Consider the following 72,089-nt stretch of genomic DNA (forward strand, 5'->3'; position numbering starts at 1 on the left):
GCCTTCTCAAAATCTGGGTGGATAAGCTCCCTCCAGGACTCAGTCTAAATCTATGAAGCTACACAGGTCATTAAATAAGCCCATTGCAGCAACGTATTGTGCTTCTACCAAGACAGAGGGTTAGACTATAGATAGAAATCATCATATCAATAAAGCATTCAGTATGGAGAGTACATTAAGGACGTTTAATGTCAGAGAGTTTAATGTAGACTGGTCCATGACAAAGGGATGAAAAGACCAGGAGAGTGAAGTCAAAGAGCCCTATGGAAGTCATTTAATCGCCAGGAACCTGTTTCCTAATCTATTTTATTTTATTTTTATTATTTTTTTTCCCTAATCTATTTTAAAAGCTTGTTCTGCTACTCTCAGAACTGCCAGGATGGTCTTATCTGTAGAGATATCAGTACCTGCACCTCATGGGGTTCTTTATTTCTTTAAAGATTTATTTATTTATGCATACAAGAACTGGGGTGTAATGATTCACCAGAGAGAATGGGGAGTGGAACAGGCAGACTGACTGAAATACACTGCTGAGGGGAGCAGGGGGCAGCGAGGCAGGAAAGGTCTGCTGCATCATGTGGGTTGCTCCCTGGCAGGCTGGCTGCTACAGTGCTGCGGAGAGCTTGATAGCACTGACTTTAACCCCTGCACCACCAGGGAGGCCTCCATGGGGTTCTTAGAAAGACTAAATGAGATATTTCATGACATCTGGAAAACAGTCAACACTGCATTTACAGCTGGTGTGAAATAAAAAATGCTTTCAAAACTACTCTGAAAACTGTAACATGGTACAAAAATGTCAGCAACTATGATTACAACACAATATATTTAGCACGTAATATTTTTAACTTTTTCAGTAGTTTACTTTTGTCTCCTTAACAAGGACATTTCATTTTAACTTCAAAGCAACTAGTGCAGTGTGTGCTACTCGGTAGTTGCTTAAAATATTTCCCTTTACCGGCAAGACAGAAATGGGTGGTAATAACACGCCTTGACACCCTCTTGGTACTGGCAAGTGCCAGCACCTCTGTAATATTCTGTCAAAGACAGATTTTTTTTTTTTTTGCATCTGACTTCAAAGGGGCAGGGGAGCTACATTTTCCCAAACCACTCAAATGTCACCCAATAATTTCAAATGTATTTTCTATTTGTCTGGGTGTATTTCCATCAAGTTATTTCTAATAATCATTTGCCATTTCAGGGTGTTGGTGTGTGCGCACCCACTTCCTTTATATTTTATTAAATGAAGAATGAAGGATTACATCTATCCTGTGCTCAAAATTTGTAATGGAACCAAAATCCTCTGAGGATTAACTTAAATCCGGGTAATATTCTTAAGTGGGACCTGAATGTAGCCAAATAGCTGCAAGTTGGAAACCTGTCTTTCTGGGCCCTTAAAATGATCCCAGGACTCTGGATCCCGGGCCACTGAAGCACTGTGATGCTGGCATTTTTTTTATGAGGATACACACTGATCAAAATTCAAAAACACACTCAAACAAATGGTAGAATTGCAAAAACTCCATCAGCCCAGTGTGTGCCGTTGAATCTCATTTTTAAACAATCCTAAAGTCTGTATTCCCTTCCTGTAAAGCTAACTTTATTCCTTAACCGTCATCTCCATCTTTTTTCCTGTGTTAGTACCTCGTGTCTATGAATCAGACAAACAGCTTTCTTTTCCAGAGCCATCTCAAATCTCACTTCCTACTTATGCCTTTGCCTCTCTGTATCTTACGTATCTCCCTTGTAAAATGGGGATAATCTTACTCCTAATGCAGACTGCTAGGAGAGAGTATAACCGTCTCATAGACAGAAAAAGATACTTAGGATAAATGACTTAATGGCATTAAGTCTGTAAAAGAGACAGGACTAGAATCTAGGATTTTAGGCTCAAATCTTCACACAGTAGTCTTCTGATTTATTCCAATACAACAAGATCTAAAATCCTGTGAAATGAGTATTATAATTCTATTTGACCAAAAAAATAAAACCGAGGCATGAAGAGGTCACGTGGTCAATCATGGCAGAACTCGGACAAGCACACTGGCATGCCAATGTCTAAGCCAAAGTCTCTCTATATATCAAGCCAAAGTGATCTCTTTATTTTGACTGAAAAAAATAAATACCCAAGCTAAATCCTATTTTGTCATATTATGTCTCCCTATATTAATTGTAGTAGATTTGTTTACTATCCTTTTAGTAGTTAGCCAAAGAAATACAATCAGCATATTACAACCTGTGATGGCTAGTTTTATGTGTCAATTTTACCAGGTCAATTTTCCCAGCTGTTCTATCAGGCACCACTCAAAGTGTTGCCATGAAGGTATTTTGTACATGTGGTTAACATCTACCATCAGTAGACTTTCAGTGAAAGAAACCCCCTGACAACGTAAGCAAGCTTCATCCAATCATTTGAAAGGCCTTAAAAGCAAAACTTTTGTTAAACTGAAAAAACAGTTCTGCCACAAAACTGCAACATCAGCTCCAGCCTAAAAGTTTCTAGCCTGCTGGTCTGGTCTACAGATTTTAGTATCTCCAGCCCCACAATCATATAAGCTATTTCTTTGAAATAAATATGATCTAATAGGAAACCTCAAATGACTCCATCCTTTTTCTACTTCCCAAGAAATGCTCTGAAATTAGAACAGTTAAACTCAATTTCTCTCTCCACCTCTCATCTCTGACTTCATCATGCACTTAAATTCTCTATATTTTTATACTCCACAACATACTGTTTTTTTGTACAGTCAATGTTCATTTACACTTACCCACATATATATTCTTTCCCATACCCTTAATTCCTTCCTGCATTTCTGTGATTCCCTGCAGGATCATTTAGCTTTTGTCAGAAGAACTTCCAAGGTCTGCTAATGACAAATTTGCTCAATTTTGTTTATCTGGAAATGTCTTTATTTTGCCTTCACATTTGAAGGACATTTTTACTCGGTATAAATATCTAGCTATGCCTCCCATCCCACTCCCCAGCATCTTAAAGACATTGCTCTATTGCCTCTGATTTCAAATTTACTGTTCTACCAGTTGCATTTTGGATTCTTTGAAAGTAATCCCCCCAGGCTTCCTTTATGAATCTTTAGCAATTCATTATGAGAATTTCATGGCATTTATCTATTTTTAAATACAGAGAACTTTTGAAACTAATGATGTATTCATCTGCTTTCAAAAATTCTCGGCCATTTTCTCTTCAAATATTGTTTCTACCCCGTCTTTTCCCTCCTGCTACTCTGGAATTGTAAATTTACATGTTAGGTCTTTCCATTGAGCTACATAGGTTTTTTTACATTCTTCCTTGCATTTTCCTCTTCCACGCTTTTACCTGCATGTTTTATACTCATAGCCTTCCAGTTCCCCAAGAAAGTACCTGGGCTTTCCTACTACTGGGCAATAATGAGAAAGTCTTCTTATCCTTCCCTGGAAAATGTAAGGTGGAGTCAACTAAAACAGAGGGTTTAAATAAGAACCAAAATTTCACAACATAATACCCCAAATTTCCATGTTTCGATAGAAAGTTGCTTATACAAGTACCCAGGAGAATCTCAACACAAACAAAACCATGGTGATGACAGATGTTAGAGTATCTAACAAAGGCTTTAAAGCATTCATCATAAATGTCAGGTCTCTTTCTAAAATCTGATCAATCCTCATTACCTTCTAAAGGATGGGCCTCTTCTAGTCAAAGTTCTTGGTTTTTAGGCTCAGCCTAAATTTTGAAGACAAATTTAATAAAAGGAGCTCAGATAGCTCACAGAATAGACTGAAAGGGTGAGAAGCTCTTCCAGAAAATAATCTGAAAATAAGGAAGTTTGGTTCTGAGGAGGCACAGCCAGAGCACCAGCATGGCTGATGAGCTGCCCCTGCTGGACACAAAACACCACCTTCCCCAGCACTGAGCCAGGCTGGCCCCACCCTCCTGTTCTTTGCGTTCTTTCCTCCAGGGAGATGAATCCTATCGGCTGGACTTAGTTGACATTCCTGCTGGGAAATGGGAAAGCTTGGGTATTTTGGCTTTCATCATCAGTGTGGAGACCATCTCCCACAAAACTCACTTCACAGCGTGTTATCCAAATGCAAAAAGTGGCTACTAATTCTGAGCAACCTTGTAAAAGTAAATGTTCATGATAAGGTCTGGGTGAGAAGAAGACACAATTTGCCAGCAAACACAGATTCTCAGTAGATACTACTGTCATGGGGGAGTGGGGAAGTGATTCTGAGTTAAAGCCTTGAATTCAAGTCCTGTTCTGCCACTTACTGGATCTGTGACCATAAAAGTCACTTAACTTCCTGAGACTTCATTTTTTTCATGTTTCAAATGGGAAAAATACTATCTTCCCTGTTTATTTCACAGGTTGTTCTGAGGATCAAAGGTGTGTGTGAACATATTAAGGCTACTATCTTCATCTCCTTCATTCTGTATCATTTCTGTAACACTAGTGCCTAGTGTAGGCACTCCATCAATGCCTATAGAATGAGGAATAGTTATAGAAAGGATTTGTAAGATGAAAGTCATTAACTGATTCTACAAAATCCTCCACAGAGGCCAGAAAAACATGAGATTGTCATCCAGAGCCAGAAAGCATTGGGTTTTCAGAGCTTTTTGGATTTTAAAAATGCAGACAAAAAAAATAAAGTTGTTTTTGGGGGCCTCCCCTGTGGGAAGTGGGTTGAGCACCATGCTGTGAAGCTGTCCACAGCCTCTGCAGCATGGGTTCGATTCCTGGCTGGCCAGGGAGAAACATACATGGCACGGCAGACCTCTTCTGCCTTGCCTGCCGCTCCCCTCAGCAGTGTCTTCGGTCCGTCTGCCTGTTCTGCTCCCTGCTCTGTCTCTGGTGAATTCTCTCACCCTCCCATGCCTCTGACCTGTACCCCAGTTCTTGTATAAATAAATCTTTGAAGAAAAATAAAAAGTTGTATTTTTTACAAAATAAGAAAATGGTTCTAGAGACAGAAAACATTGTACCATGTATATTTAAAGTTATTACAAGCTTGAATATTAACATTAATCAATCTCTTGAAATGATCTATATTAAATCACTTTCATAATATTATTTCCTTTAATGTACAATTTATCACATTCTGGAATTAAACCATACAGATCACCTGTTTCAACCCGATACCTAATTCAGTTGGTCCCTACTAATCACAACCTGGCCAGGTAGTCACTCACCCTTGCAGAATACCCCTATGGGTGAAGAATTCACCCTTCATGTGGCAACTCGCTATACTCTTGAACAACCTTAATTACTAGAATCGAAGCCTGCTCTTCTGTCACTTTTACCCTTTGGTCCCAACTCTGTCCTGGGGAACAGGAACAGCGACTCCTGACAGCTTTACCACATTATTTGCTTCTTCTCTAGGCTAAACATTTGCTCTAACTCTCCCACATAAAGCCTGGCTTTCTCTTCCTTCTCATCCTGAGGGCTCAAACTAATCTCTATCTTATCAATGTCTGTATTAAAATGAGGCAGCTAGAGCCAGCCCAGAAAACAAGGAACCTATTACCTTCCTCAGAAGCTACATGTCTTATTCCGTTAATGCAGTCTAAAATTACATTGACTTTCTCATGCAGCATAGTACTCCTGGATCATTTTGCATTTATAATAAATTCCTCTCCCTATCTGGTCTCATGCATTGTCGTCACAATCCGGGAACACCTGTTTATTTATATTGTTCAGCCTCAATAAAGGACTTTTATACCCGCCTTTGTTAAATTATTGAATACACCATGTTGTTCTTCATGCCAACATTCATTATTTCATTTTGAATCTTGATTTCACCTTTCAATATATTAGCTGTGAGTGCTAGCTCCATGTCACCTACAAATCTGAAAAGTGGCCCTTTTGACCTTCAGTGATGACTAATAAAAATATGAACAAGACAGGATCAAGAGCCCCATGGCATGCCACTATAAACTTCCCTCTCGAATAGTAACCTTGAATGCTTGCGATCCAAAACAGCCAATGAACCTCATTCACAAATAATAACACCAAGCTTTAGATGGCACTTACCAAATGAGCAGCAAGAAAAACCACTTCTTCTCTACAGAGAAGAAAAAAATCCACTTCTCTGCAGAGAAGAAAACAGCACACCTCAGAACCATCAGACGACACTCTACACATTCATTTCAAATGCAAATTTGATCACAATGGAGCATGTAGAAAGACAGCTTTCCTGAAATGTGTGTGTGTACCATACACTATATAGTATGTATATTACATAGAAATGTTTATACATATAGCATATATGTATATACACACATATAGAAAGATATCATTCCTGAAATCCTGTGTCTGTGATTAACGTGTCCTGACTGGAAAGATGAGGGGACAGTTTCAAGGGTCATGTTTATTTAACGTTACGTTTGTTACACAATAAAAACAAACACCAGCAATCCTGCATATTTTGTATTCCTGGTGTTTACACACACACACACACACACACACACACACATACAGTAGAGATGTCATCCAGAAAGTTTACATAGTATTAAAGAATGAGTAGGATTTGGAGTGCCATTGGGAAGGGAGAATAAACCAAGGGGAAAAAAAATCTCACCCCATTATGGATCAATAAACTCCTACAAATGTAATTCCTCCAATTGCCCACATTTTTTTCATCCACCTCACCCACGACTGTAAGTAACCCCAACATGCAGAAAGATATTTTCAGTATATGTATTTGTAAATGATTCTTTGGTTTTCCAAAAGACTCTTCACTTTTAAAACTGATGAGACACAGGGTTCATTTACAAGGTCAAGTGACCCGGGGTGGACATGCACTCATTTAATTAACATCCTTTTGCATTTTTTTTTTAGAATACCAAGAATACAAAATATGCAGGATCGCTGCTGTTTGCTTATATTGTGTAACAAACCTAACATTAAACACAACCCTTGAAACTGTCCCCACATCTTTCCAGCCAGGACACTTTGATGATAAAGTAAATATCACTGCTCTTTCACTTTGGAAAACAGGGTTGAAATAAGGATTTCCCCCTGACAAGTTTTCCATCAAACTTAAAATCTACTTCAAAATAAATACCTCAGTCAAAAATTTACAGTAATATCAAAAATGACTAAACTCTGAAGCAGTTCTGGTTTCACTGATCACTTCACAACTGGCAGTCTCTGTTCTGCCATCCTCCGTTCTCTGTTCCTTTCTTCATGTTGTACAGGCAACATGAAAACACAGTGATAACAAAGAAATTACTTGTTCTGAAAATTCGTCACAGACAAGAATCAAAAATTCAGACTCTAATTTAAAACTAAAATCAAAAAGTGCATCTCTGAATTGGACCACTCAAATTAGAAACAAAAGATAATTCATTTTAAAAAAGAGAATCCTATAAACTTGTTGGTCTATGAAGTTAAACATTAAAAATGTATCCCATCAAAAATAGTTTTTGAGGCTATGAGCCCCATAACTACTTGGGTTCAAATATAGGATATCTCTTTTAAAAGTCCTTAGGAAATTAACCAAATCATCAGAAAGACCCAATTTTGACTTTAAAAAAAGGATCTATCGGGCCTCCCCGGTGGCGCAGCGGTTGAGCGCTGGGTTGCGAAGCTGCCCGCGGCCTCTACGGCGCCGGTTCGATCCCCGGCTGCTCCCCGGCCACCGGAGGAGGGTCCCACATGGCGCGCAGACCTCTCCTGCCGCCCGCTGCTCCCCTCAGCAGTGTACTTCGGTCCTTCTGCCTGCTCTGCTCCCCACTCTGGCTCTGGTGGATTCTCTCACCCTCCCGCGCTTCTGACTGTACCCAGTGCATGTATAAACAAAACAAACAAACAAACAAATAAATAAATAAAACATGCCTCTATTAAAAAAAAAAAAAAGGATCTATCAACTCAGACTTGAAGTGCAGAAAGAACCTTGGAGAATATCTTCTGGAGGAAGGAGCTCAAAGCCACACAGCTAGACAGGATTGGGATTGGGGCTGGAATATGGAGCTCTACCTCCAGGTCCAGAGTTTGTTTCCACCACATCCTTGACTTTGAGATTGACCTTGGCTAGACCCAGCAACCCAAAATTAGTAATATCTAACTTCTCCTGACCAACATCCAACCATAACCAAAGAAGAACAAGAAAAATAAAAGCAGGGCAACTTAGCCCATACCTTTGAGTTGAGGTGTGAATAAGTCTTTGTGGTTTTCTCCTCCTTTAAACGAAGTCCTTTAACCAGTCGCCATCATGATCACTGCACTAAAACAAAAGACATAAGAGAGCAGGGGGTCACATCTAACTAGCTCATGTTCTGTCCCCAGCACCTATGTGGTAACATTTCTGGGTGCTTTTGTTTGTTTTTGGTTTTTTGGCTGCCACACTATCCAAACAGCCTTCTAATTTTGAAGTGACTCCCTAAAGAGTGCAGTTTAGGTGAAATACAAGGGACCCCTCTCACCTTCTGGCAGCTAGGTTCCCGGCACATGTCCTTAGAGAGGACACCACCAATTGGTTCTCCTTGATGGAATATGAAGACCCAGAGAGAGTACAGAAGTTGCTCCTGGCAGCAGCAGCAGAAACAACAGCGTCCACAGGGGCTTGCTAAGGGGTCTATCAGATGAGGTGGCCCTGACTCTGCTCCTGCCCACATTCTCCTTTAGCTGCTGCTTACCCTCCCAGCTTGACTCTCCAGCATTGCTACCTGCTTTCTTCCATGGAAGTTCTTTTCTGGCCATTAATTTAAGGCTGTTTTTCTTCCTTGCAACCAAAAACTCTAATAAGCACATAGTAGGTATTCAATGACTATTTCTTAAATGAACGAATTAATCAGTTGACCATCATAATTTTCTGTATCATAGTTTACAGTTTCCATCTTCTAATTATTACACCTGGTTGCTGCCTCCTTTTTCTCCCTATATTTAAGTTACAGTATTTAACCAAGCCAAACTTTTCTTGATACAAGAGACCATAACAAAAATGTTTTTAATCTAGGCTCGTGTTAAATATCATTTCCCAAAGTACGCCAGAATATCTCATAATATTAGTTACCACTATGAGTGGTAATGTCATTTAGATAATTGGTGATTTAGTTAGGTAATAACTCTAAAAAAGAGAGTTGTTTAGTTAGAGTAAGAAGTGGTGAGTACAAAGGATAATGTGATATGAGACTAAAAAAGTCTCAAAGGAATCAAATATGCAAATACCTTCCAAAAGAGAATCCTAAACTGAAACCTGACACCAGTTTTAAGCCAGTATTCACAGGGATCTGGGAAACAGGAAGCTCAGGCAATAAGGGAAAAAGCATCTGCAAAGGCAAACCCCACGTCCCTTCAAAGCACAAAAATCTTTGCTTTAATCATGAGTCTGTCTCACCTCACTTGATATGTGAATCCTCCCCAATGTTTCCACTCACTTCTACTTCACTGCCTGACTCCCCTGCTTACAAAAGAGGTGGGGCAGGGGAACAGGAAAATTAAAACTAAAAACTGGACCTGAATCAAGCACCATAGTTTTGAAGTAGATGATAAAGGGTATTGTTTGAAGGATTTTCAGAAATCTTTGTCAAGTCCAGAATCAACCAAATGGAAACTGTAAAGGACTTTCCACATTTATAATAACAAGCCATGTTTGAAATGTGCTGTTTCAAAACAGAGTTTCTGGGAAAAGTCCTACCCCGGGTCTCTTGCTATCAGTTTGTCTAGATAAGGCAGAGAGTTTACACCGTATTTATATCTATTTGGCATTGTGCATGTGGTCTGTGCTAAATGCAAAGTCTCCAAACCAGGTTTTCCCAGTCTGCTAGTTGTAAAACCATTACAAAATCCATTAAATCATCTCGGCCAGCAAGGGAGGAAAGGCCATTTTGTGTGCAGTGACCTATACTCAGCCCCATGGATTATGAAGCAGGCAATGTAGTGCCAGGGTACCTTTTGGACTCTCTATCTGATCTCCAGGGAACCAGAGCTCAATTCATTCCAGGAGAAAGTCCGAAGAACGCATTTCACCAACAAATGCTAGTAAATACTTAAAAGAAGTTTTAAAAAGAGAGAAAGACAAAAATGGCCCACATTGGGGGATGAGTCGCTTTAAACCTTTAACAGTCCTGCTCTTACAGAGTCCATGAATTTCCTGTGTAATTTCTGGTTCCTATAAAATGTAATATAAAAACATAACTTGACGTTGTAAAGGAAAGTCACGTGGTTTTAAGGCAGCCAAAGAGAAGGAGGTAAAATGCAGACCCCAAAGGGCTACACTTCCCTGGTTGCCAGGGCTTTGCTAATACAAAATTGTTTAAGTTTTTCTTACACGCTGAATACACGCAGATCCTTCCACTTTTTGCGTGTCATTATAAGCACAGTGGCTGGGTTTGGCCTGTATCTGCAGACACCTGTGTCCGCCTCGAGTTCTGAGGACACACAGACAGCCCTAGGGACAAACATTCCTGACTCCGTTCCTGGCACAAAAGCGAGGCGTCCATGTCTCCTGTCCTCGGGCTCCTGGCCCGGCCTGGAGGGCACCAGGACTTGTTGCTGGGCACAGGGAACTCACCCTTATCTGCCCAGCCGGCTCTCGCCTGCCCACGAGGGGACCGGCAGGTGCGAGGCGCAGGGGACCTGAGCCCGCTCCCCGGGCGCGGGGCAGAGGGCACAGGACGGCGCGGTCCTCCACCCGTGGACCCTGGCCCGGTGGGACCCAGCGGGCGGCGGAGCAGGGTTCGGCCCAGCGCCCCGGGGAGCAGGAACCGGAAGCGCCCGCGGCCGGCCTTCCGCCTGCTGAACGCGGGGGCCCTACCCCGAGCGGCGCCAGGAGTGGGGCGCCCCAGCCAGGCCACCCGTTCTCCCCACTCTGGAGGCGGCCTCTCTCCGCCCTCCTGCCCTTTGTCTGCAGTTCCTCTCTGGCTCCCCCGCAGGAGGCGAGAGCAGACCCCAGCAGACCCCGAGCGGACCCCGAGACCCAGGCCTGGTGACCCCCGGGCTCCCACCCGCCCCGCGGGGCCCAGGGCGAGCGCAGGCGCCCGAGTCCGAGTCCGGGCGGCAGGACCTGACCAGCTCGCCGCCTCGCCCGGGCCCGACCCAGGCCAGGCCGCCCGGTCGAGGGCACCCGAGGGCCGGGGCTGACTCCCCTCCCTTCGCCCGCACCCCGCGGCCTCCCCAGCCCCTCCTCGTTCCGGAATCAATAGTGGCCGCTGATTTTTCACGACAATTGCAGCTGTCTAATTCATCAGCGAATAATTAAATCAGAGGCCGCCAGGCCTGCCTGAGCAGGGTCCGGCTGGGCATCGGAAATTAGGGGTCTCTCCTTCCAGAGTCCCTGAAACTGGGGGCGCAGTGGGGCGGTGGGAGAGCAGCGGCGGGCCAGGCCTCGGCCTGCGCTGTGGTGTGGAGGGCGGTGCGCGCCCGGGCGCCTCGGGGTGTCGGGGAAAGCACGATCTTAGGTGTAGGGGGTGAGCGAGGGGGGGGTAGCCTGGGGGCAGAGGAGCCAGAGGGGGGACCCGCAGGGCGCTCGGGCCGTGGCCTGGCTTCCCGGCCAGCAATTTCGCTCCATCTTGGTGCTTATTCCGGACACCCCGCCCCCGGCTGCCGCGGGCCTGGCGGGAGGCTCTGCTCCTGCGGGGTGCACGGCCTCCTGGAACCGACCTCGCGAAGGGAGAGGAAACCCACCCTCGAGAGGCGATTGCCTTTGAGGAAGATGGAGCGGAGCAGAGAGAAGCGCCTGGAAACGGCATTGATTTAGACATCAATCCTGGCCGGCTCCCTCCGCCTCCCGAGCCGCGGGCCGCGCAGCTTCCCCGCGAGCGGCCGTGGGGCGCCGGCCCTGGGCCGCGGGCTGCACCCCGACGCGCTCCGCCAGCCGAGCGGCGCCCGCGGCCTCGACGCCGGCCTCTGGGCCGCGGCCAGCCCGCTTCCCCGAGGCCAACAGGTCTCCCAAGTCCCTCGCGAGGCAGAAGGGCCGCGGGCCGCGCTCCGCCGAGCCCCGCTGCGCCCCGCGGCGGGTGCCCGCGGAGCCCCAGTTCTGCCCGACCTCGGGTGCCGGGCCGGGCCCCACCCGGCGCGGCCTCCCGCAGACCGCGGGGACCCTGGCCCGCGCCTCCAAAGACCACGGCCCCCCAGTCTCCAAACGTCCGCCCCGAACCCCGCGGTCGGCCAGAGTTGCTTTTTCTTACACGTTTGGTAGCAGAACCATTCAAAATTCCTGAAAAGTGACTTCGAGGCGATTTCCCCAAGATGAAATGCTCCCCAAAGACGGAATTTGAATGTGCGCTGTTACTTTTGATCTGCCTTGAAAAAGTAGCTCAGATTCACTTGGTTATTTTATTTCTTTGGGAGCTGGTACTCCTTGGGAACTTAATCTAAAAATCATTCCGTGATTTTTTAAAAAAGAAACTGCCTGATTCGCATCAGTATTTAAACCCCTCGGTTGGTTTTGTTAGTCTTCAAATGGAAATGTTTTCTTTTGAAATCGTAGGTATTTTTAAATAAGGCCCGTTCCTTTTTTTTTAATGCCCTGCCTTTTTTTTTTTTTTGTAGTTCTCTGATAAACAAGTGAAATACAAAAAAATATTTTTAAACGCTGCTATTTTCATTGAGAAGGGAAGTGCTTGGTGTTTGTATTAATGCTTAAACCATATTGAATCTTCAATCAAAACTGGTTTGTCCAGAGCAAATAAATGATCGTTTTGAAGTCAATAATAAATAAAAAGCGACGTCTGTGGTGAGTGTCTCAGGGCCACTCGAAAACAGCTCTACTTTCAGAGAGTTAAATTTGTCCTTTTTACAATCAACTGCAACTTTTGCCTTCCCATTGGAAGAACAACAAAAAGATTTCACGCACAACTTGACCTGAACAAAAGGACCTCACGCCAGTTTTTCTTTTGTGGAGTGACAACTGGAAAAGAGGAAAACTTTATTTTAAGCATACTTGAATTGTCCTTCTGGAAACCCACTATAAGGAGAAAAGAGCACGGCAGCTCCTTTACAACATAAAACCCAGGCTACAGGCTTTGGGGAAACAAGTTGCTTTCTTTAAAGTGCAACGTTCTTTTAAAGAAAATCAATCGTAGGTTTTTTAGACGTCAGGCTTCCACTTCCCCCCACCCTCAAGCCCCCTGATTTCGCAGGTTCGAATCTTCAAATTCCCACCACGATTTCGAATTTAATTTTCCCCGAGTCAAATTATTTATGCGAGACTTCCTCCGTGGAGGAAGTCACAAAAAAGCAAAACTGGAAGGGAAGGCGCCGAGAAGGGCCGGTGTGGGTCCCGAATTCGGGCAGGGGAGGGAGGTGTGCCCCGATCCCGCGACTGTCAGCACCTCCCGCGGCGATCTGAGGGCCGGGCGCCCACTCTCGCCTCAACTCCTCCGGGAAGGCGAGGGGAGGGGCCGGGGGACCCTGGGAAGGCAGGGTCGGGGGACAGAAACCTGTGCGTGTGCGTGTGCGTCTCTGAGGACACAAAACCCCAGCCTCCCTTCTGTGCGAGCGCAGGAGAACCATCAAGGTCGGCCGACCTAGTCCCTGGCTTTCTTTACAGCCTGGCAGGTGGGCGTGCAAGCACCTTAGCTCGGCTGAGCTTCGAGTCCCGGCAGCCGCCTCCCTCCAAGACACGCCGCCGGGGCCGTGTGACCGGCTGCCTCTGGGGTGCCCCCTCCCCTCCCCCCAGCCCGCCCACTTCCGCGCGGGGACTGCAGAGGCGCGGTGGGGTTTTCCAGTTAGGCCACGTGCCGCGGGGTTAGCCCCCCACCGGCCCACCCCAGACTCTGGGCTCCGGGCTCCGACGGAGCACGCCCCTGGCTGCAGGGCACCCTGGTATTTTTCTCTTCCTAAAAGGCCAGACCAGGGTGGGCCGGACACTAGCAAAATCCAGCTCTCCCCCCACGAGCGCCCGCGTCCTGTGCCCTTTGTCAACCAAAAAGTTCAGGGGAGTCCCCTGGCCAACTCTTTGAAGTAACGAGGCGTTTTCGATTCAGTTCGCGGGATCGCGACCTCGAGGAGGAGACAGGAAAAGCGACCCGTTCTGTCTCACGACGTAGAAAACTTTAAAAAAAAAAAAAAAAAAACTTTACAGAGATCTGAACCGCTTCAGTGATTTCCGAGCAATGAGGTCCAAGGGAGTGGGTGCCCTGTGAGCTTCGCTTTTAGTTTTCTTCTCCCGGAGCTCAACCAGCTCGAGCTTCAGGCAGAAGAAAATTGTAGTTAATGGAGATATCAAACAGCCACGATTCTGAAGGCTCCTTTTCCGCCAGGAGCACCCACCGTCCATCTGCGAGTGTGATCAGAGTCGTGCGCTGACTTCAGCACCAGGGGCTCAGAGGAGAGAAAATGCTCCGTCGTTTAAAGGACCCCCCCACCCCATGATCACTCTTATTATTTGTGTACAGCAACAGAAGAATCTCCCTCTCCCCTTAAAATTCCCCCAATATCAAAACAGCATTTGTTGTCAGATTCATACAAACGCTTGAGGCCTTTCTGGAAAACCATTACCATTCAATGGCTAGAAAATTGCTCTCCTTCCTTTAAAAAAAAAAAAAAAAAGGCAGACGCAGCAGCAGCTATAACAGACAACAAAAACTTTCTCTTGCTTAATCCTTGCTCACGGAATGACAAAGAAATGATATTGACTTACCCCTGAACGGATGATGTGTTTGATAAGGGGGGGACTTTTTTGAAGATTTCTGTTCGGGAGCTGCACAGACAGCTGCAATTCATGGGCTCCGCTGATTGCCAGAAACGCTATGGATTGGCATGGGGTCTGCAGCTCACGATCCTGATCAATACCCCTACACTCACACGCCAGATGGTTTGGGGAAGACAAAAATAAAATAGTCCAAATCAACCCACCATTATGTCTTTTTGTATTGCCCTGATAAACCTAGTTGCAGCACAAACGTGTTCAATCCAACACAAAACCTTCTTCAGGATTTTGAACATTTGGGTGGAAACAAGCAGCCCCCTCTTTCTGGGATTTGGACTGTGGTTACTGTTGTTTAGTAAAACAGAGCTGTTGGGCCCGTATCCAGATTGGGTTTACTTGTGATCTGTTTATTTTCTTTTTCTTGAATAATTTATAGGGAATCTGTTTTAATTGAATGTCCACTCCCTCCCTGCACTCTGAGTCTAAAAACAATTCCGTGTGAAACGCATATGCAGGGCTCCAGCAGTAAACATTTCTGGTCTTTTTCTGCAATTGCTAACTCAAGTTCAGATTTTTTTTTTCTTTCACAATGCAACAAATTCAGTTGCTTTTAAAGCTGCATTTTATTGGCAGCTTTCACCCATTGGAGTGTCTGATGTCGAAGAAAACTGGACCTTCACATGTGGCATGCTAAGAAATGAATATACTGTGCTTAATAGCATGGCTAGTGCAACTGTTTGAACTCACACCACTTCAGTTCTACACAGCCTATTTGTGAATCAAATACTGAGGGAAAAGGGAATCAGGAGTGTAACTTCATATCAAAGAAAAAATTCTGAATCGCAGAACTTCTGAAGGTTAAAGAATGGGCATACATTAAGGGGCAGATAGAAGGCAACTCCTGTTTATTTCTTAACTATAAAGAAAGAAACGTCAAAGATATTTCAAAACATATTTAAAAATCTGATCAGTACTGACATCCTTAAAAATTATCCAGAAGTAGGAAATATTTTTTTTTCTTTTTATAAAGGGGGGGGGAGCATGAAAACCTAATTCAGTAAAGAAAAAAAAAAATAGGATGCTGCCTCAACAAGCACATTTATTTTCTTTTTAAATGGGTTTTCGGTGGAAATACAAAACCTCAAACCGCCATTAGAAAAACAACATGAAAAATCTGCTTTAATCTAGCTCAATGAAATTATACACAAAGAAGCCAATACGATTTCATGATTTCCCTGAGATCGCCAATATTGATCGAGGGAAGGGGGAGGGAGGGTGGGAGGGAGGGAACAGGGAGGGAGGGAGGGAGATAGCGAGAATATGCAACTCACCTTTCAACTCCCCAGCACGTGACTGCTCCCAGGCGCACCGAAATGCAATTCCCTGGAGCAGATTTATCTTGGTGGCCTGGGAAATGAATTTATCATTTTGAGAAAAATTATTTAAATGGAAATGTATATCCTTAGGTTTCTGCATGGAGCCAGTGCCCACCGCTGTCCCAGCCTGGGGTCACTGGCCACTCTTGAGCTAGAAGCTAAGGCAGAGGAGTCTGCCCAGGGCACATCAGAGGGAGCTCTTCCCTGACTTTACTCCTCTCCTGCCCCATTTCGGTCTCTGAGCATTTCTGGACCAACAGGAGGTTGCACTCTTGTGAACTTTTGTTCAACTCGGTGTGCATTTCAAACATTAACTCGTTTGAATTATCCCAAGAGTCCAGCCACCACGGTACAAAGATGGGGAGCAGAAAGGACAGGAGGAGAGGGTGAAGGGGAGAGGAAAAGGCAGAAAAACAGAAAACTGAGTTATTTTACCTGTCGAGTATTGTGACATTTAAAATGTGAGTGGCTAGAAAAGTATGTCTAGAAAAGCAGGGGATCGCCTGCCTTCTTACCCAGGCTTTGATAGCACAGAGACGCAGCTATTTGGAAGAATAATTGGCAAGATATTGGCCAGAGTTCAATAAAGTATAACGTCACTGTACATGCATGTGACAGGATGGGGAGGGTGGGTCTGCAGCTAGGAGAGAGAGGAGGGCGTCGTAAAAGGTCACCCAGACTAAGAACTGTTTTCCAAATGAATTAAACCTTTCTCCAGCGCGGGGAAGGCACATATACAGTATTCCAGGCTGTGTCCTTGTTTTCTTATCAAGTTTTCTCTAACAGCTGGAAGTGGTTGGAGGGGGCCGTCTTAAAGAGACCCCCTGCTCTTCTTTTGACAGCTGATCAAAAGAAAATAGGTCACGCTTCTCAAACTTATGTCCACCCTGTCCTTAATTACTGTCTCTTTAAACAAAGGCAACATCTGCGCAACCTCAGCTCGCTTGAATCTTCGGAGGCAAACAGAGCGCAACCTGCTTTGGAAGAATCTGGCACATTTAAGGCATTCAGTGCCAGGTGGCTCTCAGGCTTCACGCTCCCCTCCACCGGGTCACTGGTACCCACCGTCTCTCTACCCGGCTGAGCTCCCGGTCTCGACCCGGGGTGACTAAACAGCGGAAATTCTGGGATGACGAAGGTGCACCTTTTTTAAAGCTGCGGTTTGCGAGCATTCTAGAACTCGCCGGGGCTCTACCCAGGGCTAAATTCGACGTTCCTCTCTCGGGACTCGAGGTGCCTGTGTGTGAGTGTGCGTGAGTGTGTGTGAGGGTGTGTGAGAGTGTGGTTGAGTGTGTGTGTGTTAGGGGAAAGATTCGGGATGTCGTCCCGAATGAGTCACATCCTCTGCCCCCAGAAGTTTTCTCACTATAGGCATCGCCACTATTCTGCCGCACCCCCCACCCCGCGCTTACACCCCCACACAACACTAACCACTTCTTTCCGGGTCTCTAATGGGGTGTGCATTTGGTCACCTTGAAACCGAAGCTCCAGGATTTCTAGTTTTGTTTTGCAATGCAGCAAGGCCCTTCTAAAGCCTCGTCACTGGGAGCTTTGCGGACGCATCGGGTAATTAAACGATATGGTTGCGTTAACTTTGCATGCACCACGGCGGCCCGCGCCGCCCGTGGGCTTCCGCGCGCCGGCCGCGAGGGCGCTGGAGTTCCTCTGCCCGGTGCGTTCTGCACGCTCCGACCTCGGGAATGCGCCCCGCATTAGCATGCACCGGCGCCTGCATTTTAAAAGGTTAAACTACCTCCCCGCGAGGAGCGCTCGGGAAGTGGCTGGGTCGGAGACGCCTGTTTGTTTTCGCAGCAGCTCGCAGAGGAGTCGCCTCCCCGGCTCACTACTCGTCTGCAGAAGAGCTCCGGGGCCCGGCGCAGGCAACGGCAGCCACGTCCTCCCCGCGGATCGCAGCTGCCCGCGAGGAGCCCGGACGGGCATCTTTAGCATAATTTCGCTCCCTGGCTAACGCGCTCGCCTCTGTCCCCCCGGCTCCGCGCCCCCTCCCGCCTCCCTCCCTCTCCTTGACGTTGCTTCCAGCGGCGGCCAGGGAGGAAAAAGGCTCCGAGCCGTCAGCCAAACCTGAAACGCGCGGCCCCGCCCTCCCCGCGCTCACTGGCGGGCCGGCCGCGGAGACCCGCCTCCCGGCGCGGCTGCGGCTCCGCAGTGGCCGGTGGCGGCGCCCGTCGCGCGCGGCCCCGCCCGGCGGCGGGAGGGTAGGTTGGCCGCCCCGGCGAGCGGCAGAGCCTTCTGGACAGCTCCCGCTCACCCAAACAGAAGACGTCGGCGCCGGAGCGGGCTCGGACATGGCGAGGCAGCGCGCCGGCCCGAGCGGCGGGGCCCGGTGATCCCTCCCTCCCTCCCCGCCCCCTCCCCTCTCCCGCACGCGCGCCCCGCCGCCCCCACCCCGCCCCCACCCCGCGCGCCCGCCCGCCGGAGCCGGAGCCGGAGCCGGAGCCGGAGCCGGGGCGCACGCCCGCACGCGCGCTCTCCACGCGCCCCGCGCCGCCCCGCGCCCGCGGCGGGCCCGCCACGCGCGCCCCGCCAGCCCGCCGGCCGCCCCCGCCGACCCCGCCGCCCCCGGGCCCCGATGGACTGAATGAAGGCTGCCTACACCGCCTATCGATGCCTCACCAAAGACCTAGAAGGCTGCGCCATGAACCCGGAGCTGACAATGGAAAGTCTGGGCACTTTGCACGGGCCGGCCGGCGGCGGCTCCGGCGGGGCCGGCGGCGGGGCCGGCGGGGCCGGCGGCGGGGGCCCGGGCCATGAGCAGGAGCTGCTGGCCAGCCCCAGCCCCCACCACGCGGGCCGCGGCGCCGCCGGCGCGCTCCGGGGCCCGCCGCCGCCCACGGCGCACCAGGAGCTGGGCACGGCGGCGGCCGCGGCCGCGGCGGCCTCGCGCTCGGCCATGGTCACCAGCATGGCCTCGATCCTGGACGGCGGCGACTACCGGCCGGAGCTCTCCATCCCGCTGCACCACGCCATGACCATGTCCTGCGAGTCGTCGCCGCCCGGCATGGGCATGACCAACACCTACACCACGCTGACGCCGCTCCAGCCGCTGCCGCCCATCTCCACCGTGTCCGACAAGTTCCACCACCCGCACCCGCACCACCACCCGCACCACCACCACCACCACCACCACCAGCGCCTGTCGGGCAACGTCAGCGGCAGCTTCACGCTCATGCGGGACGAGCGCGGGCTCCCGGCCATGAACAACCTCTACAGCCCCTACAAGGAGATGCCCGGCATGAGCCAGAGCCTGTCCCCGCTGGCCGCCACGCCGCTGGGCAACGGGCTGGGCGGCCTCCACAACGCGCAGCAGAGTCTGCCCAACTACGGGCCGCCGGGCCACGACAAGATGCTCAGCCCCAACTTCGACGCGCACCACACTGCCATGCTGACCCGCGGCGAGCAGCACCTGTCCCGCGGCCTGGGCACCCCGCCTGCGGCCATGATGTCTCACCTCAACGGCCTGCACCACCCGGGCCACGCTCAGTCGCACGGGCCGGTGCTGGCGCCCAGCCGCGAGCGGCCACCCTCGTCCTCCTCCGGGTCGCAGGTGGCCACGTCGGGCCAGCTGGAGGAGATCAACACCAAGGAGGTGGCCCAGCGCATCACCGCCGAGCTGAAGCGCTACAGCATCCCGCAGGCGATCTTTGCGCAGAGGGTGCTGTGCCGGTCTCAGGGGACGCTCTCCGACCTGCTCCGGAACCCAAAACCGTGGAGTAAACTCAAATCTGGCAGGGAGACCTTCCGCAGGATGTGGAAGTGGCTGCAGGAGCCCGAGTTCCAGCGCATGTCCGCCTTACGCCTGGCAGGTAAGCCAGGGGGCTGGGGGGTCGGGGGTCGCCTGCTGTCAGGCTGCTGGGAAGAGGGCTCGGGGGTGCTACGGCCCCAAGTCAGCACAACTAGTCATATCTCCACTCCTCTCCCCCATAGCTTTCTATTTCTTCTTGACTTTATTTCTTCTTCCACTTCCTCTTTCTCTCTTTTTTTTTTCCTCTTCTTTTTCTTCTCCCCCCTCTCTGAGTTTTCACGGACCCACCCCACGCCCACTCCATTCCTCCAGTGTGCCAACTTTGTCCTCTCTTTGCAGCCCTTCCCAGTTGTGGGGGGCGCGCCGGGGGTGCGCGGTGTCTGTTAGGAGCCCTCTCTTCCCGGGACTCCGAGGCTGAGGGTTGCCCTTATGCAAAATCCCGTGCACTTGAACTCTTGTTTAGACAATACATTTCAGGTTTCCAGGCTGCCTGTCTCCCTGCATGGAGGCATTTGGGGGACTTTTTGCTCTTCAAAAGGGAAAAAGATCTCTGTTATCCTCCTACCCACCATGTCAGGCAAACTTCTTTGGGCACTGGCAGGAGTCAGGGCTCTGCCCGCGCGGGGAACTGGTGGCCGAGGTACCACAGCGCTCCCTGAGCTCATCTCCGGCCTTGGCCTTGGCGCCGCCGGGGCTTCCTGAGCGCAAGAGCGGGCTTGGGTCAGCTCCCGAGTCGCTGCTCACAGCGAGGGGAGAGTGCCAGGACGAAGGTTGGGACTGTCACGTTCGCCTCTTAGGGAGGACCGGGGAGGAAAAACTCAGAGTGAGGAAGCGCCCGGTCTCACTCGCCGGCCGCCCCTGCCCCGCTCCCAGCGTTTCCTGGGATGGATTGGCCAAGGTTTGGTTGGGCTACTGGAGAAGCCTGGCGCTCGCGGGAAGAGGTGCTGGGAAATTAAGATGCAGGTTATTTAATGCATCTTGGCCGCGGGCTACTGGCTCCGCCTTTGCATTAAGCGGACGCTGATAGTGCGCGTTGCGCGGCGGCGGGGAGGGCGGCCGGCGGGAGGGGACGGGTGGACGTTCTGCTTACATTGTTCTGGAGCCGGCTTGGCTCTTTGTGCCTCCTCTAGCGGCCGAGCCGCGAGGTACAGCCCTCTATTGTTCTAAGGAGCACAGAAACCTCCTGTGTGGGCGGCGGGAGCAAGAGAGGAAGGCGCAGCAGCGGCTGCGACTGGCATGGAGTTGTGCGCTTTTGTGCGCAAACCCAACGCCGGGCGCGTGGCAATCGCGCTGCCCCCGGGACCGCGCCGCGGGTCAAAGGGGAAAAGTGTCCAGGCGCCACACTGAGAGGACACGCACTACCCGACTGCGAGTCGAGTCGGGATGGACAGCTTATCTTGAACCGGGGCGATCTCTAGCCATCCAGTCACCTGGGGGAAGAGCAGGTGGAGGCTCTGATTTAAGTAGGTGCTGCCCCGGCGTCCTGAGCGGCAAGTTCAGGCTTCCCGGCTCAGGGGCTTTCCAGCCTGGAGGATGGGACACGCTCTACTGACCACAGACCCACGGGGTGGGGGCGAGAAACCACCAGCGTGTTCACCCAGGCTTAGGAGGGGGCATTTCGGCTCTGACAGCCCCCACCTTTGCCAGCTGTTGGAAGATTCCCGTTTCTAGTAGATGATCGCCCAGAAGTGTTGATCTGAAAAGGTAAAAAAAAAAAAAAAAAAAGCTAGCTTTCCACCAAAGAGCTTCTTCAAATCGGGGAGATCCAAATACTTTTGCCTGGAATTAGGAATGTACTTTTGCCTTTCGCTGACTTCCTGCCTACAATTATCTTTAATTTGCTCTTGGTTCCTAGCAAAGATTAAGCAGTTAAGATAGTAGTGGTGAGAAATAAATTGGAATCTTACTAGACAACTCCAAACAGTGTGGTACCCCTTTGTATTAGATCCCCGAAAAACAACCCTGGCCCCTCTAGGGGAACTCTACTACTGGGCTGGCTTTCTGGGCACAGGTGGTCTGAGGACGTCTGGCAGCCAGTCTTGGGGGTCAGGGATACAGTTGAAAGCAGAATGACAGCTATTTTACTCCAGTCCATTTCAGAGCGCTGCCGCCCCCTCAGGCCTGTCCCTGAAAAGGCCAGAGCTGTTAAAAACAAACAAACAAACAAAAAACCCACCAAAAAACACGTGCCTCTGCCCATGTAAGTCTGAAGTAATGTGGCAAGTAATTCTCAGGGAGTATCAGCTTTTCCTATGGCCCGACGAGCTGCTGGCATGAAGGAGAATGTGCCATCCCGCAGGGTCCCCAGTCCCATCACCCCACCCTGGCAGGGTCCAAGCGGTGACTGATCAGGGGCTGCTGGCCTCTGAGCTTTTTGTTGGTAGAATCCTGAAGCCACCTTCATGGGAGACTGAAAACCTCCTTCAGTGAATAGGAAATTCCTGCTGAGGACCCTGCTTTGCTCAAGCATTCAAATGTGTGTCTGTTTTATTACCCGGAGTTGAAAAGGGACAAGAGCTTTAGCCTTTTTATCTGGCCATTTTATCAGCAACTACAAGTGTGCTGAGTGGTTATTATTACATAGGAGGCTTTTCAGTTTGGGGTCAGTAGATCAGTCTCTTCAGACACTGACGCGGGAGCCAGGCCTGGTAAGTAGGTATTATGTGCTCAGGAGCGCTAGGGGACAGGAGCAAATGGAGAAGAAAAGCCGAGGCCTTCTCCGCCAAGGAGTATTGATCGGAATCCCCGCCGGGATGCCGCTGAGGGCCCGCATCGGTGGCTCCCGGGGTTAAACAAGCCCAGTGGCTCCAGGGGCGCTGGGCCTGACTCCCAGGCCCCACTCCTCGCAGAGACGCCCCCCCACCCCACTCCCATCTCGTCCAAACCAGGTCTCTTCTCTCTCTAGCTCTCCTGTATAGTTTCCCTTTCTCCTTCTCACTTTGGGCCCCTCAGGGTCTTGCCAGCGGCCCAAGCACACCGGGTTTGAGGGACCTCAAGAATCAGATGATTTAGGCCAGCACCCGCCAGTCTCACCGCTGGGTAGGGGAAGCCCTGTCCCCAGAGGCGACCTGCCGCTCCTCTCCCCCCCCCCCCCACGCGTCTCCCCCTGCGCACTGCCCGGGCGCATGGAGGGGACATACGAAGACATCGGGAAAACTCAGATTACCCCGGCATTCGATTTTAGAGAAATGGACTTAAAGTGCACCATTTTGCCCGGAAAGGCTGAGGAGGGCAGGTCGTGGTCACAGCCGCGCCGCTTTGTCGGTCTCCGAGACTGGTTCTCATGAACCCGGCGAGGGACCGGTGGGCAAACTCCCGCGGGGTGGAGAAGAAACACTCTTGGGCTTTGTGCCCACGAGGCCTCTGAATTAAGTACAGACGTGAATACGGAGGGAAACTGAGCGAATCCGGCGAGAACTTGGACGGGGGCCTGCTGATGGAAACCTGGGCCCGGGCAGCGGAGCGGTTTCCTTCAACTCCCCGGGAAGGCGCACAGCGCCTGGCAAAGTTTCTGCCTCTCACCCCGGCTCCGGGGCCGGCCAGCGGGAGCTGCCTCCCGTCCCCGCGCTGACAGACGCCGGACCTCCCAGTGGCCATTCCATAGCCACCTCTGTTCAAACCTCCAGGACCCGTAACCAACCGCCACGGTGTCGCCTGGGCACCTGGTGCCCGCAGTGGCCGAGTGTGGCGGGAGCCTCGCGCAGGGGTCCCGAGAGGGGCGGCACGTGCGTGCGTCTCCTTGGTGCCAGGCCGTCCCGGGCTGCGCTGGCCCTCCCGAATCTCGAAGCCCAGGAGCGGGGGTGGCGACCTCCTGCGAAACCCTCTCCCTCGGGCCCTCCCGCGACTCCGGCTCGCGGTCCAGCGGGTCCACCCCAGTAGATCAGCCCGGGAGGCTGAACGCGACGGTGCCGGTGCAGAACACGCCACGTTTTCCGCCTGCTGACTGGCCGCATTAATAATTGAAAAGCTGGCTGCTGTCGCTGCCTCGTCGAATCCCGGGTGCTCAGAGCGCACCTTTGGAACTTGCCTTGGGGTGGGTGGGCGCGGGGGCGGGGCGCGAGCGCGGGTGGTGGAGCCGAGCGCGAGACGCAGCCGCTGCCACTGCCGCTGCTGCCGGCGCCTGGACGCGAGAGGCCGCGCGTTTATTTTTATTCAGACTTTCTACCATGTGGTTATGTCACTTTCTCAAACAAATGTGTATATGGAGGGAGATCGATGCTGATAATGTTTAGAAGATTAAAAGAGCATTAATGCTGGCAACAATAACGTAAACGTGTGGACCCAGATTTCATTGATCTGGAACCTGATCCGGCGCTTTTCCAGTAAGCCCGACGGCACGCCCTTCCCAGCAGAGCTCCCGCCAGCGCCCCGGCTCCCCAGCGCCCTGGCTCCCCAGCGCCCTGGCTCCCCAGCACTCTGGCCTTGCTGCTTCCCCAGTTCGGGGAAGGTTCCTGTTGGCGGCAGCTCCTCCCGCACGAAGCCTTGACCTCCCCTTCCAGCCCGGCTCGCTGGGGCGCGGAACTGGCTGCAGTCTCGGGTTTTCGGGCTCTGGGGCGGCGGGGTGCGGGACGGCGCGGGGCAGCCCCTCGCCCTCAGGCTCTCTTCCCCAGGGCCCGGCGCCTCCCGCTGGCGCGTCCCCTGGTTAGACCAGCAGGGTCCAGGGCACCTTATTTCCTCCTTCGAAACCATCCTGGAAATTCGGTCTCCAGATATGCGGGAACAACCAAGCCTCACCTGGGGGAGGGAGCCCAACTTTTGGAAACTTTAGAAAGCTGCCAGCTATATAACCTGGAAGCGTCTTGATCTGTGAACTGTCCTTTTCATGAAAAGAGAACATTTGCGTTGAATGTTCCCATCCACAGACTTTCTAGTAGATGCATTAGTTGGACAATTAAACGCTACCCTGGTGACAAAAGTCTGGACTTCATTCCCTGGAATGGTAGAGTCAGCGCTTCCCTGGGCTGATTGAGTCAACTAGGGAAGAGGTTTGTTTCCTGCCCTAGCTGGGGCAGGAAGGTAAGAAAACCTCTTCCTAAGAAAGCCTCTTCCTCTTTCCACCCACTGGAAAGAACGTCCTCTCTGAGACACCTACCAAGGAGGTTTTCTCGGAGTCTCCAGAATTGACTGGAAAAGAATTCTTAAGCTCTTGCAGCCGGAGAGAGCGGTCCACCCTGCTAACCACTCTCCCCTGTCAAGTGGTGGCTGTTCTTCCAGGAGAAAGGCCGCCATGAATTTTACTGGGAAGAATGAAGCAGCTCAGCCTGTCGTGGGGGTGGGAGGAACCAAAAGTGTTTTGGTGGTTTTGAAAGTATGGCTCCTTCATTTGGAGAAAGCCCAACTTTTCCTTGAAGAGATGGTCTCACCCTGGAAGGAGAATGCCGTCCTTCCTTCTCCAAGAACAAAACTGGAAAAGAAAGAGGAAGGCAAGAGAAAACAAGGCTTGCATTGCTGTGTGGTGAGGTATGCAGATGCCAGCAGGTGTTTCTGTCCGTCCTCTCCAGAGGTGGGGGTCATGTTCCCACCAGTGGCTGTCTTTGAATAAGGGCACTTTGCTGTGGCTTCTGGGTTCTTAGACCCCTCCAAAAACTATAACTGGCTAGGTCAGGTGACCAGATACAGAAGTGGGGGGGATGGGTAGAGGACAGGGGCTTACTTCTGGATCCAAGGCCCTTTGTCAAGAGCCTCTAGGTCCTATGAGGGGCAAATGAGCTTTACCAAGTGGGGTCTTAGGCTCTCCCTACCCCCAAATTAGAAGACAGAATGTGAGGGTACCTCAGAAGGTGCCCTCCTACCCCCAGTCCCCCAGAGTCTCCTCTAGAGCCAGGTCTGCCCAGGCAACAGGAACTTGAGCCTCTTTGCCTTCCTGAGCACCAAGCCTGATCCTCAAAGGAAGGAGAGCCTGCCTCTCCTGCCATCCTCAACCCAAGCCTTCACTTTTTGGGTCACCTCTTGGCTTCCTGGTCTTTAGAACACATTGCTAAAGGAAGTTCAGAGAAAAGGGGTTGAAAGTTCTCAGGAAGAAAGCACTACTGACCCCCAGATCCCTCAAACCCCCCCCACCACCATAACTGGTGATGGCACAAACTGTCTTCTGTAAAAATGGTGTCATGTAGGGGGATCCCTGGAGGAATGGAAACCTCAAAGCAAAAGCAGAAAGATTTAGTTTCTGGGTTTTTGCCAAAGGAAGGGGAAGAAATGAGGAGGGAATAAATAGAAATAATTGCCTGGATAAAGTCTCTGGGGAAAGGGGTGACTGTCGAGGTACCCTGGGCTTTAAACTTCATCCACAGACTTCAGGTTATGCTCACCCTGACCCTCTCAGAGGCACTTGTTTTTCCTGACCTGGAGAATGCCACTTCCTCCAGGGGGGCACTTTTCTTGGAGGAGAGAGACCATTATGAGGTCATTTATATTGTCACATGCAGAGCCCATTCAAGATGGGGCGGAGACCTATTGGCACCCCTCATCACTCAGTCTGTCCCCCTAAATGACTTCAGTGCCTTTGGGAAGGACTTTTTGGTTTCCAAGTCTCACTCAAGGCAAGGACTGAAAAATGGGCTTAGTTTTTTGTAGGGGCAGGTAAGGTAACGCAGCCCATCCCATGCCTGACAGGCCACGGAGGCAGAGGCTGTGGGAGTGTGGCTTGAGATAGTCTCATTTGGGAAGCAGGATTCCTAGAAGCTGTGGACATTTGTTATGAAAAAATGTCCCACACAAATTGTCCCAGAGGGAAGGGAGGCTCTGCATTCCACCTCGGCGCCTCTCTCATCATTTGAAGATCCATTACTCTTCTGTAGAAAGCAGACTTTGTTTGGGTTGGAAGCACACCTCCAATGTAATTTAATCAGCATTGGACTTTGGCTCCTGTAATCAAATATACATATACTTTCTTCTGCAGCAAGAAAAATAATTTCTCTGTAACTGGTATTGACTTGAAGTCATGTAATCTCTGGAAAGCATCACGTTTTTAAAGGGAAAGGTAAAATTAAGGGGAAAAGAATCCACAGTTTTAGTGGTTTGCCTTGTCATTGCTAAGAGAGCCAGTTACCACCTAAGAAAGGGCAGAAAAATCCTTCTCGTGCTCAAATCCTGGTGCTGCTCCAATTGTAGATAATTTCAGTCCATCTGTGTGTCCTCTGTGCAATCAACCTCCCTAATCTTTAGTGGTGGGAAACAAGGTTGACTGGCTCACCAAATTGGGCTTTATATTTAGGTCGGGTTGAAACATCCTAGGGGAAGCCTGTTTGCCTTTCCATTTTTTACCCTCTTTGGTGTGACCACAAGCATCAGTAGCAGGAGCCCGGGGAAAGCAAGCCCCTTCTTTAATGTTGAGTGGTAGCCATTGCCAGCTTGTGCCCCACTCCAGTGCCAGGGTCTTGAGCCTGGAGCTCTGCTCTAGAACATACCCCTAGAGCCAGCTTGGACTCCCCACCCCCAGGGTGAGGCTCTGGGATTTACCCAGGTTGGGTCTGTTAGGGAATCTGTTGTAAACACAGATCCATTGATTTGCATTTGTCAGAGAGTAAAGTTAAACCAGTGAAAAGAGAAGCCCTTACCCTTTTATGCAGGGCCAGGGAAACCTTTCATATTGATCCTATTGATCCAACCTTTCCCTTTAAGGAAACCACATAGTTAAAGACCCTCGTTCAATAGATTTACCCTTCGCGCTTGTGATATTCCTTTAAGTGTTCTCATCTAGGATAGCTGGGCATTAAGCCCACACTCCAAACCAAACAAAAATGAAATGGGGTAGGAGGGGAGGGCTCAGGAAGCAAAATTGTGGGAAGTGAAATGGAATCAAACTGAAATGTGTGATGACTTGGTTGGGGATGTTTTCCTCATTCTTCTAGGATGACATGCCTGAATAAGGACAACACAGATTTATTTAGCATCTCTTTTTTCCCCCACAAAAGAAAATCAGCTGATATACAGAGTAGCTTCATCTCAGAAACATCATTTTCTACTGTAAAATTATTTAAACCAAGCTACTAGTTTGGTTCATTTAATCTGTTTCACTTAAAAGTAGTATTATTTCCACAAAAATGAGTTTGGTTCATAGGTAGCAAGTCAGGAATAGAATTATTCCCAGAAATGCAGTATTTTGAACTGTGTATAGAGCACAGACACTAAAGTCATTGCAAAAGAGAGAGAGTAGGCGAGCGAGGAGTTGTGTGTTCTGAAGGGAGTGGGTAGAAAATAGACCCAAAGTCAGGTTCAACTTTTCTATAGAGCAGTGTGGATGGACTAGGAATTGCTGAATGTTATTTTTTGTCCCTAATGCTTACAGATTATGAAAATGAAAGCTTTTTTGTTTCCCAAACCGTCGCCATGATCTGTTTCACTTCTTTGACTCTTTTTGTTCTGTACATAACACACATGTGTGATTTTTTTTTTTCAGTGTGGTACATGTGCTATTCCTACTTGGCTATCTCTAGGGTTGTGTTCAGACATTCATGTTTGCTTTATGTGATTGAAAAATATTAATGATTCCTTAGGTGAGCTAATGTATTTATCTGCTGAGTGAGTTCAAAGGGCAGAGTTCAACTATGGTTCAGGTTAATTGAACAGGAAGCCGTGAGCTCTCCAGGCTGTGCTGAACAAGGGACCAGTCCCTTAAAAACATCACACTCAGCAAACATACAATTTCACTGTCCTCATCCTGGAGTCTGATAGAAGAGGCTCAGATCAGCTTGGATCGCCTGTTTAAAAACCCAAAGCAAAGCACAGCAACTGCAACAAAACCCTGGAGTCCCCCTCAGGGAAGAAGAGTTTTCTCATTGGCTAATTGCTTTATTGGTAGCACTGACCTGCAGAGCAGCTGCAGGGGCCTGGACGGAGGCTTAGGCCTTAGAATAATGTGCTCCATTAGAACAGGGCAAGACATTTTTTGTTTACTCAATCGGAGCTCCCTGCAAAATGCCATTAACCCCAGCCCAACCGCATGTGTGCTGCAAAAGCCAAAGGTCACCCCAGTCAGACTGTAGGTGCTGCCAGCTCTGCCCTGGGGGGAGGGGGGTACCCAGCTGGCATTGCCCTCCCCAAGCTTGGCCCAGCCCATGGGCCCCCTCCAGAGCTTTGACCAGAGCCAGCCCTTGCACAACTTGTTTACATTTCCCAATTGCTGAATCATGTTATTGATGATTAAACAGTTTTGTTCTGAGCACGTCAATCACACTAGGGAAAAAAAATCCTCCCACTGACCCTCTCTTTTCTATTTATGTTGCCTTCATCAGCATGCATTACAGTAAATAGAATTGTGCAAACGGTGCTTTTTAGCAGGAATACAGTCTGGATAAGTGCTTGGATCAAGAGGAAGGCAGACCTCCCAACATGGCTCCTAGGTTGCTTAGCAGAAGGAAGGGTTGAGGTGGAGCCAGGAACAGTCAGGGCATCCCACCCAGAGCACCTTGAGCTAGAGCGCCACCTGCCGGGAGTCTTCCAACTGCAGTACACCTTGCACCCACCCCCCACCAAAGCCCAAGTCTGTTCCTTCATTTTGTTCCAAGTCTTTATGTCTTCATTAGCCCCCAAGTCTTTATGTCCTCACAACCCATATTTTCCTAAAAATTTCTCAAGGGACTTTTTCTCGGTTCTTTGGGGCTCAGACCTTTCTCTTCTAAGTCATTGTTAAAGAGAAGTCGGTGGTTCTACCATGATGGGTGCGGAAAGTCTCCCAACCTGAATATTGGGGTAATAGTCTCTTGCTTAGTTAGAGAGTGTTTGGGGAAAGAGAAACAAACAAAGCAAAAAAAAAATCCCTAAGAGAGAAGGATGGTTATATGTGTAAGAGAAATTACTCCACTTATGGTGCCTGTGAGGGCTGTGCCAACTGTAAGTTGCTCTGCAAAAGTAAAATATTGTACAGAGGGAGTAGAGAGTATTGGTATGGGCAGGAAGAACATCAGGGAAGGTATATGCCAAATCAGCGAGCCAGAGGTGGGCTCTATGAAATCTCCTGGGAAGAGTAAAAGTGATCCAGTCGTTTTGCAGTTGCAAAGAAGTGAGCCAGTGGGCTAGACTTGGAGCCAAACTGAGGAGCTGGCTGTAGCTCTGTGGGCGGCAGCTGTTTCCAGACTTCGCCTCACATCGATTCAGGCCCGCAGCCCCTGGCAGCCGGCACCTGTGGTGGGTGGCCCGGTCCGCGCCCGGCTGGGGCTTCAGCACCACGAACAGCGCCACGGAGCGCCCCTGGAGCCTCGCGTTGGCAGCTGAGCGAATTCGCGCATCTCCACCCAGAGAAAGGAGACGGGCCCTAAACCGGGTTGAATCCGAGCAAGACCCTGCTCGGTAGTTCCCTCTCTCTAGATCTCTGAGTCCCTGACCAAACAGAGCCTCAGATTTTCCTCTCCAATCCGGAGGCTGCTCGCTTCTCTGTGTGAGGTCCCCGATAATAAAGGCAGAGGAGGCTGCTGCGGGTGAAAGGACAAAAGATGCTAAGCGACCCTTTCCTTCAAAAGGGGAAGAGTATTACCACTGTTGGGGGCAGAGGAATTGAACTATTTTTCCCTCTGTGTTCCTGCCTTCTGCAGGGGTTGATTGCTGCTCTCAACATGATATTTCAGATTTAGGATTTCCTTTCAGGGTTTACAGTTTGCTGGAGCCCTCTTCACAACCCCCCCCCCCCAACCCCCAGGTACACACAAATGGATGTTTTGTTTTTCCCATCCACATGTTCCTGGTTTTTTAAAAAATATGTTTTCAACAATGTTCTCATGTCAGCAGTAATGTCGCAGGAAAAGCCAGCTGTGTGACATCACTACCTGTGATACATCTAGAAATTGTGTTCGCTTTCTTGAGGGGGCTTGATGGGGTTCTCATTAAAAGGAATCTTTTGACTGTGGGTACCTTGGTGGTGGGTGCGATGTGGCAACATACATACAGAAGAGGTGTGGACCTGTACCTCTGAATATACATGGCATCGTAAACCAATGTTACCTCCATTCAAACAAACAAACAAACACAAAAACAAATTAAAAAGCCTCTCCATTGCTTCTTATGGCCAAGGGATGGGTCACTTCCTCCAGCCACACAATGGAATCATGTGGCCCTGGCCCTCGCAGGAGCTGGCATTGGGCACTGACCCCTGACTCTGGCATGATTTGTGTTGTTATTCCAAAGAAAAGAAGCAGGTGGGTCTTTTTGGTTTACATTGGGCACAGCTCACATCTCTGGGTTTCTAGTAAAATGGCCATTGGCTTCCCAAAGCTAATTAAAATGTAAACCTTTGCTTTATTTCAGGGAACTTCAGATCGAGCCTAGTTTGCTGCTGAAGTTGTTTTCAGGAAGGGGGAGCATAGGAACAGACAGTTGCCCTCTTTAAAAGAAAAACAAGAGCATGATAAATGAGATTTTCTTTCCTGTAACAATTCATCTTTAAACTCCAAGTAGCTCTTGGGTAAAAGGAAGGAAAATACAATCCCAAACAAAACAAATATGGTAGGGCATATACTCTCAATGTTGAAAACAGTAATTTTCTGTGTCTAAACAGAACAGGAATGTATTTGAATCAAACCTAAGAACTCTTTTTAATGTATTTGATAAACACTGATTAGAGCAGTTTCTTCAAGCCATATGATCTTTGAATTTGCAGACATGCATTTCTTAGTAGCTATTGGGTTGCATTATCAAAACCTTTTCCAGTAAAACATGGATTTGACAGTAAGCAAAGCCTTTTTTAAAGTCTATTTTATATGCATCACTGTGTCTTATTAAAATAAGGCAGTACATTCTTCAAGGGCTTGTACTAAATGCATTTCCTTTCTAGTGAACTCAGTGTGGTTTTTTAAAAGATATTTTGACAATACTGCTATATAAACAGGACGTCTCCTTTAGTCATTTCGACTCCCAATACAAAAATATACTTGGAATAAAAGAACATTTTACTTTTCTGAAATAGAGCTCCAGATTCCCAAATCTAAACCTTTAAAAAAAATCTCCTTGGATTCATTTGCTTTTTGTTTTGTTTTTTTTTTAATTTTTAAAGAGGCACGTATTTTATTTATTTATTTATTTGTTTGTTTGTTTGTTTATACATGCACTGGGTACAGTCAGAAGTGTGGGAGGGTGAGAGAATTCACCAGAGCCAGAGCGGGGAGCAGAACAGGCAGACTGACTGAAATACACTGCTGAGGGGAGCAGCGGGCGGCAGGAGAGGTCTGCGCGCCATGTGGGACCCTCCTCCGGTGGGCGGGGAGCAGCCGGGGATCGAACTGGCGCCGCAGAGGCCGCAGGGAGCTTCGCAACCCAGCGCTCAACCGCTGCGCCACCGGGAAGGCCCTGGATTCATTTGCTTTTTAATGTATACCAGAGTTCATTTCAGTTCATGTTCGAGGCTCAAGTGACTTCTTTTTTTTTTTTTTTTTAAGAATAGATCTTGTGATGTTTTCCCTTTTTTTAAAAAAAGATTTAGTATGCATACAAGAACTGGGGTGTGGGCCAGAGGTGAGGGAGGGTGAGAGGATTCACCAGAGACAGAGTGGGGAACAGAACAGGTGGACTGACTGAAATACACTGCTGAGGGGAGCAAAGGGCAAGTCAGCAGTGGGCGAGAGGTCTGCTGCACCATGTGGGCTGCTCCCTGGCCAGCTGGGGATCGAACTCGTGCTGCAGTGGCTGTGGATAGCTTCATAGGTTGCATCTTAACCCCTTGCACCACCAGGGAGGCCCTCATTGGTATGATTTTTGAGCAGTATTTCATTTCTCATGCTGTCAAGTTCTCATCAATGGAAGCTAAGATACTGCGGGTATGTGTGAGTTGTTAAAGGGAATCTTGAAGTGTGGTTCAGTCACAGTGAAAGCTTCAGATTTCGCCAGTGGGGTGAAGGGTGTGAAATGATGGTCACTAGACACTGGGAAGAGATCCATTTTAGTGCTGACTGTGGCCCCAAGGTAATCTGCTCCAGTCAGGTACTTCTTCTATGCGGCTCTCCGCATACATTGCCCTCTTTGCCATGTTCAAGTCTTTGCATGCTCTGTTCCTCTTACCTGGAATGCCTTATCTCACCTGTATCTCTCCAGGTTCTCTCCTTTCTGGCCACTTCAGATCCTCATCTGCAATCTTTCCAGTTGACTTTAGCCCCCTCTCTCCCCTCCCTTTCCTGCACTCCTCTGCAGCCATCTGTTGCGTGCTGCCCAATAGCTTCTCAGCTCTGGTCTTACTCCATTCCCTACGTCTCTCTGTGTCTCCCTTTGCTGTGGCCCTAGAGGAGGATATCATGTCCTTGTGCCTCCCACAGCTGCTGGTCCGTGGCTGAATCCATGGACGGCATCTTTTTCAAGTCAGTCTCTTGATGGATTCCTGCCTAACTTTACAGAATCTCCCAATTTCAGGCACTCTGGGGGGAAATAGATTGTGTATGTTTACTTATAGCTGACTTTCTTTTCAAGCCTCCCCTTTGTTAAAAGGGCTTTCCATAATTATTGATCATTGACAGAAATGCTGGCATAACAAAAATGGATTCCTGTGTTCATCTGAGACATAAATTTAATATGGATAAAACAGTGCCCACGATTACTTGGTTAATAACAAAGCTTGTTCTGCTTCCACACACAGCCAAAATGTTACCCGTTTTTCAAACAATTAATCCTGCAAATCCATCAGCAAATCAGAGGGACTTCTTAGTCATTTCAATGATCAATAAACTGAATTTGTGTTTAAATGGTCATTCCTTGATATACAAAAAATTCTTAGATATATAGCAAATTCTTTTGACTCAAATTTATTTGTAAAGAAAAAAAATGGCAGAGGTCAGTATTTTTATGTTTACTCTCTTGTTTTCTTATTTTTTTTTTTTTGCAAATGAGTACATCAATGAAGTTACTTGAGATCCTTGAGCCCCAGTAGTTCAAGATTTTCAGAGACATCCGCAGCTTCGCACACATAGTACTGAACTAAGCAAAGAAAGGGGGAAATTAACTTTCTTCACCTTGGATTTTACTGGATTTCTAAGATTTGAGCAGATAAATCCTCATTGACTCTCACAATATCCATACAGGATTAAGTGAAAACAGATTTTATTATCTCAACTTTTGTAAGAACCTGAAACTAATATAATTTTGCTATATGTCTTAAGTGAAAAGCATATATTGTCTTGCAATATTTTATCTTCTTCTACAGTTCTGTTTTGGCACTCATATCATACAAGTAACAAACTATGAAAAAAGCATATATGAACAGAATTTATTGTTAAAATATTCCAGACCTTTTTCTCCTGATGCCTTTAATTGAATGCATCGCCATGCTGCGTGATAATTAGGTTTGCTCGCTAAGCAATTGACCTAAGTGACTGTCATTTGTGTGCCTTGAGTAGCCAACCCAAGAATGCTTTGACACAGAGGCAGAGCCAGGCAGAGCAGGAAGCAGCTCAGAAACCTCACTGAAGAGTCTTTACTCCCAATGAGAGAACTTCTTTCCTCTGGCTGGGGCACCAAAGCCTGGGCATGGCTGGCACCAAGGCCCATCACACTCTGTTCTTTTTTCTCTCCTTGACTTATGCCTCAGCCTCTTCCTCTGCCCAAAGGAATCAGGTGGCACCAGGAGTGTCCATACTGCTGAGCTCGCGCCTCCCTGAGCAGTACCTAGAACCTCAGGCTTCCATAGGCAGATTCTAGAAAGTCAACCAAAAGAACAGAGAGGTGGGTAGGTAGGTGATTGGGTTAGAGGTGAAAGGGCAGAAAATCCACAGCACAGCTAGATGGGTGTTTTGAATATAAGACATACTAGCTCAGGAGCCAAAAAATTCTGCCTTCTTAGAACTCTGTGTCCTGGAAATCCCTAGAAGATGAGCCTCCCTCTCTGAGATGGGGAAGAGCCTCTAAAGTAAGAAGAGAGGGTATCTACAGTGGGTCCTAATCTTGTCTAAAGGATGCAGATGCCTCTCCCCTACACTGCTGGGAAGGAGTTGGAGGCACCAAGCACTGTTTCTCACCGCCCTGCCACCTAGATGATCTTGGTTGTATCAACAGGGTAGCTCAGCTTCCTGAAAGGTCTTGGGCTCTGAACTGAGACAGGCTTGGCTCTGCCATTTCCAAGCCCTAAGTTAAGCTCTGAATTTGTTGTTTCCTCCTTTATAAAATGGGAATGATTACTGTTAAAGATGACCTGTATGAAGTAGTTGTCAAGTAACAGGCTGATGAATTATCTTCACAATTAATTATCTTCACATCACCCCTTCCTCAGACTGGTGACCCAAGGGACTGAATGACTTTGGGGAGGGGGAGAGAAGCAAATAAAGTTCAGATTTATTGAATTTCTGTTACCTGCTAGTTATCAGTTCCCTATTGCAAAACTATTGCCAAGAAGGAAGCCACCCTAAAAGTCCCAGCATTTAGCAATAAACATTTTGTTCTGCAAGATTGAGCAGATCTATGCTGTTCTCGCCTGGGTTTGCCCTACTCATGTGTTTCCCACTGTGTCCTGGGACCATCAGGGTGATGAGGAATGTTCTTCTCATGGTATAGCAAAGGGGAAAGCAGAAGCAATCCATACTCTGTAACATTCCACCGGTGACAGCAAGTCTGACCACAGAGTACAGAGACAGTGAGTGGGCACTGTGTGATTACAGGGCAGGGAGCCTGGGTACAAGGAAGGGTGAATGGAGCTATTTTTTGCAGTCTGCCTTCACATACTTCAGCTCACGTTTATTCTTAAGGAAGCCATTCCTATGGTAGGGAGAAGATAGGACAACAAATCCAGCAGCAAATAGGAAGTAAACATGGAAGTATTTCTCATTCACAAGTCACAAACTGATGCCCTGTTTGGCAAGAGCTCTGCTGCTTTGAACCACGACTGCCTGGTCCACTGCACTAGAACAAAGCCGGCAGGGCCCCGAACCTTGCACACCATCATCTTCCCCTGAGCAAAACACAGTGCCTAACACAGAGTTGGGGCTCAGGAAACACAGAATGCCAAATGATTTCCGGCTCACACCGCGCTAGTGTCCTAATAAGAGGGCCTCTCCAGTTCCACCAGATAACTCCATGTAACTGACTTATATTTTAAAATAAGACTTCATTGCAAACTTGTCTATTTTTTCCCACTGAAATAATCACCAAACATCTGAGGAACAAAAATTCAAATTAACTTCTGTGGCCTGCACAAGTTAAGCCAGATCCCCATTATTCTGTGCCTACAAAATCCAGGGAGACACTTTGCTTAGGGTTTGCCAGTGAATATGAAGCAATTTGAAGGTGATCTCAAAAAGACCAAACTCTATTCCTCTGTGACGATAACAAATGAGTGTAAGGTTTGGGGTTTTTTAACCTTAGGTTTAACATCCTGGCAAGTTTTTTTTTTTTTTTTTTTAATCATAAGCAGTGTTAAAAATACTTGACAGTTTTGTCTTGATTCTTAATGCGGGTGTTAAGAGCTGCCTTCCATTAGTGAGTCTGCCCCGGATAATGTGTTTATTTGCATCTTCCTTCTCTGCCTGGCCCCTAATGGTCTGGTACACAGAGGGCTACTTGAGCTGATTTATATGGATCTCAGTTGCTCTCATTTGTGCATACTTAATTCAGAGAGGTGATCACATTGATTTCCGAGCCTCACTTTTCCAGACATTGTACTAGCAGAGATACCTCAGCTGCTCTAACTACATTGTCTGAAAGGGGAAACATTTTAAACCTTTGGAAGCAATTTTGATGGACATTTCATTGTATTCTATAGTACTTACCTAATTAAATTTCCTTCACATTGAGGTCTGTTTAAAATTAAATTGAGAAATATTTTTGAGTTCCATTGGGCAGATAACTTCGTTTAGCAGGATTCATCCTGCATACATATGAATGGCATCCTATGAATCAATAGTCAGTGCTTATTCTTCCAGTAGAAATAAAGAAATGACACCCTTAGTTGGTAGATGTGGTCTCCTCTTAGTCATAACAAGGAATCCTGGTTACTGATCTTGTTTACCCTGTAATTCCAAAAACTCCTTGCATTTCTGCGTCTGTGGTTTCGGAGGCTGGTTTATTCAGTGCTGAGCATAGTGAACAGAATTAGAAACATTTTTCATGGCTTGGCTGGAGTCCTGGAGCTCCTATTTACAATCTCACCATCCAGCTGAAGGCAGCTAGCTTCCTTTGGGGCATACCGAAGTCTTATTTGCATAGCCGAGGGGTAGAATCCCTTATTGGGTTTAGAAGCAAATAGGATGAGTTGTGTGAGGAGTCATTCCCAGTGGAAGAAGTGTGATTTCCAGGGCTTTGTATCTTGCCAGCACGACTCAACAGCAAAGCCTTATCTCTGAGCTGTACCTACCCTGCTGCTGAAGACAAGAAAAACAGACCCTCCTAGTCTTTTATCCCTGCTCTCCTCCAGGGCCATTGAATTCTGTGGCAAGAGGACCTGGGCTGATAGAGCGGTAATTGGAGAGTTAGCATTTCATAAGCACTGCTTTAATACTTTTCTTTCTTTAAGTCCTAAGAACTGTTTTTTGTTGCATTGTTAATTGGCCTTTAAACATTTCAGAAGTCATTAGAATCTTCCAGGTCATCAAGATTTATCTTGTTTATCTCTGTTAGTCCATTCAGGCTCTTATAACACCAAAGACTGGGGAGCTTAGAAACAACACAAATTCATTCTTATTGTCCTGGAGACTGGCTGTCCGAGATCGGGGCCCCAGCATGGTTGAGTATGGGCCCTTATTGTGTCCTCATATGGCGGGCGGGGTTGGGGAGCTCTCTGGAGCCTTTTATAAGGCTCTCATCCTGCTTAGAAAGAGTCCATCCTGGTGACTTAAGTGCTCCCCAAAGGCCCCACCTGCTAACACCATCACCTTTAGGGTTAGGATTTCAACATGCGGATTTGGGGGTCATGAACATTCAGTCCATAGGAATTTCTGTGCCTCAAATAATAGCAGAGTCATCACAAGGTATTCTGAGTCTTCGATGAACTAATACATAGAGATGCTTCAAACAACTGGTACACAGTGACTAGCTTGCTAATTTTACTGCTGGTGTTATTATTATTACCACTGTTAATTCATCACTATTACCCATTGTAAGTTCTCTGTATGTAGGCAGACTGGGCCTGATCATCAACTCTTCCATACTTTATATGCATGAAGGGTATTGATAGCATGTGTTTTGGGGTTATATCCAGTTTGTGTCCCAGCTACGCCACCTAGTACTTCTGTGACTACAGACAGGTGATTAACTTCAGACAGAGTCTCAGTCACCCTCATTGTAAGAATGGTGCTAAGGTTGGTGCCAACAGCTAGTCAGTGTGCATTGGAAATGAGCTACCACAAAGGGCTCAGCATTGCACCTGGCACACTTACCCCTTATTTCCTCCATACTACAGATGCCACCGTGTTTCACCCAGATGTATCTAAATATTCAGCAAGTCATTTTCACTCATGGAATCAGTGATGAGAAAGATGGTCAGACACCACATTTGTCCCTGAATAAGCTATCTACAAGCAGGTCAGAAATGCAATAGTGCTATTTATATTTACATCCCCCATGTCCTTTAAGCACCTTCTTAGCTATTACAGGCATTTTGCTAAGCCTGTGCCTAGGACACTGAAGTCTCCTGTGCATCCAGCAGGTCCCCACTGAATCCTTACTGTGTGTTGGGATAAAGTCCACTGTGCCAATGTGATACATGTTGAGCACAAACTGCATTTGAGTTTTACAATTTTATATGTAAAAATTGCTGTTGGCTCAGCTCATCTGTCTTCATCATGATCAGTTTCAGGGGTCCTGTCAGATACTGGTCTCACATCCAGGTGCTCGTGAGACTAAAAATGCAGAGGAGGATGGTTTTCTTGTTGTCATCTCTTCTCTTTTAATGTCTGGGTCCTGCCTCTGTATTGTGTTCCCTAAATCCATTCACTGTGCATTTTCTTACCTAACACCCCAAAAGACTCCTGTTTCAGTTTACACCATCTTTAGTTCCAAAGCTAGCAGCCTAAACAAGCAAAGAATGTCCAAAGACATCCTGCTGTCATCTTTTCTAAAATTAAGGACTGTTGTGCTGATACAAGATTTTCTCAACACGCAACTGTGTTTAAACAGTCTCTAGAATCCTTTCCTGACCCCAAATTACTCCCAGGCATTAATTGTCCTAGTGGTTTCATGGCCACATTATTTCATATTCATTAGTGTTTTCATGAAAAATTATAAAACTAATTAGAGCAGCTTCCAGTTAATTCATTTGGTGATTCATTACTCTCTCCCCTCTTGGTGTTGTGCATGTGGTCATCCTGGAGAAAGCTTCCAAGGGGTAATTGCAGCTCTATTCCCTGAGTGATCGCCTAATGCCATTAGTTCTGATCCACAGGCACATCTCGGGCAGCTCTGATGGGGTCTGGTTACAGCTGCACCCTGTCCCTGCCCTTTGGATGCAGGGAGAGAGGGAAGCTGCAGTAAGGACTGGTCCTCGGAGGGAGTCCAGGGCCAGGGCAAGGGACGACCTGGAGAGACAGAAGAAGGGTTAGAGCCTCTGCAGGAGAGGCAAACATTCCTTTAAGCTCTTCTGGAACCTGAGGTGAGGACAGAATAGTGCCAAGAGAAATCTGCCTTGAGAATTTGTACCTGGGAGAGAACAAGGAAAGCAAATGCTTTTCACTTTTAGCAGATGTATGGCCAAGCTAGACGCTGGAATCCTGGTTCTCTTTCAGTGCCCTGGTGTCCAGCTTTTTCATTAAAATTTATTTGACCTCATGCCCATTGGGATGACTACTACCAAGAGAAACAATGAAAAGAGAATGACAAGTGGTGGATGTGGAGAAATTGGAAACCTTTGTGCACTATTGGTGGAAATGTACATATTATGTATGAATATAATATGGCAGTAACTCAAAAGCTTCAAAATAGGATTACTGTGTGATCCAGCAATAATCTTCTGGGTATGTACCCAAAGGAATTGAACAGAGGACCTCACAGAAATACATATAGGCCTTTGTTCATAGCAGAATAATTTTGTAAGTCAAAAGTTGGAAGCAACTCAAGTGTCTATCAATGGATAAATAAATAGTGGTATATACAAAAAATGGGGTATTATTCAGCCCTGAAAAGGAGAAATACTCTGGTACAACTTGGATGGACCTTGAGGACATTACTCTGAGTGAAATAATCCAGTCAAAAAATGCAAGTGCTGTGTGATTTCAGTTATATGAAATAGCTAGTGTGGACACTCATGGACAGAGGAGGTAGAATGGTCGTTGCCAGAGGCTGGGGAGTGGGATATGGGGATTTGTTTAAAGCTATAATGTTTTCCAGTTGGGAAATCCTGGAGATTGATTACACAGCATGTGTGAACCCACTTCACTCTAATGAACTGTACTCTTAAAAATGGTAATTTTTTTATGTTACCTGTTTCCCACATTTTTTTTAAAAGCTTGTCATTTCTATTTTAATGCTTGCTTAATTTAAAAATTAGACAACAGAAAAATATATTCTGCCATGCAAAGACAACCACATTCACGATGTGCTGTTATTAAAATCATTTTATAAGTACTTAAGTAGTGTGTATTAAAATATTCTCCTTGTAAAAAATCAGAATGTAATGATCAGGATAAAATCTGCGCTGCTACCTCCTGTAATCTCAGACTCCTTAACTTTCCAGTGCTGGCTCTTTTTATACCCCAGTCTGTCTATCCAATCACCTGCTGAAAGACATCTTGTTGGCTTCTAAGTTTTGTCAATTATGAATAAAAATGCTGTAAGTATCCATGTGAAAGTGTTGGTGTAGACAGCCATTTCAGCTCCTTTGGGTAGATCCCAAGGAAGGCAGTTGCTGAATTGGATGGTGAGAGTATGTTTAGTTTTGTATGACACCACCACACTTCCAAAGCAGTTTGCATCCCCACCAGCAATGAATGAGTGTTCTTGTTGCTTCACAGCCTCATCAGCATTTAATGTTGTCCATGTTCCAGATTTTGGGCATGCTGATGGGTATGTTGTGGTGTCTTGTGTTTTTTCTTTTTTTTACAGATTTATTTATTTATTTATATAAGCACTGGGTACAGTCAGAAGCATGGGAGGGTGAGAGAATTCACCAGAGCCAGAGCAGGGAGCAGAGCAGGCAGAAGGACCGAAGGACACTGCTGAGGGGAGCAGCGGGCGGCAGGAGAGGTCTGCGCGCCATGTGGGACCCTCCTCCGGTGGCCGGGGAGCAGCCGGGGATCAAACCGGCGCTGCAGAGGCTGCGGGCAGCTTCGCAACCCAGCGCTCAACCACTGCGCCACTGGGGAGACCCTGTCTTGTGTTTTTTCAATTTGCATTTCCCTAATGACACAGGATGGCAACATGTCTTCCTATGCCTGTTTGCCATCTGTGAAGTTCCTTTTGTGAGGTGTCTATTAAAGCCTCTGCCCCATTATTTAATCAGATTGCTTGGTTTTTTTTTAATTGTTGTTTTAAGAGTCCTATATATAATTTGAATTATCGTCCTTTATCAGAGCCATCTTTTGCAAATATTTTCTCTCAGTCTGTGGCTTATCCTGTAATTCTCTTAACATTGCCTTTTGCAAAGCAGAAATCCAGCTTATCAATTACTTTTTACACTGGTTGTGTCTTTGGTGTTGTATCTAAAAAGGCATCCCCATACCAAGGGTCATCTAGGTTTTCTCCCATCTTATCTTCTAGGAGTTTTAGTGTTTCATGTTTTCCACTTACATCTGTGGTCCATTTTAAGTTGATATTTGTGAAGGTTGCAAGGTTAGTGTCTAGATTCTTTTTTTTTTCCACATGTGGATGTCCACTTCCTCTACTACCACTTACTGAAGAGATTGTCTTTGATCAATCACATTGCCTTTGCTCCTTTGTCAAAGATCAGTTGACTGGATTTATGGGGGTCTTTGCTGGGCTCTCCATTCTGTTCCATTTTGGGCTCTCCAAAACCTCACTGTCTTGATCACTTAATAATAAGTCTTGAAGTTGTATAGCATCAGTCCTCCAGCTCTGCTCTTCTCCTTCAGTATTGGGTTGAAATTTTGGGGTGTTTTGCCTCTCCGTACAAACTTTATGTAGAATCATTTTGTCAATATCTGTAAAATAACTTGGGGTTTTAAATGGGATTGCATTGAGTCTGTTGATCGAATTGAGAGAAACTGAGACCTTGACAGTATCGAGTCTTCCTACTTGTGAACAAGAAATATCTCTCCATTTATTTTTCTCTTCTATTTCATTCACTAGAGTTTTGCGGCTTTTCTTATATAGGACGTGTGTGTGTGTACACTTAGATAAGAAACCCAAATTTTTTAAAGATTTATTTATTTATACATACAAGAACTGGGGTACAGGCTAGAGTTGTGGGGGGTGAGAGGATTCACCAGAGACAGAGTGAGGAACAGAACAGGCGGATCTACTGAAATACACTGCTGAGGGGAGTAGTGGGCGAGATAGGAGAGGTCTGCTGCGCCATGTGAGTAGCTCTCTGGCTGGGGATCGAACTCAAGCTGCAGTGGCTACAGATAGCTTCATAGGTTGCATCTTAACCCCTTGCACCACCAGGGAGGCCCGAAACCTAAATATTGTATTTGGGTGATTTTAATGTAAATGGTATTGTGTTTTTAGTTCCACTCGCTCATTGTTGGTGTATGGGAAACCAGCTGACTTTTGTATGTTAATCTCTATCCTGCAACATTGCTGTAGTGGCCTACTTGTTCCAGTATTTTTGTCAGTTCTTTTGGATTTTCTACATAAATGATCACATCATATGCAAAGTTGGCCAACTACCTTCTCAATTTGTGTAACTTTTATTTCCTGTTCTTGCCTTATTTTATTTTTATTTTATTTTTTTTATTTTACTTATACAAGCACTGGGTACAGTCAGAAGCGCGGGAGGGTGAGAGAATTCACCAGAGCCAGAGCGGGGAGCAGAGCAGGCAGAAGGACCGAAGCACACTGCTGAGGGGAGCAGCGGGAGGCAGGAGAGGTCTGCGCGCCATGTGGGACCCTCCTCTGGTGGCCGGGGAGCAGCCGGGGATGGAACCGGCGCTGCAGAGGCTGTGGGCAGCTTCGCAACCCAGCGCTCAACCGCTGCGCCACTGGGGAGGCCCCTTGCCTTATTTTAATAGCAGGAATTTCAGTATGATGTTGAAAGATGTGGTGAGCAGGGACATCCTTGCCTGGACCTGATCTTAGTGGGAAAACTTCAAGTTTTCCACCATTAAGTGTGACGTTTGCTTTAGTGTATACTTATGTCTGTGAGGAATTTCTTTTTGTAATGTGAGTTTGGGATCTAATTTTTTTTTCTTAAATAGATAGCCACTTAATCCAACACTAAATTGTGAGCAATCCATTCCTTTCTTATGGCTTTGAAATGCATCATTTTCTATTTTAAATTCATTTAAATACTTGAGTCTCTTTCTGGTCTACTTTCTGCTCTGTGGATCTATTAATTCGCATGTCAGCACCGCCATATTTAAATTACCTTTGCTATATAGATTTGATATCTGACAGGGCCTGTTTTCCCTCTTCATCTGTTGTTGCTACATTTTTTTAGCCTTCTTGTGTTTTAATTCTTCCAGAGAATCAGCTTCAATTTGTATTTCAGCCTTTAAAATTATAAAGAGCTCCACTTATCCACATCATTATTTATATCTTCCGGAAGGAAAAAATGTTTTAGTCTTGGTCTTCCTTTTGCTCATTACTGTTGTGAATGTTTTTTCTGTTGCATTTTCTAATAGGTAATAGCTGGGGCATAGAAAAACTACAGATTTTTTAAATTATTGTAAAACATGCATGTGAAGGAGTTCATAAAACTGAAATGGATAGCTTCATGAATTATCATAAAGCAAATTGAACATTGTCAGTACACCGAAGTAGCCATGTCTCCCTCCCTTAGCCAAAACCCTTAGCAAACCTGCCTTTTATAATAATCACCTCTTGACTTTGTTTCTTAGTTCTTAACACCCAAGTCTTTATCCCTAACCATTATAGTTTAGTTTTTCCAGTTTTTTAAATTTCATATAAATACACTCACCCCATGTACATTTCTTTGTGTCTGATTTTTTTGTTGATGCATCCTCCATGCTATATGTCTTTCTCATTTTCCTACAATTTTTTATCCTCATTTTTTAAAGATTTATTTTATTTATTTATGCATACAAGAACTGGGGTGCAGGCCAGATGTGTCGGGGGATGAGAAGATTCACCAGAAACAGAATAGGGAGCAGAACAGGTGGATCCACTGAAATACACTGCTGAGCGGAGCAGCGGGCAGGACAGGAGAGGTCTCCTGCACCATGTGGGTAGCTCCCTGGCCAGGGATTGAACTTGTGCTGCAGTGGCTGTGGATAGCTTCGTAGTGCTGAGACTTAACCCCTTGCGCCACTAGGGAGGCCCCTTTCTCATTTCTTACAGGTTTTTCATTACATGCTATTAGTACAGAATTCTATCTGCTTTCTTCTTAGTTATTTTCTGTTCCTGTGTTATAGAAGCCACATCTTTTGTATCCAATTGAGATGCCAAATGACTCTCTAAAATGTTCTTGACACTTCTGTAAGATATCTTCAGATGAATTTTCTCTGATGTTCAGGTGGTCTGTCTTTCTGTTTCCTAGTAATTTCTCATGTTTCCTTTTGTCCTATTTATTCATTCTCAAATGGGAAGAACCTAGTCTGGCCTGTTGTGGTCAGTAGAAAGGGTGTGTTTCCCTCACATCCTCCTTTCGAGATGTCTGTGCACTCACCCTTCCAGACCTGCTCTAACTCACCAGTTGGTACAGCGACCCCAGGTCCTAACATCTACCCAGCCTTCATGTAATTCAGTGTGGATTCATCTCTTGCAACCATCCCTGGTTGTTGACAAGTTATCAGTGGAGCATCAATCCAGACAGACTGCACATCAAAGCCTCTTGTCCCTGTGCCATCCAGCGCACCCTGGAAACCATACATCCCAGGTGTGACCCGCCACTGACATCCCTCTTCCACCTTCCCCTTTTTTTGCCCAGTTGTTTCCTGAGACTTGCAGTTCCCAACTGATAGGTGGAGGGGAGTGGACAGGACTCTGGTTGTTCAAGGCAAGTGGCAGCACTTGGTTTGTACTTCTGAACAGCGGGAAAACTCAGGTGCCCTTTTTTCCAGCCAGCTGCTATTTCTCAATCCAGTGTCACTGGATTTGTGTTTAGGAGAAAGTTTTTCAGAAATGCCTCTCCAACGGGTTGCCTGCTGTCCTGGATTTCAGTTTGATGAGCTTTATCTTTAATTCTAGGTCTTTGATCCTTTTAGCGGGAAGTTAGGAGAGACTGCACCAAGTTCTCCTAGCTATTTTAAGCCAGGCATTTCTATACAGAATGAAACATGTATTAGCAACTCCTGACTCTCTGGGTAGATTGCAGGAATGCAGCTCAGCAGCAGAACTAAGGCCTCTCTTTGCAGGATTCCTCCTAGGCAGACTAGCTCACCAAAGGCTGAGCACTCCAAAAGGACGTGTTCTAATAGCCAAATGGGAAATAGCCCTCCTGGGTAGAAGTCAAAGTTCTGTCACTAACTATGGTTGTTCAGTGTTGGGCAAATCATGTCACCTCTGAGAGTCTGTCTTGTATCTAAACTAAAGTATCAGACCTTCGGGTGGTGAAGCATGGAGACTTTTGGTGGCGAACATAGTGTAAGTTCTACGGAGATTGAATTATAATCTGTACACCTCTGTGATATTACAAACCAATGTTACTTCAATAAACATTTTTAACATAATAATAAAAAATTGGACTGAATGGTCTCAAAGTTCTGTCCCTCTAGCTCCCAGTGGTTTTGCCCAGTTGGCCTGCATATCTGCTACTAGAGACCTGTTGGGGCGCTTCTTTTGCTCTCAGTTCCTGCTGAAAGGGAAGCCAAGGTAGAGGGCACATCAGCAGTAGATGTGCAGACTCCCAGGCATGTGATGAGTAGACAGAACCTGCCAGAAAGGTACAGCTGGAGGAACTGGGACAGCTGGAGCCTTAGAGACCAGGTGTGCTTCTCTGGAAGTTGCTCCCTCCCCTTGGAAATGCTCCCCCAGGCCACCCCCAGCCTTTCTCAGACCTCATCTGTGCATAAGAAAGTTGACAGACATCCAAGGGCCTCCATTTCCTGAATCCTTTGCAGTGACTTTGTATTGAAGGTAAGAAATAAGAACAGGAAATAAAACTTGTTTTCTGCAAAGAATATCCTTGAGGCACAGGAACCAAGAATGGTGACTGGCTGGCTGCCCTTCACAGGACAAGAACTGGGCATGGGCAGCTGCAGTCACACTTGCTTATGACCCTCTTAACACCCTACTGAAAGCGAGGAGGAAGGTGGAGGAAGAGCAGAAAATTTTCATTTCTCATCCACACTTCCCAAATGAAAGGAAGGGGGTACTGCAGCTAATACCCAGAGGGTCAAAAATTTGCCCATGTTAGACGCGAAGCCTGAGGAATGGCTCAGACCTTTTGAGGGAAACACCAAACTTCCGGGGGCCCCTGACATCCCTGCATTGGGTACATGAACCCCCCCTTCCAGAGTCTCCAGATGGAGGGGTATGTGCGCATGCTCATGGTGCATGGCCCCCTGCTCCCCATTCCTTCTACCCCCTCTCCCTTCTCCTTGTTCCTCCTGCTCCCTCATCCCCCTGCCTGTAGTATGTGCCTGCTAAGCCAGGCAGCAGCTCTCTTTCTGGCACGTAGGCCATTCATCCCACAGTACCCTGGGTGTCCAAGGTAATTTGCCAAATGGCTCGGGGGTTTGTCTTGCCAGGGCTTTGCCTGCACTCACAATTAGAAAGGAGTAAACAGAGGCAGAAAACCTCATCAGCCAAGAATGGCTCCAGATCCATTTGCGTGCTTGTCCTCCTGTCTCTGCTCTTGGCCTCCCAAATGGAAGTCGGTCTGGATGTCACTGGCTCCACTGCCCGAGTGGATTGGCATCTGGTCCGTGAGGAAAGCCAGCTCCCAACCTGGAGACAAAGCCATTAAGTTTCCTGTCTGACTCAGGCCAGGGACATTTGAAGAAATGAGGGTAGAGTTTAGCTCTCAAGGGCCAAGTTCACGGAACTGGCTCCACAGTAATCTGACCAAGGTGGCCTTCAGTAATAAGGTCAGGAACCACACGAGGCCAGGAAGACTACAAAACATCTCACTGCAAACTATTTATAGTTTCCAAATTTTGGAGACCACAAGATAATCACATAATGCTTTGAAAAGATGGTGTCCCTTGCAGCCCCTCTCCAGCCTCAGCCTTCCCCGTCCAGGTGGGTGGTCTGTGCACCTGACACCCTCTGGCCTTCAATGACCACTGCTTAGAGCCTGTACCCCAAATCTGTGTGCTAGACTCCCCCTTTCCACATCCCTGTAATGCTGTGCCCGCACCTGGCCCTTTGCTGCTGGCCTGAGAAGTGGGCATTGCTAAGATTTATCAGTGCTGATGGCTTCCTGGGCATTAAATATGCACTATCAGAGTAGGTAACTGCTATACTTGCTTCCCCTGTTTGAATGCAAGGAATCTGTTATTATTTTTAAAGCTCTTGGAAACCAAATTGGGCTTGCTAGTCTCTCTGTTCCGAGGGACCACCTCTTCAGAGCAGGGAGGTAAAAAAGGGAGTTTCTTTTTTCTTCTTCTTCAAAAACCCCATAGGTTTCTCGGGAAATGAGGTTGGAGGTACAGATGTGAACTTATGTTTGTCATTGATCTTTCCAACACACCTGCAGCCCCTGGGCCCTCCTTGGAGTGTGTTCTCCTTGCTGGAGAGGGTCACTCCCCCCGCCCCCACCGCTTTGCACAAATCCTTGTAAGAGGCAGCTTCAGGCTCTCCAGCGAAAGATGGAAATGATTCTCCTACAGGCATGGTTTCAAACCCATCCACTTGGAGGTTAAGTGTCTGTGCTGACAAATGCAAAGCCTGATGACTTCCTACCCTGCCCCCACCCCATGCCCTGTAAGATCACATCGAACTATTCAGGGAAAGTATTTACTGAATGCAAGGGGAATAGAGCACTCCTGCATTATTTATTATGGGCTAACAATACTATCATAGGTAGAATGTATCTGGACATAAATTAGTGATATTAGGAAACACCAGTGGTCCACAACCTATTAGGTTCTCCGACACATGTGAAAACGCATCACATCTTACCTTTACAGCAAGGCTGGGGCTTGGCTATGAGACAACTTGACAACAAAAACAAAAATCTTTAACCTTTCATTTGCCATTAACCCTAGAGGCAATTCAACTACCATTGAGTAAATCTTGGAAAGCCATTTCAGATTATGAATTCTTAATTTCACCTTTGTAGACACCTTTTTCTTTCTCGACGATGAGAGACACAATAATGGCATTTACTGTGCACCTACTGTGTGCCCAGGGTTACAGCTAGCCTCTTGATGTTCTGGAGTGATGGTGTAGAGTGAGTGATTTAATCAGGCTTTTTGCACCATTGGCTTCTGTGGCTATCACCTGCAGCCTTGATCGTGTTGATGCAGAAGTCTCTTGGGAGTGTGGATACAGGGCACGTGTGCCTGATTGTGGACACCAGGAGCATGAGTGTACACACATGCGTAAGTGTGCACATCTGAGCTTAGAGGCCAGGGATATAAGGGCAGCATCCATCAGTGACAGAGGACAGCAACAGCTATGAGGGGGAGGGGACTATGCAAGAATGCCAGAGAAAGCCCAGAGAAAAGAGCGTATAGAGATTCACAGGGGGCTCAAGTTGCTGTCTCCCTGCTGACCTGTTTCCGCTGCTTCCATTAAAACCTGTGAAAATGATGCCAAGAGCTCCAGAAGTCTTCCAATTGCTAGAACTGACGGTGAACCTTCCCAGCCTGGGGTGGTTGCAAAACAGATGGGCATTAGTATCCCCATTTTATTGATTTTTAAAGATTTATTTATTTATGCATACAAGAGCTGGGGTGCAGGCCAGAGGTGCGGGGGGGGGGGGTTAGGGGATTCACCAGAGACAGAGTGGGGAGTAGAACAGGCAGACTGACTGAAATATACTGCTGAGGGGAGCAGTGGTGAGACAGGAGAGGTCTGCTGCACCATGAGGGTCACCTGGCCAGGGATCGAACTCGTGCTGCAGAAGCTGCAGATAGCTTTATAGTGCTGATGCTTATCCCCTTGCACTACCAGAGAGGCCCCAGTATCCCCATTTTAAATATGAGGAAACAGGCTAGTAAGTGGCCAATGAAGAATTGAGGCCAGTCTGGATTCTTACCCTATCTTTGACTTGCCCCTCAGGCAGGAAGACCAAGTTTGTTCTCGCCCATCAATTATCTATCGCCACAATAATGCCACATAATACGGAACCACAAACTTCTGCGGGGCATAAAGGCATAAACTTTACTTTTGCTCTGGGGTCTCTGGTCAGCTGGTGATGAGCTTTGCTCTAGTGGTCTCAGCTGGGCTGGCGCCTTGCTGGCAGCGACTGGGGCGGGATATTCCTCACGTGGCTCCAGGCAGAGCTCCGAGAACATGAACCACACACGTGGACTCTGGAAGCCCTGGGCTCAGAAGTTACCCTCCTGTCCGCCACATTCAGCTGGCCATCAGCAATGACACTGCCAGCCCAGAGCCCTGGGGAAGGGGAGCAGACTCCTTGGGGGGACCAGGAGGGGGATGGTATTGGAAGGGGAAGAACTAGGGCCCATTTGCAGTGAATGAGCCTCAGTTCCTGCGTGTGGAGCTGCATGCTGCTTGTTGGCACGTCCTTCGATTAAACCTCTACCTCTGCCTCCTGCTCTCAGAACCCTCTCTAGCGGCCTCTTCTTACACTCAGGGCAGAAAGGCTGCCGGGAAATTTAAAGGGGTCCAAGGGGGAAGGGGCAGTCAGTCTGGCAGGAATTACATCCTCAGCGGGCTTGATCAAAGCAGGGCCATCAGCACGAGCCCCCAGGTAAAGGGGCATCTAGAGGGATGGGCAGCAGCCATTCCGGACATCTGCGAACCACACACAGGCCTCACCCACACCTGACATGGGTGCCTCTTCCAGATTCCCTTCGGGCGTGGGTGCGCCTTTGCCCAGCCCAGGCATCTTCAGCCGGCACGCTTTGCTTGCGGACGCCGTGCTCTAACCCTGGGATCAGGAGGTGATGTTAGAGGTGGGGGCGGGGCTGGGTGAGCTGGGAAGGGGTGAGTAGGGGACGGGGTCACCCGGTCAAAGGTGAGGAGGGCTGCCCAGAAAGCTCTTAAAAAAGAAGCAATAAGCAAGAGTGGAGAGGAAACAGGCAAGACAGGAGTTTAAAAACCCGATCTAAAAGCCCAGAGACGAGAGGACAAGCCAGGAGACCAGCGACTCCAGACCTTGGAGACCAAACCAGACCACACTTGCCCTGCTGCTAACTCAGGAGGCTGCCTCCCACCAGCCAAGACTTCACGAGGCCCTATGAATTTAAAGACACCACTCCAAACCTGGAAGTTTCTCTTCTAGGAAGGAAGCAGAGCTCCCAATTCTATTCTCCACTAGGTAGATGGGGTGTGTCCCCAAGAAACACCTCTGGGGGGCCTCCCTGGTGGCGCAAGGGGTTAAGACACAACCTATGAGGCTGTCCGCAGCCTCTGCAGCACGTGTTCGATCCCCGGCCTGCCAGGGAGCTACCCACATGGCACAGCAGACCTCTCCTGACTCCCCCGCTGCTCCCCTCAGCAGTGTACATCAGTCAATCTGCCTGTTCTGTTCCCCGCTCTGTCTCTGGTGAATCCTCTCACCCCCTGCACCTCTGGCCTGCACCTCACCCCAGCTCTTGTATGCATAAATAAATCTTTTTTAAAAGAGAGAGAGAGAGAGAGACACCTATGGGACGCCAGAGGCAGAGCAGAGCCTGTACAATAGCTCAGGTGTAACGATGCACAGATAATTCTGACCCCTGCAGGAGATGAGGGTGCATGTCACTGAAAAAGCATTTCCTTGTTTGGGAAAATGAGTGAAATTGTTCCAGGCAGAGGGAGGACCGCGGAGGCCAATCCATCCCAGAGGTGGGGAGGATCTGACCATTTTCTCCAGCCCAGTCTGCGAGAGAGAGGAAGGCACAGTGCCCAGGCCCAGGTCACACAGCTGCTAACAGCAGAGCCAGGCTCTGAGCTGAGAACCACGGGAACTGCCCTGCCCCTCGCTCAGCGTAATCTCTCTCCACCGGTTTTCTCAAGAAAAATAAAACTACAAATAAGGATTATGGCTTCCAAGTCATAGGATTGTAATTCATTGTTACGAGACATTGTTCTTTCCTGTTAAATGAGGCTGCTGTGCGGGACAGGGGAGGGGCCTTCCAGAGCAAATAATCCTGAGGTAAATCAGTGGGTGAATTCTCCACAAATAAACAGGATGTCCCAGCCCAGCACAGCCTGTTCAGCAGGGGCCTGGGGACATGAATCAAAATCCCAGTAGCATGAGGAGTTTCGGCTTCAGAGCAGGGAGGACCGAGGAGTCTGACCCTGTGTTGGGTCCCCCAACCTTCCTGGCCTCCCCAGGACTGACTGGGACTGGGCAAGGGTGTTCAGAATTAAGTCCCAGCTCGGACACTTCTTGTGTCTGCCCGAGCACATCACTGACCAGCAAAATGGGGATTCACACCTCTGCCCACCTTTCTCTCTGAGGGGTTGTGGAAAGAGTTCTGATGGACTCCACATCTTGGCTTCAGCTCAGCCTCACCTCATGAAACTTACCAGGCAGACCCTAAAGTTCTACCCCTCAGTGATGAGGACCAAGTTAAGGCAGATGAAAATGGCCCCTTGAAGAACTGAAGCCTGTGGGGCCATGTGTCAATACATGGTTCCAGGATGACCCCAGCCTGGACCTGCCTCACAGAACCGACTAGATGCTGTCTTCGTTACCCTGCGCACACATACAGCACTCATTCTCACAGACAACACGCACATATACACTCCCACATATACTCACATACATACCCTGACATTGACATACACACAACACATGCACCACAATGCACACACTCACACCACACATACATTTGTGCTCTCACACACACACACACAGACATACACACACCCCTGAGGTCACTCCGTCCTGTGTCCAGACTCCCCGAGGAAGGACTAAAGGGAAAAACCAGGCAGGTAGCTGGTAGGGGGCCCCTGCTGCTGCCTCCTTTGCTCTTTTCCCTTCGGCTCTGCCTTCTTTTCCCCTCCCGTCCAGCGCAACAGCCCTCTACCCTTCAGTTTGCAAATATCCAAAGACCTTTGCCACAGGAAGGAAAACTAGCTGCAGGTGGAATAGGAGCCTTTATTGTTACAACACAGTCATCGACGTTGTGGTCAGCTCCGCAACCCAGTCAAGAGTGAAAGGAAGACATAGGATGACCACGTTTCCGTGCCCCTGGCATGTCCCTCCCTGCCTCGCCTCCCTCCACGTCCCTTCCTGACTGTCACCTGGCTGCATGCTCTGACCACACACCTTCCTGCTGCCCTGGGGCAGTGCTGCGGCCGGGAGCGACTGACCACATAGGATGCTAGGATTGTGGGGAGAAGGAATGGTCACTTGCAGACAGTTTTTGTCTCTCATGTGGTTTGGAAAGCTCAGCCAGGGGAGCGGCGTGTCGTTGGAGATGTGCTTTCTTTGTCAAGTTTCTGACTCTCTGAGGGAGAGAACGTGGCGGCCACCACCAAATGCACAACCTGGGACCACAAGGTCACAGGAAGGGCTTGTGGCCTGACCAGCGCGCTCTTCTTATTTCACCCTGTGTTTTGGAAAATGTGTCTCCCCAAGACCCTGCGTCTTTGGCGACAACTGACAGTTCCCTGTGTTATTGATCACAGACGCGTCTCCTGGTATCTACCTGCAAGATCTAGTCCACAGGAGGGGCCATTACCAGCCTGAGTCGTTCCTGTACTGCCCCCAAAGTGGGCAAGGGGTGAGGGAGGCACTGTGGCCCCCGCAGGCAGGTAGCTTCCCTGTAAATAAGCAAATGGTCTCCCCACTTCCCATGTCAGGAAAGACTGAGGGCTTTTGGCTTTCCTGGTCCTGCCTCGCTGTCACTCAGTGCACCCATCAAACCACAGCCCGCCCCCCCTGCTTTCCTCGTAGCAGAGGGAGGAGAAGCAGATCCAGTGGCCCACCAGGGAGGCCCACAGGAGGCCATGCTAGCCTCTCACAGGGAAAGAACTTCCCTTGAGCGGCTGGAGCCCAGGGGCCTCGTGCACACACACCGCTGACGCGCACCGGCTCGGGTCTAACATGCACTCCCGGGCGTCGGGAGCTACGTGGCATTTTCCTAGCTGTTTGTGGATGGGTATTTCACTGCAGGCTGCCATTTTTGAAACAAAACCATTTGCTCTCTTTTGATGGTGCCTATGGGAAAAGCTGGCTTCACACCTTGGTTCTGAGCAATTCTGAGGTTCACAGCCCCATCCTCGCTTCCAGACATCATTCGCCCTGAGGCTTTCAAAGCAGGTGTTTTCCCTCTAGCTTTTATTTTCTTTCAGCTCCTGACCAATTGCTTTTGTGTGGAAGAATGTGGGGTCAGTACTTGTGTTTATTTCCTTATTGCACCCCAAAAAAATCATGTGGTGGCAACTGCCAGCTGTAAGGATTTGGGGCAGGTGACACACCTCCTGCTTCATTATTTTGGGCACTTGGACTTGCTGTACATTTGTAGAACACAGAGTACAGCTTGGCCTTTGTTGTTTTGGATTTGGGTGGCCTTGGGAAGCTGTTGGGAAGGCAGATACAGGATCTATTGATCAGTTCTTTCTCTGCAATTTGCTGAACACTGAAGCTTTTGCATTTTCTCTTACAGTAAGTGTGTGTGTGTATTTGTATAAAACCAAATATAATCTGACAGAGTGACATGAACTTGTACCAGCCCTGTCTAAACACCCTGTGAAAAGCACAAAGCATTATCTGCAGAATAATCAATATTGGTATGAAAATTTAGAGCCACATGGTTAATCCAAAGGAACATGAATTGACAGAGGACCTCGGCCAGTGTTTGGAGAAGATATTTGCCTGGATTTTGTTATCAGGATATCACCATGTAGCACTATTTGTTCAGAATCCTCCAGATGGAGGCTTGGCACCAGGCATCCCAGGAGCTCAGGCAGGGACAGTAGCCTGGGGACTGAAGTGCAGTGTGGTCAAGCCTGGCCCCAGCTCCCTCCTGGCCTTTCCCCACCAGCTCTGCCAAGGATGCAAACACCCCCGGGGCGAGGGGTTTTCTTTCACTGTCTGTGACCCATGTTCTCATGCCTGAATTCACGATTGGTGTGCACTGTATTAAATAACCCTTACAAGTCACTTTTCTGAGTCCAAATCCATCTGTGAGGTGTAAAATCCCCGAAAGAGTCAAAACATGTGCCAAGCATACATTTATATCCGGGCCTCCGATAAAGAGCAGGTCAGGAACGCGACACAGGCCAGACTCTGCCTTCTAGGAATCTGTATACAGAGGTGGTGACACAGAAACCAGTGTCCTGACTCCATAGTTCAGTCCAGCTGTAGATGCCACATCTGCTAAGTCAGAGACTCTGCATTTACTAATTGACACGTCTGCGACCTTGAGGTGCGGTGGTTGTGACTTTGGGCTCCTCTCCACCTTCAGCCTGCTGTTCTTGCACTGGCTTTCACTTCTGGCCAGAATGGGCTTGGCTAAACCAAGCTTTTCATAGACTTTCCATGTTTTTTTTTTCTTTTTTCAAAAGTCTGGAGGAATATTGGCTTGGGATACCATCATTCTGTCACTTCTCTTTTCGTTCTGTTAACAACTGTTTTAGTCACATGGGTAGAAACTTTGACTTTAAAAAGTTTGACTCCAGAGAGCAGTGGCAGCAATTCTAGAGGGCCACGACAAAAGAGGCACTGCCTCTCCAGGCTCCCCCTGGGGGATCTGGCCTCAGAGGTCCTGATTTCAGAGATGAAGAATGTTAGGAGTGTGCTGGCGGGTGGCGGGTAGCGGGTGGGGGTGAGAGGAAGCCACTGCAATTGGCTCAAAACCAGACCGCGTCCACCAGTCCTGCTGTTCTCTGTCGTGCCCCTTCCTCTACCTGCCGATGCCTTCCATCACCCAGAGATGGCCCGGGAAGGCTGGTTATTGACAGCTGGGCAATTTGCACAATAAAGTTTAACGGTTTACATCCCCTTGTACGACTCTGTCGATGTTTTCAATGGATCACCGTCTCACATGTGTACTGACTCCCCTCCTTCTCTTTCCCTTTCAAGCGTGCAAACGCAAAGAGCAAGAACCAAACAAAGACAGGAACAACTCCCAGAAGAAATCCCGCCTGGTGTTCACCGACCTCCAACGCCGAACACTCTTTGCCATCTTCAAGGAGAACAAACGTCCTTCCAAAGAGATGCAGATCACCATCTCCCAGCAGCTGGGCCTGGAGCTCACAACCGTCAGCAACTTCTTCATGAACGCCCGGCGCCGCAGCCTGGAGAAGTGGCAGGACGACCTCAGCACAGGGGGCTCCTCGTCCACCTCCAGCACTTGTACCAAAGCGTGACAGGGGGACTCTCAGGGGGGCACGCCACCTCCAAATGAGGACAACAGATACCAAAAGAAAACACAAAGGAGAAAAAAAAAAAAAACGCCGGTTTCATAGCTGGGGCCCTTCACTGGTGATTTGAAAGCACAATTCTCTTGAAAAGAAGCTTCTAGTCTAGCTGTAATCATAGGCCAGGTGTTCTTTTTGTTTGTTTGTTTTCAATGGCTATGGAGTCCAAGTGCAAGCTGAAAATTAATCTCTTTGAGCCGGACATTGTCTTCTGAGCATGCTAAGCATCCCAGAAATCCAAATGGGGCCTTCCTGGAGTGAGTTAACTTCAGTGGGGTGTCAACAAAACTCAGGATTGCTTAAAATGTCAACAGTCCCACTTCGGGTCCTGTCAACCTCTAGCAGTCGAAGTTCCCACAAATAATTGCCGGAATTTGGCCTGTGTAAGGACTCCGCGTTTGGGCTTCTGAGATGCTATCGTAAAAGAAGAATCTTGCCACAAAAAATGACCTCATTTGTCTGAGTGCTTAGCCTACTCATACATAGCACCCCAAAGTTCACAGCCATAACATAACAAACATCAGAATGATAAATACTGAGCACAAGTCTTAAATAAGGAAGTAAAACAAACAAAAAAAAAATCCAAGGACCTGTTTTTCCAACTCAGGCATTTTTTCATTGAATGGTTTAGGAAAAGCTTTAAGTTGATGTGGTTTACAATTTTCTTTTTCTTACCTCCTGGAAATCTCACATGGTCTTGGATCCATTAAAAAAAAAGAAAAGAAACAACCCAAATCAGTTCACTTGAGCTCAAGTATCAAGCACAACGAAGATAAACAGAGAAGTAAGAAAGGTTCTGGATTCACCGCATCTGGATTTTCAAGAGGCCGATTGTGAAGTCATTAGGGAATCATTGGGAATATGGCTTCAAGCACATTTTGCAGTTTGCTACAAATTCTGTTTGTACATAATGCAGACGCACACTCAGGAGGCCAATTTAACTGTTAACAGTACATGGAGCAAATGCAACATTTAAAAAGATCTAGATTTTTTTAGATCATTAATGGATCCTTCTTGGTTATTAGTCACCTGGTCCTCTCTCTCATGCATTATGACCACTACGTAATTCATTCAAACTCTTTCAGATGTGGGTTCTTCCCTCCTCCATCCCATTGGTAGGGATGTTTTCAGTGTTTTCTAGCAAGAAAAAAAGTAAATTAATCAAACACTATCCATGTTCCTCATGACTGTCATCTCCTCCCAAATCTCTTTCATTGTTGAATCATCCTAGCAAAACCGCTGAATAAATCTGGAGAAAACACAGCACACCAAAGAAGCAGAATACTGCAAACCAAAGACATTTATTACTTGCCATTTTCTAGCCTAAAAATACTGTGATTACTTTTAGAAATCAGAAAACCTCTGCAACTCCGAATGGCATTCAGCTCTTGCATTTGGCTCACCATCTGGCTGAGCAGACTGGCCACACCAAGGACATTAGCCAAGCCACCCACCTGGAGAGTGGCTTTGCCATGCCAGCTCTGGTTCCTGGCTGTCACCTCCCCACAGCAAGCGGAAGAGCGCCCACAGAACTCTGGGAGATTGCAAAAGTCACAATGTGCATATTTACCAGTGAATGGCCCCAGGTGGGCACCATGGGGGTGTTCGAAGCAAGCCAAACGCTGCAATGATTCTTTACAGACACTTGAGACTGACTTTTTTATGAATTACTTAATCGAAACCAAAGAAACTTTTTCTGCACCTACTTCTGCAACAAACCAAACTGTCCCATTAAAATGAATAACTAAATACAGAAATCAATGAAAATCACCACCAACAAGAAGGAAGCAACAAATAACAACCACAAAAGAGCGAGACACACTGTGTTCAAACAGACCTCTTGGGACATTTTTTGGAAGCAGATTTTAAAGAAAGGGTTGAGACAAGAATTGAAATAAGGAAAAGCCTCCTTGGCTGCCGCTTCATTTGACAACTCACGCGGTAATCTTAAAGTTGAAGATTGTCTTTAATTTGTGCCTATGCAGTTTTTCAAAAGAACACGGAACAGAGCAACAGAAACCTCAACAGCTACAATACCAAAGATGAGGATTTCTCACACCTTTTGTTTCAGTTCATTATCTCCTCTTGCCTGGCTAAAATACTAATAGCGCCATTGATCTGTGTAAAGGTAATCAATTTTGTCTCTGAGCAACAAAAGGAAAGGGTCATTTATTTGATTTTATTGTTTCCCTTTAATTTTGTTGTATGGCTTTCTACCCCAACATGGAATCACTCAACAGTTTCCATGGACTCCAAGTTTAAGATGTTGGGATACTGAACAGTTCTCAGAGTGTGGGGAATAATATTGTCACTTGAATGTCCTTAGACTTGGTTCCTTCTATGTTCAGAGTCTTCATCAGGGGCGGGAAGGGGAGTGAGGGTCAGGGGTAGGGGTCTTGGTGACACATCCTCTCCCGAGCCACAGAACCAAAGAGTTTATAGAGGAATTGACAGCCTCTTCTTCATGTGATTGCTCCATCCTAACAGGGCTTCATTTGGGGGTGGGGGGAAACATGTAAAAAGAATTGCCAGTTTCTACTTTTCTATTAGCTTTTTAAAAATCAGCTGTAAAGTTGCATTTCTAAAGAAAGAGATATATATAATATATGAATACATATATAGAGTCAACTTGACATTGGTGATAACCCAAAATTATTGCTGTCCAAATTCATGTCTTGTTTTTGTCAAGTGCTTCATTTATTAAGCATTCTGTTCAGAATTTTGCTCATTTCTCATGCCATCCCAGAGTTCATTTGCCACTGTGGATGATTGGGAATATTCAGATTTGTGGGAAAGGTTGAAAGTCAGGTTCAACATTTAACCTGTTGATAAATGAATCCATGGTACCAATGAGTTTCATTTTTTACCTGGACTCATCTCTATTCTATGCCTCAATCACGATCAAGGTGATGAGTTAGGTCCATCCACCAGACCCAGCCCACATCTGGGCCAGGGCCAGTGGGTGCTCTTCTGTAACTGCTGGGAAGGCTCACTGACCCTCTCCTACTTGTTACAGAGGCGAGGTAAGCCCAGAAGTCTGTTCTCCAGGAGCTGCCCATCAGGTTGTTCTAGATCCCCCCCAGGGAGTAGATCCAGCAAAGGGGCTTCTCATGGAGGAAGTCCAGCTCCTGTTGCAATGGGTGGATCAGGTTTCCTCAGGGTGGTAACTACCAATTCATATTCACAAGCCTATGTGCAACCACAGCTGGCGCTGCGGTGAGGCAGTTACGTGTGCTTGGGAGAGGGGTCTCGATCCTGGAGAGACAACACAGAGCAGGGTTTGGGGAGAATCCCAGAGTCATGCCCCAGGACTCTCCCCTTGTCCATTGTGCTCCCTCCCTGCTCCCATCTTGGGGGTCTTTGTGGAGCCCTGGTCAGGGGCCTTGGTGCTGGGGAGAACGTGGCTCTCCATGGATTTTGTAATCCATCAGCCTGGGGGTTCATTCCTTGACCTTTCCCCATGCCCCTCTTTTCCCTTGCTCCTATGCCCTGTCTGTCTCCTTTGTCAACCCACCAAAAGGCATATCTCAGCAAGGGAATATTCCCACATGAGTTGATAAAAATTAATTTCCACTTGGGAGTTTCTAAGTGAGTCCTTGTGACTTGTGGCCAATGGAAATGGTGGTTCTTCTCAAGATTAGATTGAGGAGCCAAACTTGCTTGTTTTGCTTAGTGGTTCTGTGGCACGCTAATGTCAGCATTTGGGTCTCTGGCATCCTCTGGATATATCTAAACCAAAAACAGGCAGCCTTTGTGGCCTGACCTTTCAACACTGGTCAAGCTAGGTATAGTCACCCCTGCCCACATTGTTCTTGGTGACCATGGGTGATGTCATAACACAAAAAGGCAAGAACTCCCTCCAAGGATTTTTGGCAAATGTCTGCTACCAGATGATGTCATGCCGAAGAGAAGTGCTTGCTTTAAAAAAAAAAATTACACACATATATAAATGTGTATCTATGTATTTATGTATTAAAATGTTAAGCCCTGTAGAATTTTTATTTGTTAAAAATCTGAAAGAAGGAAATCCCTGCAAATTGAAAGGTGATGGAATTTGACCCAATGAGTTCTTGCAAACATCTTCAAAACTTATTTTAAAGTAGTACTTTCAGAGAAAATAACTATTTGCACTTGGTGATAGATTAGGCTCCATTTCCTCAACCCAAGAAAAATTGCAGGCATGCCTCAGCCATCAGCAACAAAAGGGTCAGTAGACAGGGACAGTTCTTAGCCAAACTTACATTCTTAATGCCACAAAATCTGGAGACTATTGAATGGGAAATTCTTTTCTTTATTGCTTTAGGTAAAAAGACTTGCTTTTTTATTGCTTCAGTGTGATTTTGGTGTAGGGAATAGAATTCTTTCATTTCAAAAAGCCAATATATTTCTGTTTTAAAGAAAATCAGTAGTAATGCTAAAAACTCAACTCCAGTACTTAAAGACTTTTCCAAAATATAGTGTCCTGGTTGTAACATATAAATGTATGGGCAAGAGTGAGCCCTGAAAAGCCCCGTGTAACATTTTCTCTGGAAAGTTCCATGGGTTGCTGCTACTGCTCCTCTTTCCTAGCAGGTTCTCAGTAATTGTGAGCTTAGGAAATTCAAACTAATTGTGAAGGTAAATCTAATACACACACACACACACACACAGAGAGAGAGAGAGAGAGAGAGATCCATGCATTTTTTAATTCAAAATATATTTCAAAAGCAACTGTAAATACCTTTTAAGTGGTCGACCATTTAACCTTATCTATGCTGGGTGTCCACCAATTAGTGCCAGTAAATTAAAATTGAACAGATTAAAAAAAAAAAAAACTCATTACCCATTGAATCCAAGAGGAATGCTTTCCCAGTTTTGAAAATGCCAGTGGGAATGATCACCAACTACCAGTGTCAGGATACCTTCGTAGTGAGCTCTGATTTTTAAAAAACAATATAGTTGGAGTGTAAACATAGATAATTTGAAGATAACTGTCAAGATTCCTGACCACTCAGAGCTGACTTTTGTTGTTGCTGCTGCTGATGCTGTGAGATTGATACTTAGGAGCCTAACCGGGAAGCAGATGTGGGAAGTGCTAGCCCGAGAAGGGATAGAGCTGGTGTGCCCTTTCTGGTATGTTCCTGCAAGACGGAGGAGCCAAATAACTTTGTACCTTTAGCTAAGACCAAGTCACCTCTGAAACAACAGGAGATTCTAACTAAGGTCACAAAATCCTCACTAAAGGAGAAGGGGTGCCTGAGATTGTTATTGAAGTCTCATAAGTGAATGATGTTGGCTTTAAATATAGATGTCCCAATGTCTGTTTTCAATTAATGATTGATTTCTTTTGATTGATTTCAAAATGGGGGTGGGAGAGGAAGGGCTTGTTCATTTGTCTTAGGAAGCCTAAGAATTCATTATGAAAGTCAAAAAAAGAATCATTAAAACAATATCAGGCCTCCTGTTGGTAGGCACCCTTTAGGCTAATGGCTTCCTGCATGAATCCCACAAAGACTGGGGACGCTCATTGTTCTTGGATTCAGAATTGGCTCTGACAGTCTTAGGCAAGTTAAAGCTAGAGCCTGAGATTTCCTAATAGATTTTTGAGTTTGGTTGGCTGGAATTAACTTCCAGAAAACTCATCACTACCGGTTTGCTCATCCCATGGAAGTCTTCCACTCTGCGCCATCCTCAGCAGCAGGCATTTCATATAACACAGACCTTGGCAGATGAGTTTGCCTACAGTTTATACAGTCTGTCAGCTCGATGTCTACAGATTTAGATACAGACTTAGACATGAATTCTCATAGATGTCGTTAAAGGAACACACATTACCTATGGATATCTAGCATGTGCACAGACATACATGCCCAGACATCTGGATACATCTATACTGTCATCTGTTACAATAAATACATTTTAAACTATCATTTCACATCTATGTGGTACTTCTACATTGTACATTGTTTTCATTATTTATTGTAACATTGAATACAAAAGTGCAGGAAAAAAAAAAAGTATCCCAGCATCTTCATTATATACACTTGGAATTACTTTCATTTGGGCACATCCAAGATAAACTCAACTTTCGAGAAAACTTGGATATTATTTAATCATCAGTGAATGAATGACACATATGCTTGATGACTGTGGTTGTATAGCTTTATTCTGGATTTCTTGTAACCAAAGCTTAATCCAAAGACCTGGAAAAAAAAAGGGCAAAAGAATAAAAAAAGAAAAAAGAATGAAAAAAAAAAAAACAAAGTAAAGTGCAAACTAACAGGGGAAAGTGGGTTCTGGTTTCCAGGGTGAGACAACAGTGATGTATCAAGGGAGCTGTGCTAGCTAGACAGGAGGAAGTGGATGGTTTTATTATTTTTTTTTCATGCTTGTCACATCTAAGTGGTCTTTATGAACATGGAAAAGTTTTACAGGTTATAATTTCCTGCTTTATTGAAATGATCAGGAAAGAGGTTATATGTTTTACCCATCAAAGAATGAAGACAGTCAAAAGAAACATTTTTTTTTTCTTGTCTGTTTGGGTTATGACCCAACAAGCTAAGAACCATTAATAAATATAATTAATTTATTTAAATTAGTTTCTAGAACACAAATGTATAGGATTGGGGTACTTATTTAATCATCCTTCCTTAGTTTGCTTATTTATCAAAATATAGACCAATGGTGCATCAGAGATGCAAAATCCCTTGTAGAATTCTCTCAAAAGTTGTTTTGCTTTGTAAAGCAGTGAAATTCTGTTACAGACAGGGAAGAAATACAGGTTACAAAAAAAATCGAGGTATCTTTCCTTTTTAAATTAACTTTTAAAATAGTTTAAATAACAATTATTAAATTATTTAATTTAAGCTTGCAGCCCCATCTGGCACCAGGCGAACTTCACCTTTTAATTATTGGGGCCTCAGAGCCTTTCTATTGTAACTTATTTATTTAACTTATTCAGCACCGATGAAAGGTGCACTGTATAGTTTATATTTTTTATTTAAAACAACAGAGAGCACTGCAGTTTGTTTGTTGTCAGAACAACAGAGCAAAGTCTGTGGACAAGCAATGACTATTCAACCTGAACCTGTATATTCAGAAAACATAAGCCGAGACCCTGCTTCACCAGCCTGGATTTCGGGGCTTCTATACAGAAACTGGAAAAGTACATTTAAAAAAAAAAACAGCAAAAAAGAGAGGAACCCTTACACTAGCTGCTTCCAAGAATGAACTCTGTGTGTGTGTAAAACAACAAAACAAAAAAGGAAAAAAAGCAGAAAAAAGAAAAAAAAGGAAAAACTTTCTATTTCTAGTGAGAACCAAAGAAGGCTACCTCACTGACTTTTTCCATTTGTAATTTTAATCGTGTTGATGACACCAAAGATACCAAAGATTTCTTTCTCTGTGCGGTCTGCATTTTGCTTGTGCTCTTTTATAATTTTAACTCTTCTCTCTGACGTATGGTATGTACAGCCACAGCTCAGATACCCCAAAGAAGTAATTCTCTATGCGCCGGTGGCTGCTAATTCAGAAAGGGATATTTTCTGTGTTTCTCACTTATTCGCTGTCACCTCCACAAGTCCACATGCTGCTGCCATTGGATTCCTTAAATTCTAATCCCAAATTGGTGAAGAAGACTGGTTGGAAGTGGCCTTCTGTCCTAGCTAGGACCGCCGTCCCTGCTTTGGAGATTTGACAGTAAAGATCTCCAATGACTGGACCATAAAAACAATAATCATTGACTAATAGAGCTGGAAGAGACCTTGAAAATAACTTAGTCCACCCCCTAGTGGCCTGGAGGAGTGAGGCAGTGATCCCAGTGAAATAACTCTCCAGAGGCAAAGCCCAGACAAGCATCCTGCCTCTCGGTTCAGCTACCTCCAACCTCCCTATGGGATGGGCCACATCCTGGCAAAGAGAAAGATGGTGACTCCTTAGCAATGAGCAGGGCTTGGAGTCAAGCAGGGACCTAACATTTCCACTCTATAGCAAGAATCATAGACATTTTAGTGTCTCATTAGAATCCCAACATTAAAAAGTCACGTTGGATCAGTTGCTTGTAAAGGGGACCAGCCTTCAGGCTCACTGAGTGGCTTTTTGCCCTGGGAAGTACACACCACTCCCTTTGTGATCACTGTTGAAATAGCCCCATTAGAGAGTGCGGCATATAGAAGCTTTTAATTCAGTGAGAGGAGAAAGTTCATTCTCGCTCTTTTGAATTTAATCATTGTGGGTATTTTGAGGTCAGTATTTGTCAGAGGAAGGAAATTGGATCACTGCTTGCACGTGACCCTTAAGCTGTTCAGCTCTTTTTCTTTTTCCTCTTAACTTACAGGTGTTTACATTTCACTTCTAAGCCAACTCGGTATTTGAAAGAAGTTTAAGCGTCACTTCACTGGATGCTAAAGGATCGTTCTTTTTAATGTAAGATACACCCAAAATTTCTGCAGGATAGTTTCAGAAATGGTTGCTCAGGGTTGCTCTCTCCCCTTCTTACTCATGAAATTAATTGGCCTCCTTTTAGTGTCTTTTGATTCCATTAAATGATCAAACCACTATTAAGATCCATTCATAAAAATGATTTGTATGTTGGCTACTAAATCATTCTCAGCTTTGGGCCAAATGGGTTTTAGATACATGCAAAGATCCGCCCCAAGTTGTATAGGTCTTTATTGAGCACTTGCAGTTTGCACTTCACATAAGGTAGCTATTGCTGAAATTTTTAAGAGACCATTTAGGTAAAGAAGCTAAGAATGGAAAAGACCAATCAACTCATCCATTCCATGCATCCACAGAGTGTAGCTAGTGGGAGAATGTAGAAGACAGATTGACAGACTTTAGGGAACATTCAGAGCTTCCCTTGTTGCAGTTTCCAAGCACCAGCCTGACTAGGAAAGATCTCTCCTGCCCAGACAAACTCAAAGCTCCACCTTCCCTCATACAAGGTAAATGTGAAAGGCCTTCCTTCCAGACAACAAATCGCTTTGGTTTCCTTCTCAAATTTCTATTGGAAATAGAATTCTCAGAATACCTGGGAGAGACAACAAAGAAGAGATGATCGCTGAGCAGCAGAGTTCTCCCCTCTAAGCAACACCATCTTCCCCAGCCTTCCCACCGCCAAGCCCTACCGGGGCTGACCGAGAGGGAGCGATGGCAGCATGAACACAGAAAACATCCCCAATTGGCAGACCCCTCCTCAGCAATCCCCCCTCAGCCTCATGCTTCACTTGCAAAGTGTGACATAACCACGGGACGAGTGCCTTGCTTGAACCAAAGCAACGATTTAGCCAGTCTGGACCTCTCTGTGCTTTTTTTAATCCTTCCTGTGAATACCTCAGCTTCAACTGGGCCTCCATACAGTAAATTGGTGGGCTTATTGTACTGTGGTGCTTTGCAACGCAACCCTGCAAAGAACAAGATTTGTACTAATACCAAAGGTTCTTTCTCTATGTCTCCTCCTTCTGCCTCCCCCATTATTCTCCCTTTTCTAGTTCTTCACGGTTCCAAAGCTTTAATATGAACCTGGGCATGTTGGCAATGCAGACCGCGCAATTCCTTACCGAATTTTCTCAGATATACCTCATAGATAATAGTGTTTAGAGTAATGTTATTATAGCGTATGTAATAAATTATTCACTGTTTCTTTTGGTAACTGTGATTTAAAAAAAGAAAAAAGAAAAAAAAGCTTTATACGTTTTAGGTTGTGCTTTTGTAATAGACGAAAAGGTGCGCTTAAAAAAATGTATGTTCTTTTTTTTCCCCTTTGGATTTTATTTATTCTGGATTGGGGAAAGTTGCAGAATGAGCCCAAAGTTTACAGTTTCATATTTTGCTGAAGAAACAATCTGTGTTCATTTGCTCTGTTGAAAAAAAAAATAATAATTATTTTCTACATTTGTGCTACTTGGTCTGAACAATTAATTGTTCTGTGTTAACAGTGTAGTATTATAATTAGCTACTGCCAATCAGTGCTATAATTTTATGCATGAGGCTAAAAATTTAGCAGTGTGATGCATTGTGGTCTTAATAGCAACATTTTTTCATTTTGAACTAGATCTCCCCCTTTGGTTCAATGGACTTTATTTATGCATGGGCGCCTATGTTTGTTAGCAGTTGTGAAACAGTTGTGTATACATTAAACTGTGAAAATGTACACAGTTCAGCCTCAGACAGTGGTAATATTGGTTTTATTGGGAGATGTCTCACCTCAAAAATACATTTACATCTGTTGGGATTTCAAAATGAGTCAGATTGAATGGAGTTAAAATTCTACCGGAAAGACCATTCCAAATTTGAGTTAGTCACCTTGCATTCCAAAAATTGGGATCCTCAAAACCCAGATGTATCCCTACGTGTGAGAGGGGTTTGAAAGCAAGCAATGAAAAACAATTCAACTCTGCATTTTTAACTTCCACTTAGAGGAATCATTTTGGCTTTATGTTCAGGACCTCAGCTCTAACTGGCCATGTATATAAAGAGGTGGTTCATCCAGCTCTGACCTCTCCTGGATCTCTGCCTTGGGGATGGCCCCTTCTGCTTGGTTTCTCCTAGTACTTTTGTCAAGGTCAGTCCCCAGTAAAAACTCCCATGGTATCAACAGCAACAAGTATTCTCTTGTGTTTGGTCCATCCTCCTGGACAACTCCACCAGTTGTCCCCATGTGATTGGGGCAAAAACAGATGGTGATTCCCTAAAATAAAATATCACCTATGCAGTCATATCTTAGTTCTTCCTCCTTAGAGTAAGATGAAACTCTAACTTGTTCTTTCTTCCCCAACAGTATTACATCTAGGGGAGCAGGGGGTCAGTAAGAAGTCTTGAAACCCAGTTTAGGGAAACTATCTTGTTTTAAACTCCCCAATTATCTGATGCCTCTGTATCTCAAAAAGTTTTGTAGTTGCAGTGGAGTGGACTGGACAAACTTGTTCCTTTTATTTGGGCTCTGAGACGCATTCTCAAGTTTTGTACCTAGTTCCCAAACCAGTATATTTGACATAAAGCCAAATCAGCAGCCAAGCACACCTGATTTTGCGTAAGAGAGTGCAGCTTAGGAAACAGTGGTGGAAATCACCAACAGGAGAGCATTCTTTTACCTGTCAGTGAGGATGGAAGGGGAATGCATTTTAATTAATAATACAAAGGAACATTTTTATTTGACCTTCTAAAGTCAATTGTAATGATGAAAGCTATGTCAGATACAGTCTTTTAAAAAGAATTTTTCCCCTATTAACCTGCTAAATGTGGGAATGGATACAAGAATTTTAAGTTGGGTTTTGTAAGACAGTTAATGATTGTAATGGTGTTTAATCTTCGAGGAAGCTTTATGTGTTCTTCCGCAATAAACCGTATTGATATTTGTTTCATTCAAGATCTCCTCACACTCACAAACCCACAGCGATTCCTCTTGATGCAGATACGGTAGGATCCACCAAGTCCAAACGCATTTTCCATCTAAGGGAAACCGAGGGTGTCTGAGACATGCACATGCCCAGCCCTTTTTTCATGATGAGCAATGCATGGGTCTGGCTCACTAGGATTTGCCAAGAAGACTTGTCTTATGAAACTCGAGGTCTATTTTGTTATGCCATTTTTTTTGTCTCTTTTTTTTAAGCTTTGTGGAAAGTGATATGTTGAATCAAGTGTAAGCTGAGTTTTCCAGACAATTGAAGTAGCTACATCGTGAATGTTATTTTGTTATTAAAGGGTTTTTACTCCATGTTTTGTGCCAGTGGGTGTCCTTTTCCTTGGAGACACAGATCTACAAAATTATCTCGGCTTGGCCTGAATTACTCTCCTGCTCTCTTGGGGGGTATGTGGGCCTGGCCTGGGAAACAAAGGGTCATGGGCTGGAAGGTAGGTGTTGGCACTAGGATGTGATCTCCATAACTATCAGCTTTAAAGAGGGCTGGGCCAAGACTCTGAAACCTCACTCTCCCCACCCAACACGTCTTTGAGATCCCTTGTCCTGGAGCACAAGCCTACAAGAAAGCAGACCCCAGTTCTTACAGGAAAGGCAAAGGAGAGAAAACACCAGCCTTGAGCTTCATGACCAAACAGGCACTCGCCTTTCCCCAGGCTGGGTTCTACCAACTAAGGTTGTGAGTGGCCATCTGGTTGTTCGACCTGTGCCATCTCTGAAAGCATCGTCCTCTATCTTGACAAGTGTAGAAGACCCATGTCCCCACAAATCTGGTGGGGTTCTTCCAAATCAGAAGCCCATTTCCCACTCTCCCCTGCATCCCAGTTTAGCTCTTTCATCTTTAACATTTGGAGACAATTATTTGGAAAACAAAAATACCCTTGGTGGTTTTTTGTTCAGTTTGGTTTCTAAGTTATATTTTAGCTATTCCCAGGTATTTGATCTGGGAAAATACAAGAGGGAAAGGAGACCCCACAGCCTCTCTCCTGTCTCAGGGAGCCAAGCACATTGTCTTTGCTCTTCATCTTTCTTAGGGGACAAGCTACAGGCCGAACCATAGGGATTGAGCCAACCCAGAGCACAGCCCGTCCGTGCCTGATTCTCTCTGTTTGAAAGGCCTAAACAAAAAGCTGCCAATGTGGGAGTTTCACCCACTCCCCATGTTTTCACTCAATTTGACATTTAGCTTAAGAGTCAGTTTACTGTCTAGGTGTGTTTTTTCCAGTTGTGGCCGGGAACTTGCTACCTGGGAAGAAAGGTTCAGCATTCAAAGAGCAGCTCACCCACTCACAGATACTTCCTTGAAGGTTTTGTTTTTGTTTTTGTTTTTTTTTAACCATGGTTTGTGTTACAGAAGTCTAAGTAGTGCCAGCAAACTTCTTACCATGAGAGGCTCTACAGTGTCTGGCAAATTGGAATTGCTGAAACAAGAAGACAACTTGACTTGCTAACAAAATGATCAAAGCACAGCCTGAGATGATAGTGCTGGTTTCTCTTTTAATCCTTATCTCCAATCACCAAATCACTGTTCCCCTTCAATCCTAGGAGTTCAGTCTCCTCTCTCTAGGTCTGGGATGCCAAAGAATTTCATGTCAAAGATAATTAACTGTTGATGGCCATTGCAATTAATTCTCTTTGCTTTTCTCAAAGAAGGTGTTTTCCTGGAGAGCAAAAAAGAGACTGGCCAATGATTTGGATCCTTCCTGCTCTAATATTTCTACACAAATCAACACGTTAACACAAATACTGTAGGTTTTTTCTTATTCAGTGAATTCTTAGCAAGAGACTAACTTCCCACTCAATGTGAGTGAGAACAAGTTCAATATCTTTTTTCTTTCATTGGTTTTTGTTCTCAGGATCAAGTCTGTCCTGACAGTTTTCTCATTTTAAGCTTTGACCCCACATGTGTTTATTTTTGGTATTATAAGCACATTTTAATTTCACATGCTAGCCTTTGGGGGCTTGAATTCTTTCTTCTCATTCGTTGGTAACTTTGTGATAGTTAAAGGTGATTCCAATGAAGGAAGACAGGAAAAGATAGAGAGAAAATTTTGCCCAAGTTCTACTGAAACTTTTAAAATGGGTAAGAAGACACTCACTAAGCCACAGGCGTACAACTACAGAGTGTTCAGCCCCTCCTGCCAGCGCCTGTCTCTGCCACCTGACTTCTAAGTCAGCACTCCCAGAAATGCACCTTTTTAGAGGTCTTTATCCAAATTCCAAGACCAAAGATCACATCCGAGATCAAGATCCAGAGATCAAAGAGTCACATGCATGCCTCCTTGCTTTAGAGATGTTATCTCCAAGAATACCATAGGGGAAAACATTACACTTTTTCAGTCAATCCCTTTGACATCACCTCTCATATTTAAAATCAGGAAAACACACCCCTAAAATTTGCATTCCTTTCTGATTTGAAGGAGAAAACCCACACTCCAGTTAATTCAAAGTTTTATTTTCTTTTCACCCTGACTATATTTCCAAAGCATATCATATGCCAGACTTTGCCCCCTCTCAGACACATTGAGTCAGGCTGTGCTGAATCCAGGGATGTTCACAAGCTGCCCTGAAATCCTGGCGGGGATGAGGATCACACACCGTTACCAGGGGGCTACTGATCCCTTGAGAAACTCCCAGAAATTCGAAGATTTCTTTGAATGTTAATCACATTTTCAATTTTGCTCATTTCCCACCCTGATGTTTTATCTGTGACATTACTTACACTGGATCCTTTCTATTTTTATTCCTTTCATTAAATGGTAGTGCTGTAAATTCTGCAATTAATGTCTAATAAACTGCTTTCATTCACTGACCATGATTCAGTTGTTTTCTTTCTCTTTTTCTGGGGAGGATTTCCCTTCCATGGAATGAGTGCTACTTGCAGCTCTGATAAGATGCAAGCCATGTGTTATAATCAACAAAATACGTCATTTTTGAAAGGATTTATTTATTTATGAGTACAAGAACTGGGGTATAAGCCAGAGGTACAGGGGGGTGAGAGGATTCACCAGAGACAGAGTGGGGAGCAGAGCAGGCAGATCTACTGAAATACACTGCTGAGAGGAGCAGCAGGAGAGACAGGAGAGGTCTGCTGAGCCATGTGTGTTGCTCCCTGGCTGGGGATCGAATTCATGTTGCAGTGACTGGTGATAGCTTGATAGGGCTGTCTTTAAACCCTGTGCCACCAGGGAGGCCCTAAATCTGTCATTTTTGTTATCACTCACAAAATGTCAGGGATGGCCCTGAAAGGCAGCCTTCCTCTTGACCCATTAAAGCTTTAGAGATGGCCTAGCCCAACCCTATTTTTGTACAGAGTCTATGTGAGGCCGCATGTGGTGAATCAAAAAGATGATCCTGTTATTATCACCAGATATAAGAATTGAGAAAAACAAACAAATTTGGAGCCAGGAGGCCTCACAGGGAAGCTAGACTCTGCCACACATTAGTTATATGGCTTTGAAAGTCACTTCAGCCCCTGGGATTCTGTGCCTCCAACAAGGTTAGATGAGAATAGGTCCTCTCTAAAGTCCCTTCCATCTTTTGTCCAACATTTTTTTTAAAGATTTATTTATTTATGCATACAAGAGCTGGGGTACAAGCCAGAGATGCAGGGGGGTGAAAGGACTCACCACAGACAGAATAAGGAACAGAACAGACAGATTGACTGAAACACTGCTGAGGGGAGCAGCGGGCGGAGAGGTCTGCTGTGCCATGTGGTAGCTCCCTGGCTGGGGATCAAACTCGCGCTGCAGAGGCTGTGGACAGCTTCATAGGTTGTGTCTTAACCCCTTGCACCACCTGTTCAAAATTTTTAAAGAGACATATTTTTAGTGTAGGCCATATCTTGGCTTATTATTTTTAAAAGTTAATGAGTTAAGAATTCTTTGATTCATTTATAAACCCACATATCCCCATTTCAGATTGAGTTCCTTTAAGATGAACATTTGGTCTAAACTCAGGAGGGGGTGAGCAAGAGGGGGAGAGTGGGGAACAGGGCGGAGGAGGGTGGTAGAGGACGGGGGCACGTTGGTGGTGGAAAAGCTGGTGGCCGCACCTGAGAGGAGAAATTCTGTATTGTGAAAAAATAAGCAAGGATGTTTAAGATATAAAATAATAATTTAAAAATTTTTGGCCTAAGTGGAAGACCCACCTAGAGTCTATAAAGCACTTAGTGTCTCTATCAGGAGCAGTGGTTTCGGAGCCTCCCTGGTGGCGCAAGGGGTTAAGCGTCAGCACTATGAAGCAATCCACAGCCTCTGCAGCACGAGTTCCATCCCTGGCCAGGGAGCTACCCACATGGTGCAGCAGACCTCTCCTGCCTCACCCGCTGCTCCCCTCAGCAGTGTATTTCAGTAGATCCACCTGTTCTGTTCCCCACTCTGTCTCTGGTGAATCCTCTCACCCCCTGCACCTCTGGCCTGCACTACAGCTCTTGGACTCATTTTATGAAAAAACAATTTACAACTTCCAGATTTCAAAATAGGGATAACCCACAGGCTGACTTTATATAGTTGCAGGGAGGGGAATCTTCCACAAACTAGAGTGATTTAGAGACTTGTTCTGTTGGCAGATGAACTCCCAGTCTTGGCTACTGGAGGGGGCTTGCCGACACATTTCATGTGCGGGGCTGGTAGGAAGCCTGGAAGGCAGGGGCCACATGTGGCTGCCAGAGCCTCTAGAGGAATCCTGGGTACAAGCAGGGGACAGCACTGGGCTTGGCACTTGGGGCCAACCATGGAGCTCTCCAATGCCAAACAGCTTGACTTTGGGTTCTCAGATGAGATACCTCTTACCTGCGACTGGAACCACTCTTCCCTAAATGATATGCCCTTGTTTATTTTGCAAGCCTCCCACAGAAAGAAACCTCTTAGAAAACATTGGCATAAACATGCTTATGCCAAGTATAAACCAGATGATCATCAAAAACTCCCATCTTTACTATGCTCTGCCTCTAAAGATCTATTCCTGTAACACAGAGTTTAATAGTGGCTAAAGGCAAACTTCAAGGCTCTGAGGTTTCCAGTCTTAGTTTAGTCCCATTGGAATAGCAAGAGCAAGAGAAATTTCATGATCTAAGTGGACCCTTGGAAAGACCTCTTGAATAGGGTTCACTGGAGGGAAATACTTTCTCTTTTGGGGAGCTTCTTAACACAAAGCCATTTGTCTAGCTTTTATTTAAAGGCATTTATTTGATGGTCTGGAGTATCCTTTGCCAAAGTACCCAAAGTCATTAGCCACAGCCCTTGAAAATCCCTTTTCTTACTATTATCTGCTACTTGACTCCTCCCTCCTTCAGTGGGGATATTTTTAAAGGGGTAGTACTTGCAAATAGAAAATGCAAAGCAGCAGTACATCTCTACAGACCCACCAGGCATGGGGAGCCATTGTGCAGCCCATAGTCCGCATAATGCTGTTCACTGCACATCATTGCTTTGGGCAGTCATGATGATGGGGGCAGCCAGCCTCGGAGGCCCTCACCCTGCTGCTGCCACCACACTCCTCTTCCACTCAGCACGACCACCCTGTGCAGGAAACTGGGCCCAGGGTGAGGATGCCCTTT

General features: G+C 46.5%; 1 protein-coding gene across 1 annotated transcript; it reads left to right on the forward strand.

Moving 5' to 3' along the window:
• Positions 1 to 18,564: 18,564 nt before the first annotated feature.
• On the forward strand, positions 18,565 to 55,080 carry ONECUT2 (one cut homeobox 2; the record flags this gene model as incomplete). The annotated part of the gene is made up of 2 exons (XM_084252208.1): positions 18,565 to 19,789; positions 54,794 to 55,080. 2 exons carry the CDS (start codon positions 18,565 to 18,567, stop codon positions 55,078 to 55,080), a joined length of 1,512 nt encoding a protein of 503 aa, XP_084108334.1.
• Between the last annotated feature and the right edge of the window lie 17,009 nt (positions 55,081 to 72,089).

The sequence above is a fragment of the Talpa europaea genome (assembly GCF_964194135.1).
Source record: "Talpa europaea genome assembly, chromosome: 13".
In the NCBI taxonomy this organism is placed as follows: Eukaryota; Metazoa; Chordata; class Mammalia; order Eulipotyphla; family Talpidae; genus Talpa; species Talpa europaea.